Source organism: Danio aesculapii, chromosome 1 (genome assembly GCF_903798145.1).
Source record: "Danio aesculapii chromosome 1, fDanAes4.1, whole genome shotgun sequence".
In the NCBI taxonomy this organism is placed as follows: Eukaryota; Metazoa; Chordata; class Actinopteri; order Cypriniformes; family Danionidae; genus Danio; species Danio aesculapii.
The window spans coordinates 3,968,674-4,033,028 of NC_079435.1; the positions used below are offsets into that span (position 1 = coordinate 3,968,674).

Consider the following 64,355-nt stretch of genomic DNA (forward strand, 5'->3'; position numbering starts at 1 on the left):
TGAGCTGTTCTGCACATGCTTTGAGGACGCGCCCAGGAATACCATCTGGCCCAGCAGCCTTACGCACATTGATCCGACTCAGTGCGGTGTAGACTTCTGAGGAGGTGAGTGTGATAGTTGAGTGGTCGGCTGAGGTAGTGTTCCTGGTGTAGGGTTCTGTATTGTCTCTTTCAAAGCGGGCATAAAAGTCATTTAGCTCGTTCAGAAAGGAGACATTTGTAGCTGTGGGGGTGGACTGGCTGGGTTTGTAGTTGCTGATGGCCTGGATGCCCTGCCACATGCGCCGAGGATCAGAGTTGGAAAAGTGCTCCTCTAGCTTTAGCTTGTAGCAGTGCTTGGCCTTTTTGATGCCCCTCTTCAGATTAGCCCTGGAAGTGCTGTAGGCCTGTGCATCCCCTGATCTGAATGCAGTGTTGCGTGCCTTCAGCAGGAGGCGCACCTCCTTGTTCATCCATGGCTTTTGATTTGGGTATGTGGTGATCTGTTTCTGGGTTGTAACACTGTCTATGGTGGTGTTGATATATTCCAGAACAGAGGAAGTGTAACTGTCAATGTCTGTGTGAGAGCCACATGTGGCCTGGGAAGCAAACATACTCCAGTCTGTGTGTTCAAACCTGTCCTGGAGTGTGGAGTCCACCCCCGCTGGCCACACTTTGATGGTCCTTACTGATGGCTTCACACGGTTGACGATGGGTGAGTACTTGGGGGTGAGAAACAGACAAAGGTGGTCTGATTGACCCAAGTGGGGGAGGGGGGTCACAGCATATGCTTCAGCCATGTTTGTGTAAACTTGGTCTAAAGTTTTGTTTCCCCTTGTGTGGCAGAAAATGTTTTGATGGAATTTGGGGAGCACTGTCTTTAAGTTTGAGTGATTAAAATCCCCCGCAACAATAAAAGCAGCCTCCGGGTGAGCAGTCTGTTGTTTGCTGATGGCTGCATGAAGTTCATTCATAGCGAGCTTGGCATCAGCGTCGGGAGGTATATAAGCAGCAGTTATTATGGTGGAGGTGAACTCCCGTGGCAGATAAAACGGTCTACATTTAACCATTAGAAATTCCAGGTTAACAGAGCAATGTCTCCCAACGATGACAGAGTTTGTGCACCAAGCTTTGTTAATATAAATGCATAATCCTCCGCCTCTGGTCTTACCGGAGTCATCCGCCGTTCTGTCTGCTCGGAATGTTTGATGCTCCGTTAGCGAGATAGCGTTGTCTGGTATCCCGCTGTTTAGCCATGTTTCTGTGAAAATCATGACATTACAGTTCCATAATGTTTTGCTGTGGTTGATGCGCAGTCGAATCTCATCCATTTTGTTCACCAGTGACCGTACATTGGCGAGAAAGATGCTGGGTAAAGAGAGCCGGTGTGGTGTTAGCTTTAGCTTAGCTCTTAGCCCGCCGCGCTTCCCCCGTCTTTGTTTACGTTCTCTGCGCCGCCTCCGAGCACTTCTGCCCGGCCGTGTAGGGCTGTTCGGCCCGGGTGTTCTGGCGATCTCAGGGATGAGTCGAAGATTGTTAATAAAACTGTCCGGAATGCACAATCCAATATCCAAGATTTCCTGTCGGGTGTACGATGTAAAGGCACTGCTGTTCTGCACGAACAGACCCGAAATGAGCAGGAATAATACCGCAAAATTGCAGAAACTGGAGAGACGCTGGGCTTCGCGAACTGAACGCGCCGCCATCTTGTCTCGTTTGTTGTGTTTTTAAATGAAAATGTATTAGTGTGTACATGGGCGAAATCAGGGGTTCCCAAAACTTTTCAGTCAACGACCCCCAAAATAACAATGCCAGTGACTTGTGAGCCCCACATTCCTCAGAGGTGGTAATAAATATACAAATGTTGCAGACACAAGGCCTATATAAACACAAGCATATTGACAACACAAAAATAGTCCAACAACCCTAGGAAACAGGCTAACAACCAAAAAAAAGCAGTCTAACAACCATAAGCTTTAATTTATGTAGTCATTTATTAATTTGTTTAACATTATCCTCATCTAATGAAACTGGTGGGCACAATGTTTTCAGCACAAGTCTATTCTTGGTTTGATTTTGGAGGCCGCCACTCCACAGCAGACCGCCACTTGGATCATCCTTAATGTTCAGTTGAGGCCTGTATTTATTTTTAACGTATTTAACGTAAGGTGTCAGAAAGTTTATCATGGTGCTATAAAATCAATCAGCTGACGCTATTGATGTATTGTTAATCAAACGTAAATACACCAATCCTATGAAAATAAATGAAAAGGCTGATGGCTTTTTATTTGCATGTTGTTGCTTTTTTTGGTAACTATTAATTTTCTGTGGGCTATGGATAAAATATGGGAATTCTAATAATTTATTTAAATTTATTTGACTTTTGGAAATCATCAAGTGACCCCCGATCATTGTCCCGCGACCCTCACTTGGGGATCCACTGGCCTTCATTCACAAAAGTAGAGAGAAACAAACATTTCTGATCCAGACCTGTTTAATGCCTACAGTAAAAATAAACAGAGAAGAGTTACTGCAATCAGATTCAGATTTCCTGTAAATGACCTGCAAAAGCAGTCGTGCAAACACAACCTTTGGTAAACTGGCACCTGTTCTGTTGATTTTCGGGAGGTCGAGAGTTTTATTGAACAGTATATAGTCATGGAATTATGCCAGATGTGTACATTTCAGCACAACACATGCAGCTTGTGTAGGACGAGCGTGTGGTTTAGAGAACGATTGATGGATGAACGTTCCAGATTCATTAGTTTTGATTTGAATGATAAAGTAGAGATGTTCTTTAGAGCAACTGAGCACTTTAAAGGTTTATGTTTGGCATATGAGCTTGAGTTTAGACTGTAATGGGTTATATGCACAGCTACTGCTTTTCAGCCAATGATAAACTTCCGGTGAAAGCTTAATTCCTTTTACAGCATCGATGTTGTAATGTAATTACAGTACATTCAGTTAAATACACTTAAGCATTCATTTAGTTGTTCAAGCGTAAAACGAGATGAAAGTTGTTAGCGCGATCAGTTCCAGCAGGCTAGCACAGAAACTCCATTGAAAATACTGGGAAGGGCTGCACAATTCTAAAATGAAGATCAGGATTTTCTCACGATTCTGTAGGTGTAAAATAAAGGTTAATATGAGTGGGCTATAATTATTGTTGTTTCTCCAACATATGGTAAATCAACAATATTAGGCCTGTGTGTAGGTCTACTGTTGGTTTAAATGCTCAATTGTGTATAGACTGTGAATGGTGGACTTGAACAGACTTTCAATTTGTCCTGGTCATTGATGCACAGTAAAGTGAAGACATCAGAATACAACTGTTCATAATTCTGAAGTTGAATTATTATGTTTGAGACATGAATGTCTTTTGTCATTGAAAACATTAATAGACCATTTTATTCACTGGTAAAATCAGACATTTGTCATTATCAGATCCCCTCCTGCATTATATTCACTGTTATATAGGCTAGAGTAGTTATACTGACCCAGTAAACAGTTATTTTCATGCACTGTGTGTTGTAATCATAACTCTAAATGTAATATAATCGTTTAAATAATGTGCGCGCCGGTTTTATTTTCACTGCTGAATGCAGTTCATGTCATGGCTGTCGTCACTTTAAGAAAAAAACATAATGTAGATCATACTCCCCTAACGATCCCTCTAAAATCATTCACAACTTTATTAGCTGTTATTCACTGCCTATGCAGGTTCTGTCCACTAAAGTACACATCATTGCAGGGCACCCGCACGTCCTCTTAGTAGTAATCGAACAGGGCGTCAGCCTCTCTGTGATTTCCTGGCCATGAATACATCATTACATTAAGACAGAAGTGACATTTCTGGGTGAATTATACCTTATAATATAGTATATGACACTTTTAACCAGGGCCATGCACAGGGGGGTGGCCCGGTGGCTAAAGCCACTTGCCCCTCTGCCCTCATTGGCAGAAGTGCCCCTCTCAGCCTGTACCCCCTCCCCCATATATATATTTAGTTAGTTAGTTAGTGGACTAAGAGTGTCACTTAAATTAGGGAATCAACACTTAATTAAAGAGCCCATATTATACATGAAATAGGGTCATATTTAGGTTGTAAGGGTCTCCAACAACAGTCTAATATGCATGCAAGGTCAAACAACACTTTGATGGTCTTATAATCTGCATTTATTTTTACCTAATTATCCCAGTGACTCCCATATGATTCGTTCAGCGATTCATTTGTTCCCAAACCCGTCCTCAGCGCGAAGCTAATCTGCGCTGATTGGACTGATGACACTGACAGGCTTCAGCGCGAGACAGTGTGAAATGCCCAGCTGCTAATCAACAATATAAAAGTAGTCACAGTGCATACACGCTTTATAGTGGATTTTGGCTGCCAGTGGGTGTAAATATGTAAATACAGACGATGGACTAGAAAATACCGACGACTAACTATTTTATTGAGCAAAAAGTCCAAGAACTGGCGAGGAGATCTGCTAGCCCATCACAGTCTACCTGCTCTTTTCACACACACACACACTATTTTGAAACTTGACCGTTGCATGCGTGTAGAAACAGCTGATGATCCGTAAACAAAGCGGCACGCGTCGCGATTTCAACGTGGCTTTACACGAGATATGAGAATAAAGAGTTAACCTGATACAGCACACGCGGTTACAAGTAACAAAACACAACTAAATACAGAATTTGCAAGCTAGAGTAAACGAGGCAACAATTTTAATCGCACGTACTTACACTTGTGAAATGGGGGTAGAAACTGATTCATGATGCACTGATCCATGTTCTGTCTTTACTGATCCTTCCTTTAACAAACCGATGAAGTCTTCTTTGTAAGTATGTAGTTTCCAGAAGCACTCGATCTGCTCAAGGCTGGGCTATAATGCTGAGGTTTCATCTTTGGGTGAACTGTCAATAAAATCCATCTGCACAGCGTGACTTCATTCGACCGGTGTTTGTGTGTTTGTTTGTGTGTGTGTGTTGCTTTTTTTCTGTTAGTGGGCGGGGCCGCAGGTTTCAAATCTCCCGGGTTTGCGCGTGCAACTACTTGTGTTTCTTAGCCGCGTCATCACGAAACACCTAATGACTCGTTATCAAGACGACTCGTTTGAAGCACTATGAGTCGACTCCTTTATAGATGAATCAACAGTTTTAAACACTGTACACTTACAGATTTAAGCCTTAGCTGGATATTTCACTTCACGTAGAGCTGTGTTACACACTACATGGAAGGGCATTTTCAAAAACCCATAATAGGGGCTCTTTAAATAAAGGTTCATGAAAGAAAATAAAAAGAAATCACTCCACAAGCTGACCAATAAATTGTCAAATAACTCAGTAACTTAATAAATCATATTAATTAATGTTCCACTTTAAAAGTTCATCGGTAACTGCTCCGATTTGTTAGAAAAGCAGAATTGTTTGATTTGAGAGATTTATACCAGTTTATATTCAACTCACCACATTAGAATTTATTGAGTAGAATAAACAAGTACAATAAAAGTGGGAAAATACACTCAAACTAGGTTGTTCTGTTTGCTTTGGAAGAGAAACACATGGCATTGTTATTTTATTATTCATTATTTGAACACAAATGACACACGTAATACACTGCATTACTTGCATTTATTCTTATGGTCGTATAATTTGTCTTGCCTGAGCTTGAAATGGCTTGCTTTATCTGTTCGCTGTTGGAAAATGATGCTTGTGTGTATCAGATGGTTGTTAATTTTCTGACTGCTGTGTACAGGTAATAGTAGACTGTCTCCTTATTTGGGTAAAAACATGTTTGTGTATTAGACAAATTACCAGTTTGTAAATGTTCAGGATGCGTGCGCATCGAGGTTGTTGAAAAAAAACAGGAGCACTAGCATTAAACAAAGACAAGGAAAGAAGACGGAACTGTACAAGGCCTGGGTAATCATCAACAAGCAGAATGACTGCATTCTGACAGTGAACTGCAGCTGTACGGCAGGGTTAGGGTATGTGAACTTACATGTTTACATTTCATTCTAAGCATTCAGTGTCCGCAGTTTAATTCACCATATGTAACTGTTTTTGCTGAAATCATTGCTGCAATCAAAAACCAGTAATGTGTATGATTCAGTATAGTGTGAACTTTCCTGATATAACATGAGAACTGCAGAGTCCAGCATTTTTAATTAGGTCCTCACTCCATTCAGCTCTTATGATGTTTGTTAGCCAAAGACGTCTGCAGTTGGCATTAAAGCAGTGCGGTGTACGGTAAAATTTAAGTTTTCTATTTTTGGACTTTAGATTTTGGCATCCTACTGCACAACACCACATGTTTGCTATTGCAACCGGTCTTTTTTTGCAACTAAAGACCCGTGTGACGTCATGTGTGACGTAGGTTGGTAACTCCCCTACATATACATTTTTATTTACTATGGATGTTGACATCATTTGTGGATGTGTTGTGGGAAACTGACTCATTTCGTTGATCACTCTTTGTTGTAAAGGAAAAACTGTTCTTATTAACCTTGATTGGCATGTTAATCGAACAATCAGATTCTTTCATTCATTCTATATCAATTATATATTTATCTGTAATAATATAGAGCTGTCAAATTACACACGATCAGTTCAGAAATTCACCTTCATATTCCCTTATGATGATTCAACTGACTGTATAGATACATACTGTGTAGTCAAAGAAATATGACACCAATAATCATGTTGAATAATGTAATCAGAATAGTTTTGCAGGGAACAACATGTACAGCAACACCATGATTTACTAGGCAGGAATCTAAAACAACCATTTTCATTTGATAAAGTCTTGATTTTAATAATTAATTACAAGAAATTAGGCTCAACAATATTACATGTGATTTATTTGGAAATACGAGACGGTGTTTAATTTCCATCTGTAATCAGCAAACAGATGTATTGCAGTTATGTCAAACATCCACCTGTGGTAAACATATTCTCGACTGCAGTCATGCCGATGTAGCGCTCTCTGTGTTCAGCAGATTTACTTTCGTCACTCGTAGGCCAGTATTCAATCCAGGTCTGCTCACCTATGATGTACTGCAGACTAAAAACAACACAACAGGAAAGACAAAACATTAATGAGTGGCTGACTTAGGGGCCGTTCACACAGAATGCCCTTTTTCTCTCCAATGCGCTTCTTTTCTAATATTTTTCAATGTAAATGGACTGGTCAGAGTTCTGATAGTTTCGTTCATGTCCCCTGTTTTTTGAAGCAGCGTGCACATGAGCGCCACATTTTTAGGCACCAGTTCAAGCTTAAAGATCTTCAACTTTCACAGCACAGCTCATCATTGTCAGCTCCAAAAGCAGTGGACCAATCAGAAGAGTTCGGAGGTGGGACAACCAGATATCCTGAGTTATCTGATGTCTCTTCAAGTGCTTATCATAACATGTTGTTTTCCTATGTCTAATGGGTCCATTGCTGCCGTTATTACATCACATTCATAATATCACATCATGTTGACCTTGCACTGCGTTACACTGTTTAAAACCCATTCCTGAGTGCCGCATCTTGCGATTTTAGAAGACGTGTTCAGTGGGAATGAGCCCTTAGACATGCATCTAAGATTATAAAAAGGATAATCCTTTAAAAATAGCTTGTTTTCAGGGAGGATTTTTTTGAAAACCCTTTTAAAACACATTATCAATAGATCAAACCCTGTATAGAAAAAACCTAAGCTTGACTGTAGGGATGCAACGATTGCACTATTAACTGCGCTTTAATTCGTCACAGTTAATTAATCTCAAAGGCTTCTCAACACCACGTTTCTCCCCGGAACAAAACTGCTGCTACTTAAAGTTATGCCAACTGTTTGCTAGTTTAAAGTTAAAGCCAATACGCACGCACACTGAATTAACTATGGCTGAGGGTATTAACTAAGGGCCGTTGACATGTCACTTCTTTTGTATGACCAATTTCGTTATTTATTGTGCGCATATTGGGACGTTCACGCGGTATGATGCACTCACGCCTTCCAGGCATATCTAGCATCTAGAATGGCGCGAACACACCACGAGTCATGTGACAAGAACTGACTGATTGATCAGCTTCATACTTTGTATGAAATTTACACATTTCTACTCCAAAGAGATAAAAATACATAAGTTCATAATATAGTTGATCAAAAGTGCCGTTCAGACAGAGGTTCCGCAGCCTTTGACTACATTTGTTCTCTTTAAAAGGAAAATATTAGCTAATATGATGCTGAGATTTACATTAGACAAATCAAATTTTTTAAAATTTGTTCTTATTTTTATTTATTTATTCATTCGTTGTTATGTCATTTATTTTCAGTTTAAATTATTACTTCTGTTTAAATGCCTTTTAAAAAATGCCTTTAAAAAAACTTTTTTCACATATGTTTTGAGTCCAAAGATCATTGGACCATTGTTCGTTCTTTTTTTATTACTATTTTGTGCTGTATTATTTAGTTACTGAGCAACAATAAATAACACTTTAAAATATAAGGCGTTTTCATTCTAAACTAGTAGTGTGTTAAAATTAATGCATGCATAATAATCGTGAGAATTGTGAAACCGTGATTATTCCTCAGACTATAATCGTACAACCTAAATCTATAATTGTTGCATCCCCACTTGACCGTTTTGACAGTTTCAGTTGTGCCGAAATTTATTTTACAATAACAGTCTTAAAACAAGACTTTTCCTCTTTCCCTTACAGAAAACCCACTTTAGCTTCACACCATAAAATCACACGAAACACCACTGAAACGTTCTGAAACATTTTCATGTGAAAAATAACATGGATCCACTTTTTATCACATTGTTTTTCATGCAAAAATGTTCCAAAACCACATGTTACATGTATGTTTCACATGAGATTTTAATGTACAGTAATGTAGGACTGCACGATATCTTGAAATGACTGTTATTGGGATAACTGTAGGTAATATCCATATCACGAAGAGGTACGATACATTTCTTTTACATGCAAAGAATGTGTGTGCATACATGTGTTGTTTATTTAAATTCAACCAATCAGATGGGGTCTTATATTCTTTAAATCCACTTCCCCAGTAAGTGCTGTTCTGCTATTGTATATTAAATATCAAAAAATTATTCTATTGCCATAATATTGCAATATCAATATCACCGAGAAGTACATCACTTTATGAGCGAATAATTTGGGTTCTACATAGGTTGTTTATCCAAATCTGACCAATTAGATCAGGCCTTTACTATCTTTATCCCCGCCTTCCAGTAGGTGCTGTGAGCTTAAGCTAGAGTTGAAAATAAACACAAGTGCCGGGAGACGAGAGAGGAAAATTACAGCCAATCAGAATCAGAATTTCCTCCGAGATTTTCGTTTTTTTTCAGGGTATTTTAAAGTCTAAATGTTTGCAATTTGCACTTTTTTTTATTTAATTAGCCCAAGAAGAAAAAAGTCTATTTTTATTTAGTATGATTAATACATAATTAAATGATTTCTTTTTTTAAAAAATGTTATAAAATAGTTAGTTATATCGTAAGAAATATCGTTTTCGGAATGCACAATTGTATTTTCCCAGTATCGTGCAGCCCTGGTCTCATATTTAAATAGATTTTTACCACTTCAGAATTCATCGTTACATTTCTAACCTGAAGTATATCGTGTGTAAATCTGGACACCTACCTTCCCCCAAGGGTTGGCAGATCAACAGAGTTTCCCATGATGAGATACGACTTTCCTTCAACCAGTCCTAAACTCGCTCTGCAACTGGGACGAGCCAAAAAAGATTTCACTTTCCCTTCAACATCCGGATCAGTTCCTACAGGACAGTACAAGTTCAATTCGAGTTTATTCGTATACTGTAGCTCGATTCACAATAATACTACTAATATTTATCTATATATACAGTTAAATCTGAAAAGTTAAGGAGTTGTGTGTAGCAGTATACACATGCGGTTATACAGTATATAGTGTACATCCAAAGGTGATGTCCATGTGTATAATACATGCTCTGTGAAGTGTTTTTGGGTATGAAACTGAATGCATTGTACCCTGATGAACCTGCATTAAACAGGATTCAGACACATTTCTAATGCATTTCGTGATCGGCCTTTAAACACATTGAGGTCGTACCTTCTTTCACCGTCTTCTCCACCTTCATGTGATAGATATCGGAGTCTTGTTTCAGGTCCATCTTCACTAATTTCGCTTTATAAACTGTCAAACACACATGTGTGTTAATGGCATAAAGAGACTGGGTTTACAAGTCAACTATTTTTGACTGTTTTACACAAGCGTTAACACATTTAAAGCCTCCTTTTGTTCTATACCTGAATGACTTTCTGTCTTAAGTAGAACAATATATGATATAAAAATGACAATTAAAGGGTGCATGTTATTATGGCTGCACAACATGAGTTATATCATTGTATATCATTATACAATAACTTGCCTAATTACCCTAACCTGCCTAGTTAACCTAATTACCCTAGTTAAGCCTTTAAATGTCACCTTAAGCTGTATAGAAGTGTCTTGAAGAATATCTAGTCTAATATTATTTACTGTCATTATGGCAAAGATAAAAGAAATCCGTTATTAGAAATGAGTTATTAACACTATTATGATAAGAAATCTTCCCTCTGTTAAACAGAAATTGGGGAAAAAATAAACAAGGTGGCTAATAATTCTGACTTCAACTGTATATAAGCCTTTTAGAAGTAAATCTGTTTACTTTGTGCTGCCAATTTTACGCATACACCAGTTTTTTGACTGTACGGCACCTCAGAGTCTATAATCCTGATGCTATTGGCCAGATCAAGCCAGTCCTCCTCCAATCATCCTCGCTGTTGCTCCCGCGACAATAACAATGACTGGGCATGACAGTAACACGGTAACAATATTTAATACGTCCCAAGCAGACACTAAAAAGTATTAATTTAACGCATTTGTGTCCATTAATGGGATTTATTTCTGTATTAGTGATCACGATCAGGAATTGTTCCATTAAACCGGATCTTCTAAGTGAACCAGTTGAACAAGTTCACCAAATTGAACTGAATCATTTGAAATGATTCGCATCTCCAGTAAGCACTCGTCCACACACAGCTTAGTTTTTAACATACCTGATACCCCCTCTGACTCGAAATAAATCAATTTCCTGAGTTATTCAGTTACTATAACAGTAGGCTACACAGAGATCAGATTTGATTCAGTGAACCGAACACAGCCTGCTGAGACTGAAGCAAACGTGAACAACTGCAGTGCAGGTAAACCGAGGGCTTAAATTAGATGTTCTGGCTAAATGTAAGTTTATTTTCTAACAGAAAATCGTAATGGAATTTAAATAAGTAATTCATGCTTCAGTTACATTGCAAAACTTAATTGTAAGAAACTTGACTGAAAGTATGATTGCTGACTACATATTTTTGATATGTTTAGATTAGATTAGATTAGATTCAACTTTATTGTCATCACACATGTACAAGTACAAGGCAACGAAATGCAGCTTAGGTCTAACCAGCAGTGCAATAGCAGCAAGTGCAGGATACAGGTATAAGTTATAAAGTGCAGTTATAGAAAAACTATGGTGATATTTACAGATGGATGTACTATCAACATTATATACAGGTTGTATTAGCTATGAACAGATTTACAATAAATGAATATATGTACAGGATGCTATTAATAGCAGAAGAAATTCTGCTCTTCTGCTCTGAAATTCTGCTCTGAAATTCCTCTCATGTTTGTTGAGTCCAAACATGGGAGGATTGTCACAAAAATCTCAGAAAAGATTCTAACTTCCCATCCAACCTCAAAAGCAATATTTGCTCTGATGATTTTGAATCTTGCACCTAACAAATATTCTAATTTATAAAAAACAAACAAACAACTAATACTGAAACTAATAAAAGCTAGTAAATCTGCCTCTATAAACTACTTAAAACTGACTGAATTTGAAAACAAAAAGTCAAAACGAAATAAATCTAAAACTAATGAAGAATCTAAAACTGTTATAACATAAACTGTGACTGAATATAATACAAGCTTTACATTAATGTACTTTTACAGTATCATAACCCTTAAAAAACTGGGTTGTTTAAAACCAAATTTGGGTCAAATATGAGGAAACATTCGTTTAATGAATTTATGGGAACAATGCCAAATTAACCCAATGGTTGGGTCTGTTCATATCTGACTGAGATTTGGTTTGAAAGCAAACCAACATGTTGTTGTTTTTCGAGTGTAAACGAGTATAATGTATAGTTTAAAGTCATTTAACTAGGAGCCATCAACAGTAGAAACTGAATGTGTTTACTGTAGTCCAGGTTGGGTTCACAGGCTTTAATCATGCGCTTCGATTCCTCGACTTGGTTTTTCTTCTGGTAACTGCAGCTTTCTGTGTTCAGAGAAGTCAGTGTTAGTTATTATTCTCAATAACATGAATAAAAATCATAACTGAATGTTTGAAATGGTAATACCTTCAGCACACACACACAGTTCTCCTTTACACAGTCTGTATAGAGCAGAATCTTCCCTTTCAGGGTGGTAGTACTTTTTACAGCGGGCATCTGGATGAGATTTAAACACACACACACACACACACACACACACACACACACACGGGTTTGATGTAGGAATGTTAGATGACACTGTAAATGACTCATGATATGCAAAGGAAATTTATCAATCTCAATAAATGCCAAATGAGAATCAGGGTTCAACGCTAAGGATTTTTTCTTCAGATTTCTTGGTTCAGATTTTTACTTGCCTCACCAAAAAAAGAAGTTAATAGCTATTTCTTAGCCACATATTTGAAATAATGTGTCAAAAGCCAAACATAACTTCAGCATACCTTTTCTTTAAATACAACTGACAATTTAAAAAAATACAATTGTGATGTAAAAACATTTGGGGGAAAAATGTTGGCTAGAATTATGCATTATAGGCTTAAATTATAGAGAGAAATAACAGATGAACCGAGATGTTGATCTTTTTTCAAGGTGTCAGTGCAGAAATGAACAAAACAACAGGCATAAAACAACATATTATAAGATTCATATAGAATCTTCATAAAGGCGTATATGTGGCTATTACACAACCATAATACACTGTGATGTAGCCTGGGTCGTTAGTTTGTTGGATCGTTTTGCTTTCTCACTTCAATCGATCCGCTCCAGAGTTTGTTTCAATCAAGCTGAGACCACCTCATTCAGGCAGTTTCAGACAGATTGTTTTGGTGCAGATCCAAGCGCGATTGCGGGATTCACATATGCCAGATGAACAGCGCTAACTGGGCAAACAAAACAGGTTCCGAAACAAACGTCTAGGTGGGAAGCACCCTATTAGCATGCAATTGACAATCAGTCACAGCTAAATTAAACTTTAGTGACAAGGCAGCAATGGCCCGATCTGGCCAGTTACGATTCTGCCTACTGTCCCAAGCATCTCGCACGCTGGCTCCGGGCCATCGGGCAGTCCTTATTGTCGAGCCCTGACAATATAGAGCTGGGCTATATGACAAAAATTTCCCATCACAATATAAGTCATACTGTATCATATCCTGTGTAAATTCAGTAGATCATATTAGTGCCATCAAACAATTCATCACATCTGAAATAAAAGTTTGTATTTACTTAATGTGTGTACTCACTGTGTATAGATATTGTGTATGTAATAAAAAAATACAAAACCAAAATATTAACATATATATTTATATTTATATATAATTAGTATTAGATATAGGGAATACATTTATAAATATAAACATTTTCTCAAATATATACATGTATGTGTGTATTTAAACAAAGAAATATGCACAGTACACACACACACACAAACACACACATATATATATATATATATATATATATATATATATATAGGCTTTTTGGGATGTGATTAATCAGGATTAATCGTAATGTGTGCGTGTGTGAACAGCAGCTTACCGGGTGAGTAATACTCATATATGGTGACGGAAGCAGGTTGAAGCAAACCCACATTAAAAGTCTTGTGCATTCTGAAGACTAGTCTTTCTGATACTTGATGAGAAACCTAATGAGACAGAAATCAAAGCAGATTCTTTATACGATGCTGTTTTGAATGGCCCCCACGGGCTCTATGCACAGCTAGAGTTTTAAAGCAAACGATAAACTTCGGGTGAAAGCTTAATGTGACTATTTTCATGTCTGATGGTTGTTTTTACAGCATCGATGTTGTAATGCAATTACAATACATTCAGTTAAATAGACTTAAGCATTCATTTAGTTGTTCAAGCTTAAAACGAGATGAAAAACCGTTGGAACTGCTAGCGCCGTCGGTAGCAACAGGCTAGCGCAGAAATTGCATTGAAAATACTGGGGTAAAATAAACTGTCTTATTAGAAAGACATGGCGGGGGGAAACTGAATTTAATGCAGTGCTTCTTGACTGATCTGACTGATCCGTATATCTAACAGGCAGTGAGGATCAATGATTTTTTTAAAAATCAGTTCTGAAGCGTGACAATTTTGTAATGGAAAAACAGTTCACTGGAAGCCCTTGGGCTGCCTGGCTGAATATATAAGTCTGTGTACATATAGACCATTTGGTGGCCTCATATTATGCTTGTGACATGCTAACATTATCACAAAATATTGCATTGGAGAATTGGGGGAAAACTTGACATTGTTCTTTTTTTTAGACAGTTTCTCTAATTAGCATGTTATGTTTATTTCAGTAATATCTGGCAGAAACACAGCATTAGAGATGTAAATTCTATGCCCTCTTCACACAGTGATTTCGGTAAATATTCAGAAAATTTCCAGAACAAATTTACCGGTAAATTAAAAAAAAGCGCTGTTCACTCAGGCGAGGACGTTATGGTATTTTCTTGGAAAAGGCCTTTCACACATCCATTCCAAAATACAGGTTAATTCTGACATCTTTAACCAGAAATGAGCTCTAAACGGCTGCGCTTGTATTTGTACACATAGAAGTTGTCTGGCTTTTGTTGATGGTTTCACATTATTTAAAGCTTTAGCATTCATGCATCTGCTTTGCGAGATGTATATGTGTGTGTGCTGGCGCTCACTGGAGCACTCCTTCACGTGCACACGCGTCAAGCAACTGATGCAGAGCTTGAAGGTAAACTCACAGCGGTTGATCATAAGCATTTTATTGATATGTTTTCCACAGTTGGCGTTAACAAGGAACATAGAAATGTTATCTGACTAACATCCAGCGGGTAAATGTGTCTGGAAAAATATTCAAAGGCTTTTATTTTCATAAAGAGCGCAGATGTGAATGCATTTGAATGTTCTGATAGGCTAAGTGGGCTAACGTGAACACGCTCTTTCCGGCAATTTTACTTTTGCATGTCCACACAGAGCAGCATTCCTGCAAATTACTGGTAATGTTACAAATTCTCTTTCCATAAAATTGCCAGAATGAATTTACCGGTACACACATACACAACGGCCGGTAATTTTCCGGAAAGGTCTGTATGTGTGAAAGGGGCTCTAGACTGATTCTTTTTAGCTGATTACTTTGACACCACTAATGCATCAAGAAAAAAGTACAAATATTAATAATAAAAATAAAAAAAAAATCTTTTTTTTTTTTTTTTTTTTTTTTTTTTTAAACAAGAGTTAAAAAGATTACATATTTTGTGTACTGTAAGTTTGCCTACTTTAACATTTCTAACAACTAATTATATTGAGTTTTTAGTTGTCAGTTTTTAGATGTAAATGAAGTTTGACTGAATTGTAACTCTTGTTTGTGTCTTACAAACAGCACTTGATTTAGTCTAGCTGATAGAAAACTAAATAAAAGCATTGCAGCTGTACTGAAATACCTTGTCTAAGTAGATGATGAGGGATCCTCGCTCTGAGAGCACTTTATTCTTTTCATATTTCTGGATGTATCTCTCCTTCCCTGTGGACAACTGCAGGCGAGATAAAACAAATCAATCAACAGGTGAAATCATCATATTTTTATGTCCTGTGTGTGGATGTGTGTTACACAGCACATTAGTTCTTCATCACAATACCTGTTTAAGATCAGCTTCATCAATATCAAATCCTGTTGGCAAGCCAATGTCCAGAATCGTCATGGTGGCGTCATTTGTTTTGTTTTTGTAGCTGTGAATATTGAGAGCAGGTTTTATCTACAGGCTTTGCAGGTCTTTTGCTTCATCTAATCGATCTGTTTCACACTAGAAGTGCCCTCCTGAGTTCAAAGTATCATTATATTGTAGTTAGGGGTGTAACAGTGTATGTGTTCATCCCAAACTATCACAGTGCAGAACTGATGGTTCGGTTCATGCTAATACATCCGAATACAGTTGGTCCAGATGTGCACTGTTAAGCCTGGTTTATGCTCGACGTGTTCGCTTGAGTGCGCGCGGCACGTGTGACATCATCGCAGTGTTTGTAGAGGTTCACTTTAAGTGCGCATGACATAATTTTGGCTGGCGGAGCGTGCGATTTTTTTTTTTATTTTTTTTTTTTTGAGACTCGAGCGAACAGTTCGCACAGCGCTGCATTTAATTAGAGTTGAATATGAAACACTTTGAAGAGATTTTGTCTGAAATAGTTACAACTGTACAGACATCTTTATGATCCGTGATCATAGATAACCAGATGATCAATAATTCTTGGCCAGAAATTGCAAGAGCTGTGAGAAAGGAGGAACGTTTTTGTTAAAAGGTTTACACAAACCTGAGGGATAAGTTTATTAAAGCCAAAAGAGATCATGGCAAAAGTGGAGACGCAGGTACACAATTACAGAATATGTTGTTCCACCAGTCATAGGTTTAACACTGATGTAGAGATTACAATTTTGAATTTAAAACAATTTAGTAGTTACAAAACTAAAATTAAGGAACAAATTATTTCTTTAATAACTGGAAAGGAATATTTGAACCTATCGGTTTACAGTATACTGATGGCCTGATTTTCTTTATTAGTGATAATAGTCAGGAGTGTTGGACCATTATTTCCTTTTTAGCATAAGAAGAGGACAGAAACTAGCCAGACAGTAATGTGAGAATTGTGGAGCGGGCTCAATCTAAAAAAACATCAGTATTTTATAGTAAGTTTAGCCAATATAAAAATATGTTTGTAGAGCAACTCATCTTCTGGTGTCATTAATATTTTAATAAACTTTAAAAGGTAGATATGAACAAAAGCATAAGATGCATCAAAGTTTGATTAAAAAAAATCTTAAATGGTTATAAAAATCTTTATAATCACTAAAATAATTTATAAAAATAATAAAAAAGTTCCGGAAACTTCCTATGTCTCTGCTTATCCGTCGGACTTTTTTTTTTGACCGCCCCCTGTTGTTTTAAAGAATATCACAACGGCGAATGCGGCAAGTTTAAAAGCCTCATCCATTTCGTGAGATGCGTGTGCAGTCAGCCGAGGTGCGCAATGCGGCGTCAGGCGAAAGTGTAAATCCAGCTTTAGGGTGAAAAAAAAACGCAGCAATGCAGCCACTGAGCAGCTGTTCACAAAGAACGCTTATTTGAGTCTGAAAACATGAGATGCAGTGCTCATAAGTTATTCCGCCATGTTGTCGTTGTCATGCCAACTTGCTACACAGAAGCTCTGTTCTGATTGGTCCACTGCTCTGTAACTGACAGTAATGAGCGCTGCTGCGGGTAAAGGTTGAAAGTCTATAAATCGCGGTGATCATGTGCGAGGAGCTGCACAAGACGCAAGTCACACACATCTGTCAACCGTGTTGTGCTGTTGCACAATTACTGTATTCTTTTGTTTTAGGGGAAGGTTGGGCTGAACCTTTGAAAGTTTAATACAGTTTTTTAATGACATGACATTATTTTTCATTATCCTATTTATTTTGTGCTTTGCATTACAAGAAGCTCTTGAGTTCTGTAGCTGATTGTGACGAAACACTTCTGTCTGTTCAGAATAAACAGATAAGCAAGCACTGGGGAATTGTTATTATTCCTGTTTTACCCTACCCGAATCAAACCGTGACCCCAAAACAAACTGAGCCGGACAAACTGAACCGTGAATTCAGTGTACTGTTACACTCCTAACTGTAGTATATCTCAGAATAAAAGCAATCATGGTAACCATCTACACTAGTGCTCACAAGCACACCACACATGTGGCAACAATGAGATTTAATTGAACTCAGATTCAAAGCACTTGAACAAAAGTGTAAATTATTATAACAAATAAATTGACTAGCTAGATATAAAAATAAGCTTATAAGAAGTCACATACAAGAAATCCAGGATGAAGTTGTAAGTTCCATTGGTTCCTGGTTTTGCTAAAAGGAAACAGAAACATTTGGTGTATTTAGTGAAAAATAAAATGATGATAATTTCAAATGTGTTTTAGGCTTTTCACACTTGAAATAATCGACCAGGTTTATTCTGAACAGAATCGTGGTTTTTCTTGTTTCACATTGTTCATATTTTACCCTGGGTTAACAATGAATCCTGGGTATTCATATGCTGATTTTCACTGCACTCACCTAAATCTGTGCATATAATCCATAGTGACACTTTATCTGAACTTTACATCTGAATGAAATATGAATAAAATTGTCTATTCTTCATTGGAGTTGCACGTTGTTGGTCAGCATTTCACATTTGTTAAGCTTTGCTACTACTTTTTATGCAATGTATAAGCTAGCCAGCGGCTAGCTCTCTGAAAATCTCACATGGTCGCCCACTGAAGCTTGCAGGTTGCAGCCGGAAATGGGGTTAATGAAACCAGCAGGGGGGGCTCAACCTGTAGTCTATGTGGGTATATTGATGGGGACTCTATACTGTTCAGTGAGCACCGTCTTTCAGATGAGACGTTAAACTGAGGTCCTGACTTTCTGTGGTTGTTAAAAATCCCTCGTCCTTCGAAAAAGAGTAGGGGTTTATCCTGGCCGAATTTGCCCACTCTCTCCATCCCCATATTATAATTGACTTCATCACTGTGTCTCCTCTTCTCCAATCAGCTGGTGTGCGGTTTGGTGCAATATGACTGTCATTGCATCATCCAGGTGGATGCTGCACACTGGTGGTGAATGAGGAGATTCGCCCCCCAAAAATTTGTAAAGCACTTTAAGTGTCCTGAAACGCGCCATATAAATGTAAGGAATTATTATTAATATTAAAGTGTGGCGTTTCTGTGACTGTACAAAGCATGTGAAAGTAAGAATCATGATTGGTTGTTGGTTGTTAATCATCTGCATAAGCTCAGCTCAGAAAAATGGAGCAAACTCTGTAAAAGTGATGAGGTTTTACAACCCAGTGTAAAAGTGGTGGTAATAGGCTTCTAGATTACTATTGTCAAACGTTCCTCTACCTGGGGTTTAGACCGATGATAACCCAGGGTAAATGCAGTGTAAAACATCTTAATGTATGGAAGGTACTACAGAAAGTAAATTACTGTCAATCTTACTTTCAGGGATTTTATCCAATTTGACACTCAGATCAAAGAAAGTACAGTCAGACTTCTTCTCAGACGGTCTGGCGTAGTACAGCGTCAGAACCTGAAAACAGCAGAAGGTCTCAGATTTGTAGTTCATTTCATTCAGTCTTGCAACTGTCCATATAAACACTCGTGGACACTCACTGAGAGAATGGCAGATCCGGTTCCTTTAGCAATCACAGTGAAGTCCTTATTCATATCCACCTGTTGAGTGAACACAAACATACTCAAGTCAAATAATAGATGATCTGACGATTTGAACTGACTGCTCAGATTGTGCTAAATCCATTTCAGAAGGTAAATAGCACATCCCAGTGACAAAATATATGCTACCAATCAGATTGTGCTACCAGCGTAATCTTGATTTGGATCAGTGTGAAGCGAGGCCATAATCTTGCCCACACCTTAACCCTAACCTTACAACCATGCAAATATTTTTTAGATCAGAAATCACCACCTATACCATCAATCAATATTAGTCCACTTATATAGTCAACATAAAGGAGTGAATTGGATCAGAGTGCACTGAAGGGGTGCTGTTTTGTTTGTGTTTTGCTGGTTGATAAATCCCTCAAACAGATCAGATTTTCAACTTCTTGGTCAGACCCTGTGATAGTTATTTATCACTTAGTGAGCTCCTCAAATTTTGTTGACCAAACAAAACACTGTTGTTGCAGACGATGAGCATCAGAACAATCATAATACAGCAATTTTGAGCTGGATCAATTCTGATGAGATCCACTACTGTACTTACATTGCCTGACCGTGTAAGATGCACATTACTTCTTTGAATGGTCCATCTGTCAGTTTTTCTTCTTCCTGGCACAACCAGTTCCACATTCAGATCAAAGTTGTTTAGGTCTTGCACCTGCGCATGGTACTCTGCCACAGCCTGGAAAACCATGATGGTCACCTAGACAGCACAAACAAGGAATCAAAGACAATGAACTTCACACTGACATTTAATTGTATTGTTTGGAGAAACCCTTTTCAACCTTTCGATAAGTAGAACCAATCGCTACACAACATTTATTTGAAGACTCTGACTTAAAATACTTTCCTGCAGAGAATCGTGTGTCTGAAATTGCTTGCTGTATTATATGTACTTTATTTTATTTGAAATCTACTTCACAACACAAAAGTTTGTTTTATGTTATGAAATAAATGTAGATGCCGTGCATCTTCCATGTTGTTGCTGTCACGTGACCTATGGCTATATTGTTATTTCTGCGCAGAATTTTGGTAAAAATCTGCAGATTTATGCGGAATGATTTTGGGAGTGTCATAACTAAAACCTTAATATGTCAACTAAAAAGTAATACCTTTTTAACTTTAATGTTTACAATACAAATCCAATTAGATTCACTTTATTTGGTAAACAAAGCAAGTCTTCTATATAATATATCTACTAAAAGACAGAAAATATTACTGTACACACTTCATTGTACATAAATTAGATGAATAATTTCATATTAATCAATAATATTACTGAAATTAATTTAAAAACTGAATAAATATAGATTTACACACATTTACACAAGTAAATAAACAGAATCAATAATGGGTTAAAAATCGGTAGAAATCTGCGGATAATCTGCGGAATTCTGCAAACACAGATACCTTGTGGGCCTACCTTTGGCATTTGTCTTGCCAGAAATAGTACAGGACTCATTAGGAATAGGCTTAACTTACAAGAATGCGAACACAGCTGGACATTTCTACGTTACGTAGTGAGGTACCGCGCACATTTTACCTGTGGTTATTGTGATCTACACAGGTTTGATACCATAAAAATGGGTTTGATACAGTTTTTCAAGGTGTTTTTCACAATACTGTGATCTCGAGCTATTGTGAAAAGAGAAGGTGTTACTTTACCTGTGTAGTGTCATAACCACCATGACTAGACTTTTGTTTGGCCAGCCACTGCACTGCCTCTCCAGCTTTCTCATAGTCTTTGGCCTTCACGAGTGCCAGCACAGCATAGGCCGTGGCCTCTATTGAGTGATAATGCCGTCCAGGGACATTCCAGAACCTACCGTCTGTTTCAAACACAAACAGAAAGAGAAACATGATTAGAGACTACATGGGAAGACTAGGTTACTGGTTGAAGAGTGAGGCCAGCAGGGGATGCTCACCCTGCAGTCGGAGTGGGTCCTAGTGCCCCAGTATAGTGAACAGTACTAGGGATGTACAATATATCATTTCAGCATTGATAACACAATAGCCCCTTTTACACATCGAAAACTGGTAAATATCCGGAAAAGTTCCGGAACGAATTTACCCGTGAATTAAAATAAGTGCTGATCACAAAGGCATTCCGGAATTATAAAAAAAAAAAGACCATTTACACATCCATTACAAAATACTGGAAATAATACGCAGCTAAATGTTTACACATTTGACTAAAGTACAAATTCTGCAGATTAATAAGTATTGTGAAGTTTGTTGAAAACATGGAGGAACACCTTCACATGTCGAGATGTACATAATATGTGTGTGTGCTGGCGCTCACCAGAGCACTTCTTCATGTGCACAGGCATCAAGCAACTGAAGCAGAGCTTAAGGTAAACTCGGTTTATCATAAGCATTTTATCAATAATTTTTTACACAGCTGGCATTCAGAAGGAACATAGAAACGTTATCTGACTAACAACTCACAGCTAAATGTGTCTGGAAAAATATTCAAAGGCTTGTTTTTTCATAAACAGTATGAATGAGAGTGCGTCTGAATGTTCTGATTGGCTGGAGTACACGTCTCATGTCAGCACGTTCTAAACGTGAACGCACTCTCTCCGGCAATCTTCCTTCTGCGTTCACACAGAGCAGCCTTCCGGCAAATTACCGGTAATGTTACAACTTCTTTTTACGGATATTTGCCAGAACAAATTTACCGGTATGTTCAAAAAGGGCCTGTTCACACATGATCCTTTTCCAGAAAATTGCCGGTAAAAGGCCTGTGACTGTGCAAGTATTTCCCAAGAGATTAAAGCGGTAAGGCACAATAAATTTTTCCCTTTGTAACTTGATAATGATCATTTTCTAGAATGAAAATTGTGTTATTTTCATTTCATTACAATTTCTGTACATGGATACTGTTAAACCGCCCAGAAACCTTTAAAATACTGCTTATTTCACTTTTATCTCTTTGATCTGTTGATCTCTCACATCTGCTCCACCACCGTCACACTCAACACTGGTGTACCACAGGGCTGCGTGCTGAGCCCCTTCCTCTACTCCCTTTTTACCATCGACTGTACGCCTGTAAACAGATCCAACACCATCATCAAATTTGCAGGTGACACCACAGTGATTGGTCTAATCAGCAATAATGATTAGACTGCCTACAGGGAGGAGATACAGCATCTGGCCACTTGGTGCACAGACAATAATCTGCTCCTTAACACCAACAAGACCAAGGAGCTCATTGTGGACTTCAGGAAGGGAAGGACAGGCTCACATGATCCCATCCACATTAATGGGATGGCCATTGAGCCTGTCTCATCTTTCAAGTTCCTGGGGACCCACATCTCAAAAGACCTTTCCTGGACCACCAACACCTCCAACCTGGTCAAGAAGGCTCACCAGTGCCTATTCTTCTTGAGGCAACTTAAGAAGAACCAGCTTTCATCAGCCGTCTTGGTGAACTTCTACCGCTGCACAATAGAAAGCATCCTGACCAACTGCGTTACGTTCTGGTATGGAAGCTGCTCTGTTGCTGAGCGTAAGGCACTGCAGCGGGAAACTGCCCAACGCATCACAGGGACCACACTGCCAGCCATTGAGGACATACAGAAGAAACACGGTCTGCGCCGAGCACGCAGTATTCTTAAGGACACCTCTCACCCTGCTCACCTCTCACTGTTTCTGGCAGGCGCTTCAGGCTCCCCTGGACAAAAACCAGCAGACTGAGGAACAGCTTTTTCCCTAGAGCTGTGTCCCTTTTGAACTCTGCCCCTCACTGACTCTTTTGCCCCCCCAATACACCCCCACACTCCTCTAACTTATACTCCTCACAATCACTGCACTGTTTAACATTTGCACATTTAAAATTTGCACTTATTCATTGCACAGACTCACTTATTTGAACTGTACATACCCACTGCACATACAATTTTGTACACACCTACTGTACATATACATTTGTAATTATGTTTATTTGCACACTTCTGATTTTAATAGCATCCTGTACATATATTCATTTATTGTAAATCTCTGTTCATAGCTAATACACCTGTATATAATGTTGATAGTACATCCATCTGTAAATATCACCATAGTTTTTCTATAACTGCACTTTATAACTTATACCTGTATCCTGCACTTGCTGCTATTGCACTGCTGCTTAGCCCTAAACTGCATTTCGTTGCCTTGTACTTGTACATGTGTGATGACAATAAAGTTGAATCTAATCTAATCGATTCCCCTACAGAATGACAGGATGAGACGTTAAATTGAGCACATGACTCTGTGTGCTCACAAAAAAAAATCCCAGGACTTTGACTTGCCCACTCCCCTTTGCTTGTCACAGCCTCCTAATCATCCCCTCCATCACTCATTTGTCTCCTCTCCACCAATAAGCTGGTATCCGTTCTGGCACAAAATGGCTGACATCACGTCATTAAAGTAGACTATAAACACTGGTGGGGGTTGAGGAGATTTTCCCATTTCTCGTCAGCATTTCACGTTTGTTAAGCTTTGCAACTACTTTTTATGCAATGTATAAGCTAGCCAGTGGCTAGCGCTCTGAAACTCTCACATGGTCGCCCAATGAAACTTAGCAGGGCTGCGCCCGGTCAGTACCTGGATGGGAGACCACATTGGAAAGCTAGTTTGCAGCCGGAAATGGGGTTAATGAGACCAGTAGGGAGTACTCAACCTGTGGTCTATATGGATCCTAACACCCCAGTATATTGAAAGGGACTCTATACTGTTCAGTGAGCACCGTCTTTCAGATGAGACGTCAAACCTGTGGTCTATGTGGGTCCTAACGCCCCAGTATATTGATGGGGACTCTATACTGTTCAGTGAGCACCGTCTTTCAGATGAGACGTTAAACTAAGGTCCTGACTTTCTGTGGTTGGTAAAAATCCCTCGTCCTTTGAAAAAGAGTGGGGGTTTATCCTGGCCAACTTTGCCCACTCTCTCCATCCCCATAGCATAATTGACTTCATCACAAAAAAACCCCAGGACTTTGACTTGCCCACTCCCCTTTGCTTGTCACGGCCTTCTAATCATCCCCTCCATCACTCATTTGTCTCCTCTCCACCAATAAGCTGGTGTCCGTTCTGCCACAAAATGGCTAACATCACGTCATTTAAGTGGACTATAAACACTGGTAAGGGTTGAGGAGATTTCCCCTAATGCGTAAATCGCTTTGGGTGTGTAGAAAAGCACTATACGAATGTAATAAAGTATTATTACTTCATAATTTTAATCTGCTTTGTTTTAATATTCCATGTTCTTCCACAATGCATTTTCTTGGCTTGTTGGTGTTACTGACCGTCTCCTTTGGTGGAATGCTTCATCAAGATTGCTTTATCAAGACTTTCAGCGTTGGCCAGGGCATAGGACGTCAGTGCTACAGCATAAGGATTGGTCAGTTTTGGAAACTGATCTTTCAAAAAAACAACAGCCTTCCTCATACTTTCATGCAGACTCTAAAAGAGTGCAAATAGTGTGTTATAAACTGGAGGAAGAGTAGAAAAAAGCAACTATTTATTTAAGGTGAAAATATGGTGGAAGAGCTATACTCACACCAACTGCTCCCCCACAGATCTCTTTGCCCTCTTGCATGGCAATCAAGACAAAGGCCGTCAGAGTGACGTAAGTGTTTTGGCCTTCTATGCCACCCTGGAATAAAGCACAAAAATTACAAATGCTTGTTTTTATAATAAATCATCAAATGTAGCAAACTAAACACTAAAGAGTATCTAAATCTATTCAGGACTTAGACATTAATTTAAAAACATTCAATTTACCATAATACTTTTGTCATATACAGGTTTTTCCTCTTTAAAAGAGCCATCTGGTAGTTGTTTGTGCATAACCAGCCACTTGAGCGCGCTGCAGATCACATTTTCCTCTATAGCAATAAGCTGACTGGCCCTGGCGAAGACTTTAGCCACATATGCTGTCAGCCTTTAAGAAGCAGAAACTGAACCAATTAAATAATTAACAAGTGAAGAGTTCAGATGCAAAAGCTGATAAACGCCACTTCCTCCAAAAATGAGCTAATGGCATTGAGTGAATGCTTTAGGCATGTAGTACACCATCAACAAATACATTTGCTTCCAATCTTCCAAATCCCAGCATCAGCGCATTCAGAAATAGCAGTTTGTTGGCAAAAGCCGCTAAACGCCACCTGCAGTTAACAGCAAAAGCCGCTATATCCCGAGAGCCAATCAGAAGCGCGAATTGAATCATATGTTTTCAATCTAGCAGCGCGCTGATACGCTGGCTTTTATAAAGACACATTCCGCTTTCATCTTCGATTTTAAAAGATGGAGTTTGACAAACTAGATGAGCCTGTCCGACTGTCAGTGAATGGCAAATGAAAACGTCCCTTACGTCAAAACTCCGTGCATTATAAGAAAAAGAAAACACACTGTACAGTCAGGAGTGTATCATGCATTCATAACATTTTTTAGCGCAGCGATGCTACTTTAAACGAGTCTGATTTACTATGCAATAAGCGGCAACTGCGCTTCACGAAAGTCAGAGTTAAGATGCAGTTCTTTTATCCCACGTGGATGATATGAGGATAAACAAGAGACCAAGACCTTGAGTATGGTGAGAATGAATGAATCACAGCTTCTAAAATTGTCTGAGAGGCATCCCCTTTTTGCCCAGTAGGCCTACATTGTGTTTTATTTGCTAATGTAAGCTATTTTTTAAAGATAAATATAATATATAAAACTCTACATTATTTATATTACTTCATAATTCCTATAGATCTGATAAGCTTTTTATATTAATGGACAATGCACAGATTTTGCTGTTTCACAATGTTTGTACACTACATTATTTGAATCTACCAGGTTTAGTTTACAATGTTTGCAATGTTTACATTGCTCTACTTACATTACATCTAAATCCCAAATATCAGAAATGACAACAGATTGTTCAGATTTAATTAATGTCAGTATTAATGTTATTGATTAATGCCTTTACTTGACGGATTTCATTCATGCTTTTTCCCTGGTTTACCACAGCGGAATGAACCGCCACTTACTTGACAGATTTATATATTTTACATTTCAGGTGGCTTGTGTAATGTGTTTTATGTTTGGTAAAATAATTTCTAATAGCATCTTCATTTTCAACTATTTACACTGTCTTGTTCCAGTAGGTGGATTTAGAGGTTTTTGCACAAAAAGCAGAAGTGGATTTAGCTGGTTTTGACGCAAAAGAAAATTCACCTTGTTAAAAAACAAATTTTTTAGTGACATTTTTGATACGAAGGGAATTATTTTTAAAATGAAACTTCTGAATCTAACCAGAACAGCCTAATAGAAAATACTCATTTACAAGAAAAGAGGTCTGATGGATTTAGAGCGTTTTGCATCTGAACTCTTCAAGTAATAATGTGTTACAAGTGTAAAATACATGATAAAAGAGATGACAAACTGGAAGAAAAAGAAGAAAGGCTTGAAAACAAAATACCATGTGCTACTCGGCGTGTAAATCCAGATAGCGTAAGATCCATCAGGTTTACGGAACTTTAGCTGCCCGTCATAACCTTAATGTAGAACAAATCTTTATTTTAAAGTCCATTTCAAGATTCGGGAGAACATCGTTGACAGTGCTTTTTCATTTAGATTCAGACTCTGCTAATCTGTAGCATCCTGACCTGTTTTGATATGGTCAATGGCAACTTTACGGCGGTCAATGCCAACATATTCCCACTGGTTGGTGTTGTCCAGGTAATGAGTGGCAACAACAGGCAAAGTCATTTTGGCCATGTTCTGCTCTCCACATCCGTGAGGCTGGATGATAAGTTCTCCCATGAAGCTTCCATTGATGGCCTGCTCAATCGACTGACTGATTTCTTCACCTAGAGGGATAAAAGACAGAGAGCAAAACCATTGTCCTTAAGAATCGCTACATGATTACATCATTAAGATAAAACTTTGTTTTAGATGTAAAGGGAAGAGCTTCTGCATACTTTAGACACACAGATACATCAATATGAACCAACTCTGAACATCACAAAATGGAACTTATGAAGTAATCTAAGGCCAACTCTCACCACCCTCAATATCATGACTGAGGTAAGATACACCCCAAATGCCAGACATTGCAAAATCATGCAAAAATCCATGCAAAATCACTGGAATATCTCCTTTTTGAGGACGGGCACTTCATACAAAGGCAAAGATGTTGATGTGAGAATTTGACCATAGAAATTTGGTATTAAAACAGCACAAATGGATGCAATTAACAGTAGTGACCCAATCATCAGCTGTTTTTAAGCAATAAGCTCCTTGTTAAACATAAGAAGCCATGGGTTAAGAGTTCATTCATTCATTTTCCTTCAGCTAAGTCCCTTTCTCGGGGGTCGCCATATATTTATATATATATATACATATATATATATATATATATATATATATATACTGTATGGGCAATTCCATGCAAATGTCAACCTTGCCATGAAAAAAAATTTCAACTAAATACCGAAACCCTTTCTATGTTTTTTGTGTAAGCAAGTATTTTACCGTACTTTAGGCATACTCAAAAATATCTCTCAATGTTTTTAAACAATTTAATTAGATTTTTAAGTCGCGCAAATGGAAATTTCACATCCGTCACATCCATAATGCAGAGTAGTCATATCCATAACGAAGCTTTTTCCTCATAAATACAAAAATATCAAATCAAATCAAATCAATCATGTTTGCTCTATAGTGAGCCGACTCTTAATCCTGTTGATTAGCATAATTTTTTGGAGGTTGTGCAGTCTAATTCACAGAATTTCTACAAAGTATGCTGTATAGTGTAAACTCGCAGACTTTTTTTCTATCTATCTATCTATCTATCTATCTATCTATCCATCTATCCATCTATCCATCTATCCATCCATCTATCTATCTATCTATCTATCTATCTATCTATATATATATATATATATATATATATATATATATATATATATATATATATGTATATATATTCTACACATGTTTGAAAATTTTTTGAAAACATTTTCTTCTTACCAGTAACTGTGATGTACGAGTTAATGGGTGTGCCTGGAACCTGATCTGCTGGTATACCAGATCGAAGAACTAAAGGTTTTTCCCCTGTTCCATTTGACATAATGTAGAGGGAATAAAAAATGCAGAGGAAGAGGCATGAGTTGTGTGCTGAACAGATTTTGTACACTTTTGCATTATAACTAAGCTAGAATGACTGAAAATGTCATGTAAGTAATGTTAATGGAGGCATAATGTTGTTGTGTGATTCACAGTAAATCAAACCTTTTTTGGCCGGATTGAGCTCCAGTTTTTCGCTTCGATATTTAGACAGCACACCTTCAGACTAAAAGAAAGAGAGCATGTTAACTATCCATGGTACACTACTTGATCTATTCAAACATATGAGAACAAAGATCCATTATATCAAGTCCTGAAACTGCATCAGACGTACCACCACCTTCAGGGTCTTTCGAACTCCATCTTCATAATCTGATATTGAAGCTTTCACCTCAACATGCTGACTTTCCAGTGTCATGGGAACAATCACAAATGAAACGGCGACGCTGGAGTCTTTGTCAACATTTACTGTTGTTCTGTATATTCCTTTCTTACTGGCGGCACTGCAAACACCCGCTGTCTCTAAAAACTCCACACGAACCTAGTGAAAACAGCAGGAAACAAAAATCCCTTCAACATCTAGAGGAAGCGTCCTCCAAATGTATATGAAATGTGTGATGAATGATAATAGAATTTGCTGTTTTTGCACATGATATTATACAACACTTGTCTTTAGAGTGATTCTCAAGCAGCTCCTGAATGCAAAATTGTTCAATAATTTCCGTCCAATCACTCTCACTTCTGTGCTTTGTAAATGTATGGAGTGTATAGTGTGTAAGGATTGTCCAATCAAACTGAGAGGGGATCCATTGTGCTCTCAGTTTGATTGGACAATCCTTACACACTATACGCTCCATACTCCAAACTGCAGTTTGCCTATAGGGCCAACTGGAGCACTGTGGATGCCTCTCTTACTCTCTTGAAGAAATTTCAGCATCATCTAAATAGGCCAAATATGTATGTTACAATACTTCTCATGGATTTCTCAGCTGCCTTTAACACTGTTCAACCTAACCTTCTTTAAAACGTCTTCATAATTTAGGAGTAAGCAGTTGGTTGATTGTATGGACCAGAGAATTTTTTAAAAACCGACCGCAACGTGTCTGTGTTAATCATGTTATGTCTGACTGCTCTGTTTTAAATGTTGGCGTACCTCAGGGATGTGTATTGCCCCCTATTTTATTTCCTAATTATTTCAATGAACTGTAGAGCAATAATGATGATAAACTCGCTCTAATAAAGTATGCTGATGATCTGGCATTGGTTTTCTGCCAGGAAGAAATGAATAGCTCCTTGTGTTTTAAATATATTAATAGTATTACAGATTGGTTTGGTAAAATTTCATTACACCTTAATATTGGAAAAACAAAAGAGTTATGTCTGGGGAGTCAAACAAGAGCAGTAGATACTAGATTTTACAAACCAGTCATCATAAATGGAAAAATAGTAGAGCAGGCCTTAAATTTTAAGTATTTAGGCACAATTATTGACTGTAAACTGGATTTTAATAGTAATGTAGAGGCTGTTTATGAGAAGGGAAGTCAGCTCCTTGGTCTCCTCCACAAGGTGAGAAGTTTTAATGTTAGTACACAGACTTTAAACATGGCATAGAGATCAGTGATAGAGAGTGTTCTTACATATAAGATTGTTTCATGGTTTGGTAACACAACACTTAAAGGGCACCTATGGTGAAAAATCTACTTTTCAAGCTGTTTGCACAGACATGTGTGTAGATATAGTGTATAGACAGTCATACTGGGGTGAAATAAACACACCCAGTCCTTTTTTTTTTCAATTTAGCAACATAAAAACGGTGGACCAATTGGAGCGGTTTTCAGATCGACCGCAACTTGACGTAGGAGAGTTAGACACATTCTGGGGACACAAAGACATATTAAATATGACAAAAGGGGTAACCTATGTGCCCTTTAAACAGAAGAAGAAATTATCGCAAATTATTAATCAGGTAAACTACAGTTTTTATTTGACTCCTTTATGGGGAAAACAGCAATTGTGATTTTTAAGGATAGTACACAACACATCCCCTTCACTCAGTGTTACCATCAGAATGCAGGACGCTTAAAATTCCTAGAGCCTGGAGAAATGCTTATAAAGTCGTTTGTCCCAATTGCTGTTGTCCTAAATAGGATTACTGTTTGATGTGAATGGGGTGGTTGAAAATAATTATCTGCAGTAATGTGTATGGGGCTTATATAGTTTTTAATTTTTTAATTCATGTGGTTGTGTTGTGGAGTATTGTTATTATGTGATTGTTGTATGCTTGTATTTATGTTACAATGCCAAATTTCCATTCTGTGCCAAGTAGAACGGACAAAGTTTACACAAACAAACAAATGGTTTTCAGACCCAGTGCTTACTGTCATTTAACTCGAGTATAAATGGTTACTATGATGCAATGTGGTATTAATTAATACATTGTAAATGCCACCTACCTAACTGTCAAACCTACCTTCTTCAGGTGTTTGGGGGTGTAGTTGTGAATAATGGCCTTGATTTCCAGTTGTTCACCCCGTACAGCTGAGTAAGGCACTTTGAGGTCAATGAAAAAGCTCTTAAAAACGATGATTTCCTCAGGTTCTGCCACACAGAGGCCTTAGAGGAGGAACAAACCCACACAAAAAGGTTTTAAAGCACTTGCTCCTGTATAATTATGGTGGCTTTTTTTTCAGAATGTGTATTCTGGGTTTGAAGAATCACCTTACCATGTGTTGGTGACAGGCTGATAGCCAAGACCTGCCAGGTAGTAATAGAGTCTTTCAGGTATATCAATTTGTCCTTGCTTGGTTTTGAACTGGGTTATGAGAAAGATATAAAATGTTTTGTTGTGTTAACGGTTCAAATCAATCGAGATCATGTGGCTTATTTGCTTTTATATGCTAAGGGTCATGTTTGATGCTCAGTTTACAGTCTCAAAGTCTCCCTTTGCCTACCATTTGTCACAGAGATCAAACTCCTCCCAAAGCCAGCTCTCAGGAAACTGTGTGCGTGATGTAATGTCATCATAGTCTGCATAATCCCCTTCTTCTTCATCACCTTTTGTAATGATAAATGTCAGAATATACTTCTAAAGGCACACAGTAGATTGGATTGTGAAGCATTGTTAAATTATAAGCATATATATATTTTTTGCTATTTCTTCTAGGGCTGGGCGATATAGAAAATAATAAAATATATTTCGATATGGTCAACATTTTTATGATATTCGATATATATCTCAATATGTTCGCATTTGCTTTTAAATAATAGAAAACATGATTTTCTTCTGCCCCCAATAAAAAAACTATGTAGAACATACAAAAATGTTTAGTACAAATTTAAGCAGCTGAGAAAAATCCAGACCAAGTGTTCACACACTGCTTCTAATTAAATTATTATTAAATTATTAATTATTATGTATTTGTAACTGAAGTTGTGCTAAATGAATACAAGCTAAGTGTACTGTACCACTTTTTGGTTACCCTTTTGGCACAGACTCACAGCTAAATGCTATTGGTTTATAGGGAAACTTCACCAAACCTTGTCGTCTTCTTGTGACAAACAGCCACATGACAAGAAGAAGAACATAGTCTGCTGTGTGTCCTATTGGCATTTATGAGGCCGTCTAAAAGCATGTGGAGAGCCAAGGTGGTTTAGCTTTCTCTATTTGTACGTGCTTGCCACACGTCTTCAATTAAAATATTAGTCTAGAGCCTATGATCATATCTTTTGCATGACTAGGTAAATTTTTTGCACAGAATTTGGTAAAGAAAATCTGCAGATTTATGTATAGTAACTGAAAACTTAGACATTAAAGGGCACCTATGGTGAAAAATCTACTTTTCAAGCTGTTTGCACAGACATGTGTGTAGATATAGTGTATAAACTGTTATATTGGGGTGGAATAAACACACCCAGTCCTTTTTTTTTCAATTTAACAACATAAAAACTGTGGACCAATTGGAGCGGTTTTCAGATCGACCGCAACTTTACGTTGCCCCGCCCACCAATATTGATTGACAGCTGCGCGCATTAACATGTGCCGGTAGTCACGTGTATAATCATATCATCAAGACAAGACGAGCGCAAAGCAGCCGGGAATAAAAGGTGTGTTCAGTTCGCTAGAGTCATCAATCATCATCAAACGTGATCAAGAGTTTTACAAGTTTAACATGTTTTAAAACAGAGCATGTGTGTAATGAATTACAGCCATTCACTTCAGATTCACTTCATCAGCACAGCCGCGTGTCAGAACAATTATAAAGGAAGACGCTTCAATCCCGGTTTGTGGACGTTAAATCAGGTTTATTTTGTACATTAATATAAGAGATTTCCATACAGCAGTGAGGATTAACCTGTATCCTGTCACATATGCGTGCAAACAGAGTGCGAAGCTAAACGCGCGCACTGTCTCTGTCTCTCTCTCTGTGTGTGGGTGTCTGCGCTATGTGTGTGTGTGTGCGTGTCCTCGCTGTGTGTGCGCATGAACTTTGTAGCGACATTGTGTGTGACTCATCGTTGCAACTCACAAAAAATGCATCAAATACTGATTGGTAAAGTTCTTACTGTAGTATTTCTCACAAACGCGCCGTGAGATCTGCTTCCTGGGGCAGGCGAGGGCGGCGATTGAGGCATGTTGCTGACAGGCACGTGGGAACGGTGGGCGGGGAGGACTAGCCTTAAAGGCCCAGTACAAAAAAAACAGCAACCAAGTTTTACCGGCTATAATACAGACACTTCAGACAGCTATAACAAATACTCTGATGGTTGTTTTGAGCTCAAACTTTACAGACACATTCTGGGGACACAAAAGACGTATCTTAAATCTGAAACAAGTGGTAACCTATGTGCCCTTTAAGGTTTACTTTGCAAATCCAATTACAGTAGATCCCACCTCTGTAATCTCAGGAAAAAAACGCTCATCTATTTTGCAATGTGAAAGTGTAAAGTACTGTATTTTTCTGTGATGCACTATTAAGATATCTTAATCCGTGAAGATACTTACTACGAGCCAGAATCAGCTCCTCCTCTTCGGTCTCTTTCTCTTTGTGGTTTTTCACCTCTTTGCAGCAGTGCAAGAAGGCTTTGACACACTCTTCTCCATCTATGACGTATGATGCTCGCCGTTCACATGTGTAGCCAATTCTGTTATTGCTCATCCCATCATAGCAGCATGGCCTGATTTTTTCAGAGTATTGGCCAGCTGAAAAGACAACATTAGTGCATAACACTGTGAGAACTACAGATGTGAAGATAGATTTCTATAAAGAGTGGACCATGTCCTATAAAGAGAAAGGTTCAGGACAACACTAGAAAAGCCAAGAACAACCTCTCTTATTTGAATCGTGGACCCCAGTAGAAATAAACAAATGGCATGTTTGTTTATTTTATCCTGAAATTTGTATGAATGCATCTTATTTGACTTCTTTGTATACTGATTTAACTTTTCAAATAAAACAAAAGGTCATATTGGTGCTTTCAGTCCAATCAGATTAAAGACCAGCCTCTTACCGAGAGTTGTAGTGATTGTCTGAAGACTCCCAGATCTTCGTTTTCTCTTTGGAGGGGAAGGACACTCAGGCACTAGAGGACAATTCATTGGATCGAATTAGCTTATTGTGAAAACAAATTATGTTTAAATAATCCAAGAGGAGGATAATTTATTTTATAAACCCAATAAGAAAATCATTTAAACAAAGTTAGCGAAGTGTCTGTCTTTGTCTGATCTCTCAAGGACATTTCACAGGGTAAAATATCCAGACCAAATCCTTGCACCTTCTGCCACCACAGAATCATCTTTACTATAAACCGCAGGTTCTCCTCTTATCCTGTGTGACATAGGGATCAATGCTGTTTTGTTTTGGTGACTCCAGTCTTACATCACATTAGATCTTTCAAAGTTTCTTGGAGAACTTCATCTCAAGATCAAACCTGCAAAGACCTGTCAGTTACAATATAGCTCGGCAACTGGGGTTTAAAAGGAAGAGCAAAGCAATGAATCTGGGGGTTAGAGTTTGATGTCCATATTACCTCATACGTTTGCATTTCCCAACATAAGAAATATCAAACCTTTTCTGCAAGAGTATACAGAACAGCTCTTTGTCCAAGCACTTGTCATTTAAAAACTGGACAAATGCTCTACTTAATTAACCCCTACAGATGATTAAAAAAACTGCAAATAGTCTAATCTTCAACCAAGCCAAAGTTTCCTCTTCAGTCAGCCATGTTACACCCCTCAATGCAGTCAGATTCACAGTCAAGGCCCAGACAAAACAACAGCAGTGCTCTGTAGGTTATAGGCAAGGCGTCTAAGCCTCTACAGATGATTCAGATATTGGCTGCAAGTCTCATTTACAGTCAGCCAAAGAGGATCCACCTTACATGCCTGCTGAGCTCAACTACTTCTCCCAGTGGCAGCCAGAATCCTATTTACGATTTGATATTGTCTTTGAATTTTGCCACTGGGGGTAATGCAATTATCTATTATCCAGGCAAAGTGACTAAATCTCTACAGGTAATTCAGAAACAACAATCAAGAAGTTTCTTCACAAGCAGCCAAAAAAAGATCCACATTACTTCCCCCGCCTACTTAACCACTGGCTCCCAGTGGCAGCTGTAATTACATTTTAGCTTTATTCTTGGGTTTTTCAGCCCAAGTAATTAAGCCTCTGCATTTGATCATGTAACTGGCAGCAGGACTGGCCTTTAATAGAGACATGTCAGTTTACTTGTTGTCACCGCTCAGTTTTGGTTCTAACTACTTGTCAGAGTTGTACCGCAGAATACTGCTGACAGGATTAGATTTTTTTGCACTTAATAAAATTACAATTATCATTAGCTGAAAATAATGGGGGAACCTGTTCTTGTATTGGTTCCTCCTGCAGTGTTGGACTCAAACATCAAACCAGCATCACTGAAAACCCCCATACTGTCTCTTCCACCTCCTCCCGTACAGCCAGTATCGTGCTTCTCAATGGCATCCCAGATCTAGAGGGAGGAAAACACATTTGTTTTGTAAATTTTTTTGGTCAGAAATAGTCATTAGGTGTTTTCACTCTGATGTCCAAAGACCCTTCACCTTTGTCTGAGTGAGTCTGTTCTTGTTAAGGACCTGCACAGCCTTGTCAACCACCACCAGACCAACTCTGGCTCCATGATCTCCACTTATTTGCAGATTGACATCATTTCCTGTTTCATAGAATTTCTGCTTTTCCTTTACCTCGAGCTTGAGCTTTAAACGAGAGATAATGTGTCAGAAATACGGACTTGGCACATCAAACATTTCTTGTGATGGTTGACCCACCTTTCCCATGCACGTGTCCTTCACGTCGACCCAGACTGAATCAGACACCACCTCATCTGAGCCCACATGGTAATAAGCCACAAAGCGGAAGGACGGCACCATGTCTTTGGTCACAGTTAGAGACAGAGAGACTAGAGTTTGTCCTTGCCTCTTAAACCTTTCTGCTAGAACAATCTGTCCTTTACTCAAGATCTAAAAAGGAGGTAGACAAATAAAAACCATTTATGAAACTCAAACCATTTCAATAAATAGATGTGAGGGTAAGAAATGACATGAATTATTACCATGTAAGTGTAATCTTGAGTTTTGACTCCTGGACTTTGTCCAGTGTTCAGATAAACTGTCATTTGATCACCGATCTCAAACTCTGCAGACTCAATGTTGATATGCAGGTAGTTTTTTGAGTCGCGTTTGGTTTCGTAGGCCTGAGCTGTCATTGTTTTCCATGCCTGCTGATCACCGGTCAATCCAGGATCTTTGGTCTTTGCCTGTAAAAAAAGACAAATATTTATTTTTGATGTGATGCATACAGTATTTGCTAGTGGCTTGTTAAATGTCTGTTAAGTAATCAATTTTGCACTAAAACTGGCTGAACATCAGTGCAAATGGGACAGCAAGTCTTACAGTGATCTTCAATGTAGAGGCTCCTGCCTGAGTGTTGACTGTCACTTTCGCAATGCCATTGGATCTGGTTCTACCACTGACTCCTCCCTTTCCATCAACCAGCACCTCCACTTCCACATCTTCAGCAGGCGTCTCATCAGGATTTGTTACATAAACCTTTTTTAGAACCCAGAACAGAAAATGATGAAACATCAGTTCTGGAAGATTTGAGATTTGTTATTTTAAATAGCATTTATGTAAAATGCTTCAGTTCATTTATGAGCATTGTCACAACTGTTGCTTGCGTGCACGAGCACTGATTTGCCTTAAATTTCAGACATTTGTTCCTGAACCTGTTGACGATTGCAAATCAGGGCTAAATCATACAGTGATGTGAATTCAGCATTACATATTGGCACTGTATGGGTTACAGCTGGAAGGGCATCCGCTGTGTAAAACATGTGTTGGATGGGTTAGCGGTTCATTCTGCTGTGGCGACCCCTGATTGATAGAGGGACTGAGCCAAAAAGAGAATGAATGAAGGAATAAATGTATTCAAGAGTTCACGCTTAGCTGATGATTGATTATAAAGCTTGTTTGGCAAGCTGTCCCGGGAGAGAGCCCTGAGCTTAAAAGATCCTCGAGCCCGGGCTCCCTCCCGTTTGCAAGGCGAGAGAGGAGTTTGAGCTTAGGTAGATCTCGAGAACTCCCCTGCTGTAGTAGCTAATGAACAGATAGTGATTGATCTTAAGAGATAACTACTGACTAGGAGCACGTCTATGGTGCCGATTTGGATTAGTCAATTAACTTATGTTTTTGGACAGTGGGAGGAAAGCGGAGAACCCGGGGGAAACCCACATAAGCACGAGGAGAACGCCTAAACTCTGCACAGAAACGTCAACTGGCATGGTAAGGACTAGAACCAGTGACGTTCTTGCTGTGAGGCAACAGTGCTAACCACTGGGCCACCGTGCCACCCATCTAGGAAAGGAGGAGGAGTAGGGGTGGAAGGGGGGATTCTTCAAAACGAAGAATGCTGTCTTATGGAACTTAGGGTATTTATAGTGGCTTAGGAATCGTCTGATTGGTGAATCATAAATTGAATAATGCGGGACCAGATGCAAACAATCATAAGCACATGATCCTCTCGAAATTAGTTTATTAATAAACTTCATTTTGTGAATAATTTTGTTCCTGTTTTAAAATCAGAATCAGAAAGAGCTTTATTGCCAGGTATGTTCAGACATACGAGGAATTTGTTTTCGTGACAGAGCTTAATGTGGAGGTACTGTTTGTTTTTATGCATCAACTGTAATTTGAAGCCATACTTTGTTTTATTTAACAGCGAGGACCACAATGGGAACAAGCCCAGGGCTTTATTGTGTTTTTATCCTCGACAGTTTTTATTTCAAAATGTATGGGATACTTGTATTTTTGTACAGCTTGTCGAAAATCTGTCAAATAAAAATTCAATTCAATTCAGTGAAAAGCAAATTTGGCATGTTTTACCAGAAAAGCCAGACTGACAATTTAATGTATTGGGTAAAATATTATATACCGAGACACCCAGGGGCATTCCAGGTTTGAAGAACTGTGATGTTCTTTTGTAATGGATGGTATACGGAGACGTCACAATCTGAATGCCTCTCTTTTCCGCTTCCACCATTTCACTGCCTGTAACGCACACGTTTGATTAGCCTCTCACACACAGTCACACACATAAACATACAGTATCTGTCGAGTCTTACCACTTTCAGTTAAAAGATTGACTGAAACATAGATTGATTTTCCAACCAGATCTTTTATGTTTTTAAATGTCTTTGTGATCATCTCCCTGGTCAGTTCTGCAGTTCCAACTCCATTCACAACCTACACACATACACACACATATGATGAAAAAACACACACAACATGGCTAATTACTGAACCATATAAAAATAGTAAGGATTTAAAACAAAACCAGCACTGCATGCATGTGTAGCGCATCCGGAAAGTATTCACATCGCTTCTCCTTTTCCGGACAATTTATTTTTCAGCCTTATTGCAAAATGGAAATTACTTACCTCAAATATCTACAAATAATACCTCATAATGAAAACATGAAGGATGATTGATTAAACATTTATTTCTATATAAATCACATGTACACAACTATTTATCTTTGCTCAGTGCTTTACTTTAGCTTTGAAGCCACTACTTTGTTATCTTGTCTGTGTGTTTAGGGTCATTAGCTATGTTTAACTTCATCAGAGGGAAAATTTGAATGCAATGGCCTTCACAAAAGTCTGCACCTCAATACAATCCTGTCTTAAGCTGCGGTCACATTAGAGATTGAGCATGGGAAATTCTTTCATACGGCGCTGCTAAAAAGGGTGGGATTAAAAAACTATTAGACATTAAAAAAGCAAGCTCCATGTTTTAAATCTCTGTCCAGAAAGGTCATGTTTTGATCTTCGATTGATCTCATACAATCATGTGATGTGATTTCGCAGGTCAGAGTTTACCAAGCTGGACCTTTCCAATGCAGCAAACTGCGAAACTTGTCGCACGAGCTTGTGTTTCCGGTCTGACGCATTCACATGCATATGAATGGAAGTCTATAGGGAGAAAAGTGCAGTGTGACGCGGCTTTAGACCCTTAAAGATAGTTGCTTGGTCTTCATGGCTTGGTTTGGGCTGTGACATGTGCTGTTAAATTTGGGACCATTGTTGCCAACTATTTCCAATGAAAGTAGCTAAAGCCTGCCTAAAAAGTAGCTAAATGTCGACAGCTGACACTAATTTGCATATCTGCAACGTCATCAAGTAGTATCTGACGAGGGTAAGCCCGTCACTGAGGCGCCGTGTATTTTATTATATTAAAACATCACATCCAGATGCACAATAAATAGGTTCTTATTAACATATTACTTTGCGTGATGACGTCATTGTGTAATCGCAACTCAAAACTTCATTGTTATGTAGTATACAACATAAATAATGTTTTCTCAAATTGACTGGCCATCTCAGCAAAAACATATGAAATGTGTCCATTTAGATTTGTATGAAAAATCTAGTTGACTATTGGTAACATACAAACACTTTCTGATAAGATTTTTTCATTTTTAAATATAACACTGATAATGAACAGCTTGTGTACTTACTCTTTTTAACTTGTGAAATTAACAACAATTATAGCACTACTGGAATTCATTGCTACCTAAATTACCAACAATTCTACATGTTAACAAATATCAGTAAATTAACAGTTCTGAAAAACAATCTGAGCTAGCAATTTAACTTGAACGTGTGATGAGTGTGTTGAATGAAGCCTGCAGCCACTGCTCTTTTAAGTCACTTTTAAAGATTGCTAAAACTAGCCAAATGAATGTTCAAAATTGCTAAATTTGTTGCTAGGGTAGTATGAAAAGTTGCTAAATCTAGCAACAAAAATGCTAAGCTGGCAACACTGTTTGGGACCTTTAATATACTGGTGTATTCCTTTCCTGTTCATGTCCACTCAACTGAATTAGCACAGGTATACTCTAATCTAACTGTAGAATCATCTCAGTGAGGATCAGTGGAAACCGGAGCACCTGAGCAAAATTTTATGCCATGACAAAGACTTAATAATTATGTACGTGTGATTGCTCAGTTTGTATTTTTATGAATTTGCAGTGATATTAATCATATTTTCACACTTATTATCTGTATTGTTTGTAGAATTTTGAATAAAATTATATATTTAATCCATTTTGGAATAAGGCCTTCATATAAAATAAGGAAATAGTGTTGTGAAGCTGCAGATATACTGATGCACTGTACAGGATTCATACGGTCATCATGCAAAACCTGGAAAAGTCATGGAATTTACCATGGTATTTTCCAGGCCTGGAAAAGTTTTGGAAAAACACAAAAGCCCACAAAGTTTGGAAAAGTCATGGAAAACAGATATCTGTATATCTGAATATAGGTTTGTTGTCTTTACTTCTTTTCTGTCCTTGGTCAATCACATACGTTCACATTATTAGTGCGGTGTAAGCATTATCTTAATACATTTTACATAGATATAAATGTAAACTAAATAGATTGTTGCTTGTTTTACGATATGCTGTAATAAATTTGAGCATGAAACATTAGGTCATGAAAATTTACTTGAAAGTCTTTTAAAAAATCATGGAGAAGTCGTGGAATTTTAGTTGTAAAAATGTGTATGAACCCTGACTCTATTAAATTACTCTCATAACATTTTTCTATGTACAGGTTAGGCCATTTATATACTAATGTGCCACAAACAAGACGTTAATATCACCAACCATTCCCATTTTATTAAGGTGTATCCATTTAAATGGCCCACCCTGTACATTAAGTCATTAAGTCATTTATACCAAACATATAATGTACTAAGTGTGGAGAATATCTTTTTAATCCCAACATAAATTGTTTATTGTCTCTCACCTGAACTTTTTGCAGAGAGTTCACAATACTTGTTTTCGCCGCACCATCCATCACACCAAACACTACAAACGCATTTCCATCCATCTTCTTTCCAAACAGATACCTATGAAAGCATATGCAGTTATTACTGTAAGAACTGAATGATAACATTAATGCTAATATTTCCACTGTCATGATTTCCAGCTGGAATCCCAACAAGCTCCACTAGAGGGCAGAATCCTGCTCCACTGATTCACACCCAGACTCCATTACACATATGCCTTTGCACTGATCACCTCCACAGCTGACACACATCATCTGGACTATTTAAGACTCTTTCTGTATCTGAACTCACCTCTATATCATCACTCACTATTCCCTACACTAGTCAACTAATATAGTCCACTTGAACGAATCAATGAAAGTGAGTGAATTGTATTGAATCTCATTTTAAATGTCTTTTTCGGGTTGATAAATCCCTTAGACGGATTTGATTTTAAACTTCTTAATCAGCAAGCTGTCTATTAGTAATGCAACTAAGTATTATGATTTCTGTCGTGTATACAAACATACATTTAATTAAGTATTCATTGATTTTAAAACTTAACACTAATAGGATTCAGCTACAAATGCCATCTTGTGGTCAGACATGGAAATTCATACGGTGTGCTAACTCTCAAGGTGCATTATGGGTATTCTGTAGACCATGAGTGTTCAAAAAGTTCAAAATCGTTCAGCGTAGTGATACAGAAAAACCTGCCGGAACAACTTTAGCTGTGTGTTTGTCTTGAAATAATAATTCAACAGCCTCATAGTACAAATATATAAAAACATACTTGGAATCATTGTGTAAAAGATGAATTTTTATCAAATATATTTGGTCTTACTTGGCTTCAATGTCAACTGTAAGACTGTCTTCTTCATCGTTCTCTTTTTTTTTGTCTCCCACGTAGTAGAAAGAACTACTGGGGGTTAATTTCACTTCAAAAGTTGGAAGGACTAAAACAAAAGGATACGCACAAATAGGTCAACACAGTGCAGGATTGTATTTGATCACATTCTTACAGGACATACAGTTTGTTGACACTCATTCATTCATTTTCTTTTCATCTTAGTCCCTTTATTAATCTGGGGTTGACAACAGCGGAATGAACCGCCAACTTATCCAGCACATGTTTTACGCAACGGATGCCCTTCCAGCTGCAACCCATCTCTGGGAAACATCCATACACACTCATTCACTCACATACACTATGGACAATTTAGCCTACCCAATTCACCTGTACCACATGTCTTTGGACTGTGTGGGAAACCAGAGCACCCGGAGGAAACCCACGCGAACGCAGGGAGAACATGCAAACTCCACACAGAAATGCCAACTGACCCAGCCGAGACTCGAACCAGCGACCTTCTTACTGTGAGGCGACAGCACTACCTACTGCGCCACTGCGTCGCCCCTTGTTGACACTCATCTTACCGTATTCTTTGACCTCAAACTCTGCAGTAAACGTCTTCTGAGGGGTGTTTGCATAGCGCGTGACCACCTTCCACATCCCCAAACTGAAGAAGAAAAACAGTTGTTCACAATTCATTGATTATTTAGTTTTATATTTTTTACATGTATAATTTTTCGAGATATTCCTGCTGCTCATACATTCATGTTTTGTGTTTGTTTTTTTCAGCAAAGAGTGGTTAAATTGCATTGATAATGTCATCTACACTTGTAGGGTTTTTTAGATGAAATATTTGATGTCGCAGTTTGTTTTGCTGCTGCTGTTTTCTAAATGTACTTGAAGGTGCAGTAGGTGATCTGCCAAAATATAGTATCTTTGACAAACAGTCCCTCCCCTGCCGTCCAAAGCCACGCCTCCTGATACACGAACGCGCACCCTTAAGATGACAGCAGACAACCCACTAGTTTATGTCATTTGCCAGTTAGAAATGTAGTTAGGGGTTGGCCGGCGTGCAGGAAGCCATGCTTACGTGCTATTTCAGACTGAATATTCAGAGTAGCGGTAAACAATATAGGGAGCGCGTCACAGGTCGTCATCGGTTAAAAAATGAACCAATGTGAATATAAAAGCAACTTCAGCTCAGTAAAGCAGGCTAGGGGAAATCGCACTATTTACTTCTGTTTTGTTGTTCAGCTAAAAGGACTTTATGAAACATGGTCACATCAGACTCAGACTCAACTTTATTTTCCCGTTTAGGGAAACTAAAATTGCAGCAAGGTGCCGTAACACAGGCGAAGTTCCATGTACACATTAATAAAAGATTACCCCACAACATCCAATACATCATAATGAAGGTGCATCTCCCTCCAACCTGGACTCATTTAATGACCTAATGGACACCATTATAAAAGAATTTCTGACTCAAATAGGAACTCTAAAACGACGTCCTGATGGCAACAGCTGAAACACAGAGTACAACAGGTGATCCGGGGTGCATAGGATACCCTGAGCTCTCTTTAAAACACTAGTGTGGTAAATTACTGTTGGACTAGCTTGGTTAAAACCAGTGATCTTGCCTGCCTCCTTCACCAGACTACTCAACCTGTTCTTGTTTGACACACTCAGATTACCGTACCAAGCTACAATGCAGGAAGATAAAACAGATTCAATGAATTGTTTATAAAACAGTGTCATCATAGAGGTGCAAACCTGAAACCCTCTCAGTTTCCTCAGAAAAAACAGATTTGTTGGACTTTTTTATAGACAGCCTGAGTGTTAGGTTGAAACGTCAACACATTGTCAATAACAACCCCTAGATATTTATGTGTCCACAATTTCAATGTCCAAGCCTTTAATATTTGTTATGCTGGGGGTAGGAGAAGCCTTCCTGTAATCTATCACCATGTCTTTTGTTTTATTTACATTCAACTAGAGAGAAAATCTATCACACCAGGAAGTAAATTCTTCCACAACAGGACCATGCCCCAAATCCTGATCGTGAAGGAGACTCATGCATCAATCTCTCCCCAGGAGGTTTCAGTGGCTGAACAACACTTCTGTGCATATAACCCATTCACAACAACCCAATCTACATCAGCTTTGCATAACTAAAATAGTTTTAAAACATTAGCTGTCTAACGATAATACTTCAGCCATGGTGTCGTCCTTCCTCCAGCGTGAAAACCAACTCCAATATTGATTCAGGATTTTAAAAGTTTTAATTCAGCGTTTGATTTTACCGCGACTGTGACTGTCTCGTGTGGATTTAAACGTGCACAACTGCATGCCTAAATTCCAGATCTGGGTGAAGAGATGTGCAGTGTACAAATCTGCATTTGCTGACAGACAGTTTGAGCTACTTATCAGAATTATAGGGGAGAGAAGATTAGATCCTCCCTTCAAAGACATAACAGAACATTGGTCAAAATGTGTAATGCCCTTTTTTCTTATGTTAAAACTCTCCAGCTGGATCTAGACTGATCACTCTTGCTAGCCCTTGACAATAATAATACATCAGTTTGTAATCTTTCATTAAATTGTAACGTTGATATTACTGCATTAATATAGACATCTGCCCCGCATTATTTGTGTAATTTTGTTTTTATTTTATTATTATTTTCATTTATTTATTATTATTTCTATTATTATTATTAGTATTCATAATTTTTCTATTATTATTTCTAAAAGGGTTGTTTGATATGTTTGTAAAATGGAAAAATGGTTAATAAATCATAAACAAAAATAATTATGGGGGATGTCGGCCAAACAATATTTAATTGAATGAACATTTTTTAGTCTTATGCCTTACCCAGAATATAAAAATACATATAAATACATTTGGATACATTTACATTTAGTCATTTAGCAGACGCTTTTATCCAAAGCGACTTACAAATGAGGACAAGGAAGCAATTTACACAACTATAAGAGCAGCAGTGAACAAGTGCTATAGACAAGTTTCAGGTGTGTAAAGTCTAAGAAGCTAAGCATTAGAATTTATTTATTTATTTTTTTTTGAGAGAGAGTACAGTTAGTGGTATAGCCAGAGAGGCAGTTAAGATTAGGAAGGAAAGTGGAGACTAAACAGTTGAGTTTTTAGTCGTTTCTTGAAGACAGCAAGTGACTCTGCTGTTCTGATGTAGTTAGGGAGTTCATTCCACCAACTGGGCAGATTGAATGCGAGAGTTCGGGAAAAGTGATTTCTTCCCTCTTAGGGATGGAACCACGAGGCGACGTTCATTCACAGAACGCAGGTTTCTGGAGGGCACATAAATCTGCAGAAGTGAGAGCAGATAAGAAGGAGCAAAGCCAGAGGTCGCTTTGTAAGCAAACATCAGAGCTTTGAATTTGATGCGAGCAGCAACTGGCAGCCAGTGCAAACGGGTGAGTAGCGGAGTGACATGTGCTCTTTTGGGTTCATCAAAGACCACTCGTGCTGCTGCGTTCTGAAGCAGCTGAAGAGGTTTGATAGAATTAGCTGGAAGCCCGGCTAGTAGAGAGTTGCAATAGTCCAGTTTGGAGAGAACAAGAGCTTGAACAATGAGTTGAGCTGTATGTTCAGATAGGAAGGGTCGGACCTTTCTGATGTTGTAGAGTGCGAATCTGCAAGATCGAGCAGTTCTAGAAATGTGCTCAGAGAAGTTCAGTTGGTCATCAATCTTTACTCCAAGGCTTTTTACCATTTTGGATGCAGTAATGGTTGCCCATCCATCTGGATTGAAAAGTTATGGTGTAGAGTCGGGTTGGCAGAAACTTCAAGTATTTCCGTTTTCCGTTTTCGCAAGGTTAAGCTGAAGATGATGATCTTTCATCCAGTGTGAAAAGATGATTTACTTTAATCATTACTATTGGAATGTGAAGAGACTTTCAACTAAAGACAATCACCTACTGCACCTTTATTTATAGGAAAATATTAAAAAATCATAAGATGTGATTTTTAGTTACATTTAATCATAATGATTTTAAAATCAGGGTTACTATCAGTAAACACAAAGAGATATATAAGATATATAGATATATAACTTTTAGTAGTATTGTGAACTATTGAGGCTCTTGTTGCTGATCAAAAGAATGTATTAATGTATTAATAAAATGAATATTAGTTCATTGATATCAATTAAATAATATGAAAAATTTACAAGATTATCCTGCTTCAAATTAAGTGTCATCAAATAAAGGTTAGCACAAAAGTAATCTAAATGTAATCCAAAAGTCAGATCACATTTTATCTCCCAAATTTTGTCATGGAATTAGTAATCAGTAACTGATTCCTAAGTAATCTACCGAACTCTTTAGATACTTTCCTGAATTAAATATAAAAGGCAACTCGCAATTAAGTTTGGCCAGTTAATTCTAGTTTAATAATTTTAGTCCCGACAGTGATTTACACACCTAGTAACCTCAGGGATGTTGTAGATTGAAGACTTCACACCTTTGACTGCAAATACCGTGTCTGATGCTACTGTGATGCCTTGTGGATTCTTAGGAAACACAGAAATCATCATTACAGGCCTGTTCATACAGATAATAAATTGCTAAATTAATTAGCTACCAGTTTTGTCATTTATTACTTTAAATGCATATGCTCTTAAGCAGGATTTTGGTTGACTGTCAACGTTTGTTTTTTAGTATTGTAAACAAAGTCATCTACAGGGAGAGTAAAGTACATGCATCAGCCTCAAAAGGCAAATATGGACTTTAACCAGTTTTTTATGTTAACCTGTGCATGATTTTTTGCTGTCAGAGTTCTGTTATGAGTGCTGTTACTGTTATACTTCTTACACATTTTGAATGTACTGGTGTCATTATAGTTTTCGTCCTAGGTGTGAAAATAAAACACTGTACCATGATATCCACTGTGATTCCAGGCTTACTGAGTGGTTTCAAGTTGGGTGTCATAGAAAAAATCCTGTACTGAACTGCAAAAGAAGTCAAAACAAAACTGCAGCATGATACTGAAAAATGCAAACCCTGAGACACTGAGAAATGCAAACCCTTAATATAAAAAATTTAACTCCTGATTCTGAAAATTGCACATCCTTGATATTGAACAATGCAAACACTTGATGGTGAAAAATTAAACTTGTACTGAAAAATAGAAATATAAATATAACATAATACAAATACAAAAATATGACAAAATACAAATACAAATTTAACAAACTCCTGATAAAATAAACAGAGACAGAAAAATGTAAACTCTGATACTAAAAAATGAACAGATAATGAAAAATAAACTCCTGATACTGAAAAATAAACAGATACTGAAAAATGTAAAAGCCTGATACTGAAAAATAAACAGATACTGAAAATGTAAATGCTTGATACTGAAAAATAAACAGATACTGAAAAATAAACAGATACTGAAAAATAAACAGATACTGAAAAATAAACTCCTGATACTAAAAAATAAACAGATACTGAAAAATAAACTCCTGATACTGAAAAATAAACAGATACTGAAAAATAAACTCCTGATACTGAAAAATAAACAGATACTGAAAAATAAACTCCTGATACTGAAAAATAAACAGATGCTGAAAATGTAAATGCTTGATGTTGAAAAATAAACAGATACTGAAAAATAAACTCCTGATACTGAAAAATAAACAGATACTGAAAATGTAAAAGCTTGATACTGAAAAATGAACAGATACTGAAAAATAAACAGATACTGAAAAATAAACTCCTGATACTGAAAAATAAACAGATACTGAAAAATAAACTCATGATACTGAAAAATAAACAGATACTGAAAAATGTAAAAGCCTGATACTGAAAAATAAACAGATACTGAAAAATAAACAGATACTGAAAAATGTAAATGCTTGATACTGAAAAATAAACAGATACTGAAAAATGTAAAAGCTTGATACTGAAAAATAAACAGATACTGAAAAATAAACAGATACTGAAAAATGTAAAAGCCTGATACTGAAAAATAAACAGATACTGAAAAATGTAAAAGCCTGATACTGAAAAATAAACAGATACTGAAAATGTAAATGCTTGATACTGAAAAATAAACAGATACTGAAAAATAAACAGATACTGAAAAATGTAAAAGCTTGATACTGAAAAATAAACAGATACTGAAAAATAAACAGATACTGAAAAATAAACTCCTGATACTGAAAAATAAACAGATACTGAAAAATAAACTCCTGATACTGAAAAATAAACAGATACTGAAAAATAAACTCCTGATACTGAAAAATAAACAGATACTGAAAAATAAACTCCTGATACTGAAAAATAAACAGATACTGAAAATGTAAATGCTTGATGTTGAAAAATAAACAGATACTGAAAAATAAACTCCTGATACTGAAAAATAAACAGATACTGAAAATGTAAAAGCTTGATACTGAAAAATAAACAGATACTGAAAATGTAAAAGCTTGATACTGAAAAATGAACAGATACTGAAAATGTAAAAGCTTGATACTGAAAAATGAACAGATACTGAAAATGTAAATGCTTGATACTGAAAAATAAACAGATACTGAAAATGTAAAAGCTTGATACTGAAAAATAAACAGATACTGAAAAATAAACTCATGATACTGAAAAATAAACAGATACTGAAAAATAAACTCATGATACTGAAAAATAAACAGATACTGAAAAATGTAAAAGCTTGATACTGAAAAATGAACGGATACTGAAAAATAAACAGATACTGAAAAATAAACAGATACTGAAAAATAAACAGATACTGAAAAATAAACTCCTGATACTGAAAAATAAACAGATACTGAAAAATAAACTCCTGATACTGAAAAATAAACAGATACTGAAAAATGTAAAAGCCTGATACTGAAAAATAAACAGATACTGAAAATGTAAATGCTTGATACTGAAAAATAAACAGATACTGAAAAATGTAAAAGCTTGATACTGAAAAATAAACAGATACTGAAAAATAAACAGATACTGAAAAATAAACTCCTGATACTGAAAAATAAACAGATACTGAAAAATAAACTCCTGATACTGAAAAATAAACAGATACTGAAAAATAAACTCCTGATACTGAAAAATAATCAGATACTGAAAAATAAACTCCTGATACTGAAAAATAAACAGATACTGAAAATGTAAATGCTTGATGTTGAAAAATAAACAGATACTGAAAAATAAACTCCTGATACTGAAAAATAAACAGATACTGAAAATGTAAAAGCTTGATACTGAAAAATGAACGGATACAGAAAATGTAAAAGCTTGATGCTGAAAAATAAACAGATACTGAAAAATAAACAGATACTGAAAAATAAACTCCTGATACTGAAAAATAAACAGATACTGAAAAATAAACAGATACTGAAAATGTAAATGCTTGATACTGAAAAATAAACAGATACTGAAAAATGTAAAAGCTTGATACTGAAAAATAAACAGATACTGAAAAATAAACAGATACTGAAAAATAAACTCCTGATACTGAAAAATAAACAGATACTGAAAAATAAACTCCTGATACTGAAAAATAATCAGATACTGAAAAATAAACTCCTGATACTGAAAAATAAACAGATACTGAAAATGTAAATGCTTGATGTTGAAAAATAAACAGATACTGAAAAATAAACTCCTGATACTGAAAAATAAACAGATACTGAAAATGTAAAAGCTTGATACTGAAAAATGAACGGATACAGAAAATGTAAAAGCTTGATGCTGAAAAATAAACAGATACTGAAAAATAAACAGATACTGAAAAATGTTAAAAGCTTGATGCTGAAAAATAAACAGATACTGAAAAATGTAAAAGCCTGATGCTGAAAAATAGAGATACTGAAAAATGTAAACACTTGATACTGAAAAATGAAGCGTTTGATACTGAAAAATACACAGAAATGTCAATCTCATAAAATAAAATATATTCACAAATATAAATATAGCATGGTTAAATTCATAAATACTTTTGTTTTTAGCACTTAAACTTACCATTGCTGCCAGGCGTGTAGATGGGCTTGTCCGTCTGTACAAACAAATATCCAGACTGAAAAGACACCATGACCACTTTCTCCAGAGTGACGGAGGGAAAGTGAGCTTGCAGATACACATACTGCTTCTTCTCATTATCAGAGAAGAAGTTTCTATCACCAGGGATCTATTGTAACAGAAAAGTACACAAATCTGCTATTTACAACCCAAAATATCCTACTGTACATGACCAATATGCACCGCACATATTGTACTCTTATATAAGGTAAAGTTCACCTCTATATCTGTAAGAATCTGGAATTTTGTTCCAGTCAGAGTCACTGTTTTTTGCACCATCTCCACATTCTTGGCTGGGAAGTTCTTCACAGTGATTCTCACATTAAGGGGTGCTCCAGAATAGTCCTGCGCCTCCACAAACACGTTCTCAGAGGAACCCACTCTCAGCAGATTAGGAGCCGACAGCACATATCTGAGGAGATCAAATCAGAGCGCTTCCATTTGAATGACTTTAGGGATTTTAAAATGTACTAAGTAAAAAAGTGGGAGGGATACAAGTTTCAATTAGTCTCAAGCTTCTGCAAAAACAAAATGGATTATGAGAATGTCCATAACTATGGATTGACTTAATCAATTTGGTAACACTTTACTTGAAAGATAACTTTACCTGATTTGACCAAGTAGGACATGTTCCTGGGTGAACATCTTTGTTGATCCTGGAACAACGTTCCAATCAGCCAATCAAAATTAAGGGATATGTTTACAGTTTATGTTAATGTTATGTTTGATGTTTTCTTTGTCTATTTTTTGACCCTCCTCTCTGCTTGTTTAGTCTTTAGGTTTCTACCATTCTGTCCATCATCATTATGATGAAGTCGGTTCCACCAATCCCAGGACGAGCCGCCAGGATTTAAAGCCCCGACAGACCAGTGTGTGGTGTGCGCTCTGCCTCGGCGTACCATTTGTGCGCCACGCAATTTGATTGTGCTATGCTTCGGCTGTTTAGTGATTTATTATCTCAGTTTACTGTGGTAATTCCAGTTTGCTTGTTGAACTTCGTTGGCTTTAAGTAACATAATGGTTGTTGTGTGGTTCTAAACTAAGCTTTGACCGTTTTATCCGGTTTGTTTTAGTTTAGATTAGTTTGAGTGTTTTGCCAGTTGTGTATTTTGAGTTTTGTAGCTTTAAATAGTTTAGTTCGGGTGTCGGATACACTTGTAACGCCACGCCAGCAGAGGGAGCCCTCGCCCGACTACTGACTCAGCTCCGCTCCCTCTGCGGCTACTTCCTGTTTGTACAGTATTTTAATGAGTGCTCAGGCCATGCTTCTTTGCGAAGTATTGCCAGTTTATCCTGCCTTACCAAGCGTTGTTCCTTAGTGACTTTCATGACTGCTATCCTGTGTATGACCCTGCCTGCCTTGATCACGTACGTTCTCTGTCTTTGCCCTTTTGATCTGTTTTGGACTGATTGTTGTGTTACTGAACTTCTGCCTGCCCTTATACTACGTTGCCTGGATTTGCCCCTGTGTTTGTTGTTTGGTTTGGATTGCTTATATGTTGCCGACTCTCTGCTTGTTCACTCGTTGATGTCTCTGCCTAACCCCTTAAATAAACTTCTGCACATGGATTCTAACACCGCCTCAGCTCCCTCGTTACAACACTGAAGATTTCGGTGTTTATTTGTATTTATTTTTGACGCCTAATTTAGATTTTAGTTTTAAGGATTGTTTTGTTTTGTTAGTTTCTTTGATTTGGCTTACACTCGTTGTTTTTGTTTAAAGATAATTATAAATGTTTATCTCTTTCTTTTTCCTCTCCCATTACTGTTACATAATTTTCAACTATTGAGTAAAAAGCTTAAATAGAGAATTAATTCCTGCCTCATCCTTGATCTGTCGCACACATTACACCCGTCTCACTTAAATGTTACAGCATCCCACTAAAACATCTTTAAAACGTAACAGTTAAGTTTAGGCTTCTACATGATTGATATCCAACTATTATTGCCTTCTAATTTTGGTAATAATTTACAGTTATAGTTGGGTTTAGGGGTAGGGAATGGATATGGATTACATATTCCAACAAAAATGATGTTCCAGGACCAACATACTGTGTAGATGTTAATCAAGCATCGCATCGTACTTGGCAAAATCATGACGTGCGGTGTTCGTAAGACGGTCATGAAACCTTAATAATTATGCTGACACATAGATCATATGTGAATGAGATTTTATGCATGCTTATAACAACTGTTATCAAGTGTCATTCACTCATTTATGTCGTTTGAAATGCAACGATGACATTGTTATTGTTATTGGGGGAAGTTACTTTTGAGAATAATGCATTACATTATTGAGTCACTCTCCTAAAAAGTAACCAGTTGCGATACTTAGTTACTATTCATGGTAAGTAATGCGTTACGTTACTTTGGGATTACTTTTGTGTAGGGATGAACCGATACCACTTTTTTACAAACCAATTGGAGTATGAGTATTTTCATTTGTGTACTCGCTGAAACAGATAAATCATATATTTAGTTTCAATGACCATGCAATTCATTTGTTCATTTTTTTTTTGTTGCCTGTAGCAAGGATGAACACAAAAATCTTTAACAGAAGGCTGTTCCAAGCCAAAAATATACACACATTGTTGATAACCCTGCGAATGCATCAACTTTATCCATACGCTTATTTCACACGGCCGCCATTTTAAAACACGAAAGCGAGGCACGGACATTGGAGCGTTTTAAAGCCGTGAAGATCAGTCAATTCATCGGCGGATCGCTGGCCTGTGTTTGTGCTCAGTAAACATCAGTGAAGTGTGGTGAACTGATGACCTTCTTGGCCAATCACAGTCATTTCTGCTGAGCACGTGAACACAATGGCAAATCAGCGCTGTTTAAGAGCGCATCAACAGTGCTTGAATGTTTGTGGGAAATGGGCTTTTTTTTAATTTCAGTGCCAAAATTCAGTATCATGACATGTCTGACATGTCTAATATAATGAAAGTATAATTTTATTAACTTGAGTTTGATGAATAGCATCTAAAATGTGTGTTTGGGAAAGAAAACGTAAGCTAACTAGTGCCATTTCCCTTAACTTAGCTGAAAATAGGTCCAATATCCCTTTTTATTTCACTATTCATTCAGAATGGACCTTTGAGTTACTCTGAAGGTGGTGAAAGTATAAATTTGTGTCGATTTCTCTTCGCTGATAAGATATACAGCCAGCTACACAACATTCCTGTGTGACTCAGTCGATACTTCCGGGTTTCTTCCCACCGCAGCCTCGATTTCGCTGTTTAAAATGGCGGCTGCGTGAAATCAGTCCATTAACGATTAAGCATGGACATTTAAAGGATGAGTTATCCTTGCACACATTATACAAAGTGTGTGCAGTGACCATTACCTTATGGAGTCACTCTCTTGACATTGCATATTGGGGATGCAAAAACCTTGTTACGCACGATTTTTTCATATTCACGAGTCCTGCCGTTAATCCATTGGTCAGATAATCAAAAGGTTTAACTATTGGTGGGTCGCGGGTAGATAAAATCAATACACTGTAAAAAATGGCTGTGATTTCAATGGGAATAAACTGTAAAAATGCAACAGTAAAAATCCGTCACCTGGTTAACAGTATGTTTCCTTAATATATACAGCGAATAACCGTAAATTGACTTTCCCAGAATTCCCTGCATGGCACATCACTTTTTATGCTTTTTGTTGACATTACTATGGATAATTTTAGTCGTTTCCCCATCAGTGATGTACATTAGAGATTTATTTTACATCTAATGTTGATAAACAATGTTTATTTCATGACTTTAATTTCATCCGTGTTACCATACTGGTGTTTAGTAGCTGTGTGAATGACACTGAGACCTTCCATATACTGATACGCTTTTCTACTGGTGGGAAATGTTTGTGATGAGCGTTGGTTCATTATGTAACTTCCTCATCACCACCTGCATATGGCTGTGTTAACGTGTTTAACTGTGTAACAAAAGATGTGTAGATGTTGGTCATTTAAAATACAGATATAATTCAATGAAATACGGTAGTTTACTGTAAAAATGAGAAATTACTTTTATGATTTGTACCGTATTTTTAACGGTAAAATACTGGCAACCACAGCTACAGGTTTTTGACCGTGAATTTTACGGATTTATTTTTTTAGAGTGTAGCTGTAAATACTCAACGCATAATCTCATTTTAAAAATCACGCGACCATCATCTCACAATGTTTCATAATAAATAATCGTATTTTTTATTAAAATAAAAGTGATTTAGCAATGCCGCGCTACTGACAAGCCAACTGCAGATGAGAAACAAAGCAACCATCACGGCAACCACAGTGATCACTTTTTCGAAATGCGGAAGTTTTTTTCTTTCCATCTGCATGTGTTATTAAATTCCATAACACTCTCACCAGTCCTTACTCCTTATTTGCGTCTAATACCTCAGTTTGTCACGGGGGCATGAATAAAATGTTCATGAGTGAATGTGAAACTGCCGAACTGCAGTTAAAGTCAGGCATCCAGCTGATTTGATCCAGAAGGGCACTTGTTTGTCAGATGGCTAACCGGTCAGGTATACATCCGCGCTAAAATATCAAGGCGAAAGTCATCATAGCTTGCATAGAATAGACCCAGCTCCCAACCCAACTTTGCGAATAGATTAACGGTGATTTATTTTTTATTTTTTTTATCGCGCGATAAGAGTCTCACGTTAACGCCGATAATGGCCCACCACTAATTTTTATCTTAATTTTCTATTTATTATTATTACTATTATTATTCTTTCACAAGTTGTGTGTTGTGGACCTCTTGGCCAGGTCACCGTAGTAAATGATATCTTGATCTCAATGTTTTTTTTCTGGTTAAATAAAGAAACATGTATTTAGTGGCTTTTTTAAAGTATTGGTTCAGGCACCTTTTTGCACTGTTTTAAAAGTTAAAAGTACTGATTTGGCATCGTTATTGAAAAGAAACCAAACAAGCGATACCCCAGCCTATTGAAAAGTGCTGGTTTAGTGGATGTGTGAAGAAAGAGTGTGTAATACTCACAACGGGTCACCCAGTGTGAGGAGCGCCGAGGAGAGAAGAACAGCAGAGAGAAACAGCAGCTTCACCTCCATCCTGACTGACTGACTGTGTTTCTGTAAACCTGCAGACGCTCACATTTATACCAGCAGCGCTCACAGTCCAAACTACACTCTCTCTCTCTCTCTCTCTCTCTCTCTCTCTCTCTCTCAGGATTGTGGGTAGTAAGAGGAGTTTCAGGGGTTTGGAACACGCTTTTGAGAGTTTGTTTCACTAACTTATTAATTACCATATATTTTTTTGTTTTTTGTTTTTTCCAAGAGTTAATAGCATAGTCTTAAATTATATTATAGTTGCTGTTTTTTTGCCGACCAAGGTCGGTAAACTCCGACAATGGGGTCAAGCGAGGATTTCTCGCTTTTGACGCTCAAACATGGATTTAAATGCATTTCTGATGATTCCATATCTGTGGAGGATGTGTTGGTTGCAGTCAGCGAAAAGGTTGGTGGACAGAACATTAAATCAGCTTCTAGAATGAATAAAGCAGTTGTTGTTTTTCTCACTGAAGTCAGAATAGTTGATGATCTCATTGAAAGTGGAATCACAATCAATGATACTTTTGTGCCGGTAATGCTGCTGTCGAGCCCAGCAAAAAAAAATTGTACTATCAAACGTACCTCCGTTCATTAAGAATGAAGCCATTCAAAGAGTGCTCGAAAGATACGGAAAGCTAACAGCCCCGATCAAAATGATCCCGTTAGGCTTGAAAAACCCAAATATCAAGCACTTTTCGAAGGTATACGTACATGATATTGAACGCGCAACAGGATCCGCTTAATCTGGCCGTAAAAATCACAAACGAGGGTAAAGATTACACAATTTTCATTACGTCAGATCACATGCAGTGTTTTCTGTGCGGAGAACAGGGTCATGTCAGGCAAACAAGCCCTGATAAACAGAATGACAGACCATCTCAATCACAAATAACTGACCAAATCGTAAACCGAGTAAACAAGCACTCTGATGAAGTTCAAACACCACCTGTAGATCAAACTAATACAAACAGTAATGTCGAAAGCACTGATATGTCTGATCGACAAACTGGCGGTGAAGAAGGAACTATACAAATAAATAGAGATGACACATTATTAGAAAGAAAACAAGTGAGGAAAGAGAATGATGAGGATGATGATGATGATGAGGCAGTGGAAGAAAACCTCATTCACATGTCTGCTAGGAGCTCAGAATGTGCTTATTCTGACAATGACTCCGAAAATGATCTGGAGAGTCTAGGGAGTTTGTCAGATGAAGAGAACACTGACAAAACAGGAATATCCTCTTCAAAACTGTATACAGTGAAGCAAATAAGTGATTTTCTTGACAGTACCAAGGGAGCTCGTAAACCACAGATCGAAGCTTTTTTTCCAGATTTGAAGCGTTTTTTTGCGTCTTGCAAAATGGCAATGGAAAAAGCAACTTTTGAAGAATTGAGTAGACAGAAACGATATCGCCTTAAGACAATTATGACTAAAGTGAAAAGTATGACAAAAATAAGTAAATATGATTAAACAGCACAAAAGAAACTAAAAATATATAGCTAAGGTTTCTTAGTAGAATACACTATGACATCCTTAAATTTTGGAACTTTAAATATTAAAAAAGTATTTCTTTAATTGATTTTATAAGCTTAAAAAAACTGAATGTCATTTTCCTGCAAGAAACACACACAGATATGGAAAATCAGACACAATGGCTACGAGAGTGGAGTGGTAAAGTTTTCCTTAGTCATGGAACAAATGTCAGTGCCGGAGTAGCCATTCTTATTTCTGCAGATTTGCAATTTCAAGATCATAAAATAACAGAAATTATACCTGGTAGATTGCAAATGTTAGATATCAAGATATATGATTTAAGCTTTTCACTAATTAATGTTTATGCTCCAAATGATGGCTTAGGAAGAGTGACTTTTTTAAAAAAATTGCAAGATGTTATTTCAGATATTCCAAATAATAGAATAAAGCATAGACTCTCAAAACCGTAGTCCAGTATCATAAATTAGTCGATCTTTGGAGAGAAACTTTTCCAAATGATAAGCAATATACATGGTTAAAAATAAATAATAATGTTATTTCTGGTGCACGACTTGATAGAATATATGTCCAAATGGGAAATAGAAATAGATTTTTTAATAGTCGCATTTTACCAACATGTTTTTCTGATCACTATCTTGTAGCAGTAACTATGTCTATAACACAAAGCACAGCCCAGAATAACTATTGGCGATTTAATAATAGCCTGTTGCAAGACACTTCTTTTAGGCAATTTTTAAATATTTTCTGGAAAGAGTGGAGAGAGAGAGACAACCACAGTATAAAACTTTGAGTCAGTGGTGGGACATTGGCAAAGCACAGATTCAGATTTTCTGCCAACAATATACAAGAAATGGAAAAGCTGATATAAAAGAAAAAGTTGATTTCTTAGAACAACAAATTCTCAAGTTGAGCAGCTCTTTTGGTCCAGATGAAGATGGAGAGACTGTGAAGATACTTAAAAAATACAATTTAGTCTTAAAAAACTTGCATGAAGAAAGGAGTCATAATGCATATCTACGAGGAAGAATTTTACATCTAAATAGTATGGACTCATCAACAACTTTCTTTTTTTCCCTGGAAAAGAAAATGTCAGAAAGAAAAGATATAAAGCATCTTAAATTAACAAATGGAAAGGAAATGCATGACAAAAAGGAAATAAATCTCCAAGTTCTACGGTGTTATGAAGATTTGTACACTGCACAACCTTGTAACCCTGAAGCAGTTGATCAGCTAGTAGAAGGACTTCCACAACTTGGAGAAGATGAGAAAGCTAAACTGGAAAAAACTCTGTCCCTCCAAGAGTTAGACAAAGCTGTTCAACGACAATCTCCAGGAAAAGCACCAGGATTAGATGGACTAACATCCGAGTTTTATAAAGCCTTCTGGCCAATTATCAGACAAGATTTATATGCTGTGTTACTTGAGTGTTTTAAATTGGGAACTCTGCCTCTCAGCTGTAGAAGAGCTGTGGTGACTCTTTTACCCAAGAAAGGAGATCTTGGTCTATTAAAAAACTGGCGACCAATCTCACTATTAGGAACGGATTACAAAATATTATCTAAAGCAGTGTTTCCCAACCCTGTTCCTGGAGGCACACCAACAGTTCATGTTTTGGATGTCTCCCTCATCTGACCCATTAACTTCAGGTTTTGGAGTCTCTTCCAATGCAGAGTTTCCCAACCCTGTTCCAGAAGGCATGCCAACAGTACACATTTTCATCCTCTCCCTAATCAAATACACCTGAAACAACTCATCAGAACATTAGAAAAGACTCCAAAACCTGAAGTTAATGGGTCAGATGAGGGAGAAATCCAAAACATGAACTGTTGGTGTGCCTCCAGGAACAGGGTTGAGAAACACTGATCTAAAGTGTTGACCAATCGTCTTAAGGACACTCTAACATCAATTATTCACAAAGATCAATCGTATTGCCTTCCAAAACGATCAATTTTTGACAATCTTTTTCTTGTGCGAGATATGTTATATTTAACTGACTTGCACAAACTGGATCTTGGCCTAGTGTGTCTGGACCAAGTAAAGGCCTTTGACAAAGTGGACCACAAATACTTATTTACAGCACTCGAGAGGTTTGGCTTTGGAAAACAGATTATCTTATGGATAAGTCTTTTGTATAAAGATGTCTACAGCATGTTGAAAATCAACGGAATTTTGACAAGACCCTTTCCAGCACAGAGAGGAGTAAGACAGGGCTGTAGTTTATCTGGTCTCTTGTATGCAATCTCTATTGAACCATTATTGAAGATGTTGAGAGAGAAGTTACAAGGTCTAATTTTTCCAGCTTCGAACTCTCTGTCTATACCAACAGTAAAACTGACAGCCTATGCTGACGACATTACAGTGATTATCAGATCAGAAGAGGATGTCGCAAATCTACTGTCTTGTCTTAACTTATTTCAAAACGCATCTTCTGCACAGGTTAATTGGGGAAAGACTAATACCCTGTTACTTGGCTCTTGGTTAGACCGGATTCCACCAAAGCTTCCACATCAGTGTCTCTGGAACAAAGAAGGTGTCAAAATACTTGGACTGTTCTTTGGTACTGAACAATTTATGGAAAAGAATTGGGAAGGACTTATTGAGAATCACTGGAAAGTTACATAGATGGAAATGGATTCAAGCACAACTCTCTTATAGAGGCAGAGTTTTAGTAGTGAACAATCTTGCTGCTTCAATGTAATGGCATCGATTAACAGTGCTGGACCCTCCTAAAGATCTTTTGTTAAAACTTCAAAAAGCTTTTGTGGACTTCTTTTGGTATGGACATCATTGGCTGCCATCCGGAGTACTTTCTCTTCCTGTTAATGAAGGTGGTCAAGGTTTAATTCATTTAGTCTCCAAAGTTAATGCAATGAGACTACAGACTGCCCAAAAATTGCTTTATTCTTCGAGCTCAGTACCGTGGGTCAGTCTTGCTCTTGAAATTTTACGGAAAAAAAACATGATGGGGTTTGATAAACAAATGTTTTTAATTTCAGAGAATAGTTTGAAAGAAAAGACCGATATAAAGTTTTATGGATCTGTGTTCAAAGCTTGGAACTTTTTTAAATTAGAGCAGAGGACACATTATGGGCTTAATGAACCACTTTTCATAATCCATGGTTGTATAAAAAGATCAATATGTCAAAGAAAGACATTTGCTTCTGCAGGAATAACTAGAGTTGGAAATTTGTTGAATTTATCAGAAAGAAAGTGGTGTTCAGCACAGGAAATCACCAGGAAAGTTAAAAGTAGATCAGAAAGAATAGTGGGAAATATTGTGAAAAATTTACAAATTTCTTTTCCTCAATCCTTATCAGATTATATATCAGAATCCATGTCAAATAACTTCACGGAAGTCCTTTTTCCAGAAATGCATGTAACGCCAAAAATAGAACAGTTTGAAAATAATAATTATGATGATGTTAACTTGCTTCTATCTTTTAAAAGTGAAAAAAGTCTTAAATTTTCTACAACAAATAAGCGAGTTTTATATAATATTTCAAGAGTTCACACTTAGCTGATGATTAATTATAAGCTTGTTTGGCATGCTGTCCCGGGAGAGAGCCCTGAGCTCATAAGATCTTCGAGCCCGGGGCTCCCTCCCGTTGCAAGGCGAGAAGGGAGTTTGAGCTCTGGTAGATCTCGAGAACTCCCCCGCTGTAATAACCAATGAACAGCCAGTGATTGCTCTTAAGAGATAACTACTTACTAGGAGCATGTCTATAGTGCCGGTTTGGATTAGTCAATTAACTTATGTTGCATGTTTTTTGGACGGTGGGAGGAAACCGGGGAACCCGGGGGAAACCCACGTGAGCACGGGGAGAAAATGCAAACTCCGCACAGAAATGTCTGTTGGTTTGGTAAAGCCTGGAACCAGAGACATTCTTGCTGTGAGGCAACAGTGCTAAGCACTGGGCCACCGTGTCACCCATCTAGGAAGAAGGAGGAGTAGGGGTGGATGGGGGGGATTCTTCAAAACGAAGATAGCGGTGGTACGTAACCCAAGGTATTTGTAGTAGCTTAGGAGTCGTCTGATTGGTGCATTGAGAATTGGATAATGCGGATCCAGCCGCTAGCAATCATAAGCACGTGATCCTCTCGAAACTTGTTTATAACTAAACTTCACTTGTGTAAAGTTTTTCTTTACCAGACAGTTAAAAGGAAGAAAAGATACAAAATGGAGATCTTTGTTGTCTGAATCTGAAATTATTTCGCCCTCTTGGCATTTATTATACAAAAACCCTCTACCAAAAAGGTCTGGTGATTTGCAATGGCGAATCTTGCTCTGTTCTTTGCCAACAAGAATGTTTTTGTTTAAATGCAATTTTTCAGATTCTTTTGTCTGTCCTGTGTGTAATAAACCTGATGACGTTTTTCACGTTTTTTATGAATGCTGTAAACTATTGCCACTTTTTAATATGCTTAAAAGGATTTTTAGCAGGTTAGGTCTTAATTTTACAAATACAATGTTCAATTATCCTCATAAGTGAAGTTTAAATGTTAAACTAATTTCGAGAGGAGCATGTGCTCATGATTGACCCAGCTGGTCCACATTAGCTAATCATGATCCTCCAATCAAAGGATCCCAAGTCACTATATATATCCTCATTTCCTCTCTACAACTATCTTCGTCTGGAAGAAACCCCCCTCCTCCCCTTCTTCCACCTTTATCAAGAATGGGCGGCACGGTGGCCCAGTGACTAGCACTGTTGCCTCACAGCAAGAATACCAATGGCGTTGGGTCTTCACTAGGCCATCTGGTGTTTCTGTTCTGCTCTATATTATTGATAAAATAAGCCTAAATCTTTTTCTAATGTCTTACTCTCAGGAAGTTCACCTTGGCCTCAGCAGCGGGGGAGTTTCAGATCGACCTGAGCTCAGTCTCCCCTCGCCCTGTGAAAGGAGGGAGCCCTGGGCTCGAGGATACCTTGAGCTCAGGGCTCTCTCCCGGGACAGCATGCCAAACAAGCTATGTATAAATCGTGAGCTAAGTGTGAACTCTTGAAGTACTCTTTTAATAAAAAAGAGATTTGTACTTTTTCCAACTTTATGATTGGCCAGGCAAAATTAGCTATCTGGAAGGCATACAGAGGTGACTTGGAAGATCAGAAAGTTAATGTAATTAATTTGTTCAAAGCTTTTGTAGAATCAAGAATTCGTTTAGAATATGAATATTATCAAATGAACAGGGATGAATTAGTTTTTGAAAAAAAATGGTGTATTAACAAAGGTTTTGTATTTATGGAAGACAATAACATTTTTTTTTTGACTGGGAAAAAGATAAAAAATTTTGAGTTTATAAATGAAATGTTTTAATTGTACATATTGCAAAATAAATAGCTTTTTAAAAGTCAAAAGTCTCTCTCTCTCTCTCTCTCTCTCTCTCTCTCTTGCTTTATTGGCATATTTGTCTTGCAGTATTGCTAAACTTGTGTACAATGTGGAATACAGTTACATTTTCATACGAATAAAAGATGCTATGAATGAGAAATAATTGATTGAGAATCGGATTTCTCTTGTAGTAATTACAATTATAAACAGTGTAGATTATATAGAATCATTCAAAAAAAACTAAAATAAATAGGTTAACATTTTTTTTAAGGGGGGGATGCTGTAAATCTATTTTTAGTTGCTAATCTAGCTGCTCTAACAGACAAACAAAGCCTTGTCGTAGCATATTTGTGGCAGAAAAGAAGAAAGTGTTTCTCATCCTTCAGTTGATTCTCTCTCTCTAAGGCTACGTCTACACTAATCCAAAAAAAGTCTCTAAAATTTATCTAAAAGCACTCCATGTCCACACTATTGTTTTCAATTCTTTCAGAAAACATGGTCATCCACTCTAAAAGGACTGAAACGCTTTCGTTCAGCTACTGCACATGCTCAAAGACTTAAGAAGATTCTACCTGCATCATAATCCACCTGGCTTTTATTTCTTGAGTGAAGTTCGAGTTTCATTTTCATTCGTTCGTGGGCATCTACGTCGGTTAATGATTCCTCAACATCTGTGACGATGCTTTTAGCTCTAAGAACCTCCACTCTGAGTGCTGCGACTTCTGATCTGATGCGCTCGAGAAGCTCGCGGTTGTCGTCTCACTGTGTCGAAGCCGCCATGCCTGCTGCTTGCACGTTATCCTCCTCAGTTATTTCAGTGTTCTTTTTTGTATTACCTCTCGGCATATTAGGTTATAAGTGCTCTCACGATGTCTTATTAGTCTTGTGTAAAATATCAGAATAGAGAACTCTGACTAATCAAAATGATTAAAAGTAATATTCAGAGCAGAAACTTGCGACTTCTTACTCCGCCATCTTACCAGAAGTCCCACCTGGCTTTTATTTAGTTTCCAATCCCATGAAAATAAATGAAAAGGCTGATGGCGTTTTATTTGCATATTGTTGCTTTTTTATGTAACTATTAACTATGTTTTTAATTTTCTGTGGGTTATGGATAAAATATGGTAATTCTAATAGTTTAATTAAATTTATTTGACTTTTGGAAATCACCAAGCGACCCCCGATCAATAAATTCCAGTTCTGTTGTAAAGCAGCCCTAACTCTGGATTCGATACTCAGAACATTATAATCATATTTAACTACAGTTTTAAAGTTGTACATATTGTGTAAAATAATTGAATTCATTCACAAAAGTAGAGAGAAACAAACATTTCCAATCCAGACCTGTTTAATGCCTACAGTAAAAATAAATAGAGAAGAGTTACTGCAATCAGATTCAGATTTCCTGTAAATGACCTGCAAAAGCAGTCGTGCAAACACAACCTTTGGTAAACTGGCACCTGTTCTGTTGATTTTCGGGAGGTCGAGAGTTTTATTGAACAGTATATAGTCATGGAATTATGCCAGATGTGTACATTTCAGCACAACACATGCAGCTTGTGTAGGACGAGCGTGTGGTTTGGAGAACGATTGATGGAGGAACGTTCCAGATTCATTAGTTTTGACTTGAATGATAAAGTAGAGATGTTCTTTAGAGCAACTGAGCACATTAAAGGTTTAGATTTGGCATATGAGCTTGAGTTTAGACTGTAATGGGTTATATGCACAGCTACTGCTTTTCAGCCAGTGATAAACTTCCGGTGAAAGCTTAATTCCTTTTACAGCATCGATGTTGTAATGTAATTACAGTACATTCAGTTAAATACACTTAAAGAGCCCCTATTATGGGTTTTTGAAAATGCCCTTCCATGTAGTGTGTAACACAGCTCTAAGTGAAATGAAATATCCAGCTAAGGCTTAAATCTGTAAGTGTACAGTGTTTAAAACTATTGATTCATTTATAAAAGAGTCGACTCATAGTGCTTCAAACGAGTCGTCTTGATAACGAGTCATTAGGTGTTTCGTGATGATGCGGCTACGAAACACAAGTAGTTGCGCGCGCAAACCCGGGACATTTGAAACCTGCGGCCTCGCCCTCTAACACAGAAAAAAAGCCCCCCCCCCCCCCCCCCCCCCCCACACACACACACACACACACACACAGAGACACACACAGACACCGGTCGAATGAAGTCACGCTGTGCAGATGGATATTATTGACAGTTCACCCAAAGATGAAACCTCAGCAATATAGCCCAGCCTTGAGCAGATCGAGTGCTTCTGGAAACTACATACTTACACAGAAGACTTCATCGGTTTGTTAAAGGAAGGATCAGTAAAGACTGTCAGAACATCGATCAGTGCACTATGAATAAGTTTCTTCCCCCATTTCACCAGTGTAAGTACGTGCGATTAAAATTGTTGCCTCGTTTACTCTAGCTTGCAAATTATGCATTTAGTTGTGTTTT

General features: G+C 37.5%; 1 protein-coding gene across 1 annotated transcript; it reads right to left on the reverse strand.

The window, feature by feature from the left end:
- Nucleotides 1-6,678: 6,678 nt before the first annotated feature.
- On the reverse strand, nucleotides 6,679-55,075 carry LOC130223086 (complement C3-like). The gene is made up of 41 exons (XM_056455791.1): nucleotides 54,989-55,075; nucleotides 50,199-50,391; nucleotides 49,923-50,088; nucleotides 46,815-46,888; nucleotides 46,362-46,450; nucleotides 42,494-42,576; nucleotides 41,904-42,015; nucleotides 41,038-41,140; nucleotides 38,350-38,470; nucleotides 38,160-38,275; nucleotides 36,623-36,778; nucleotides 36,283-36,486; nucleotides 35,999-36,190; nucleotides 35,774-35,926; nucleotides 35,553-35,682; nucleotides 34,207-34,278; nucleotides 33,701-33,898; nucleotides 31,650-31,752; nucleotides 31,422-31,510; nucleotides 31,169-31,311; nucleotides 29,033-29,239; nucleotides 28,864-28,924; nucleotides 28,603-28,686; nucleotides 27,237-27,440; nucleotides 27,050-27,125; nucleotides 25,366-25,525; nucleotides 25,142-25,237; nucleotides 24,888-25,044; nucleotides 21,263-21,426; nucleotides 20,142-20,300; nucleotides 19,532-19,591; nucleotides 19,358-19,448; nucleotides 18,182-18,227; nucleotides 15,976-16,066; nucleotides 15,781-15,870; nucleotides 13,896-14,001; nucleotides 12,429-12,518; nucleotides 12,266-12,346; nucleotides 10,084-10,167; nucleotides 9,634-9,769; nucleotides 6,679-7,044 (listed from the first exon to the last, which is right to left on the reverse strand). The coding sequence occupies exons 1-41, from the start codon at nucleotides 55,057-55,059 to the stop codon at nucleotides 6,903-6,905; spliced, it is 4,953 nt and encodes a 1,650-aa protein (XP_056311766.1). The 5' UTR covers nucleotides 55,060-55,075; the 3' UTR covers nucleotides 6,679-6,902.
- Between the last annotated feature and the right edge of the window lie 9,280 nt (nucleotides 55,076-64,355).

What these genes read in the sequence shown, in the direction of transcription:
- LOC130223086 (XM_056455791.1), bottom strand. Translation starts at nt 55,059, where the DNA reads ATGGAGGTGAAGCTGCTGTTTCTCTCTGCTGTTCTTCTCTCCTCGGCG. An exon ending in CAGCCTGTCACCAACACATG is followed by an intron (nt 31,312 to 31,421) that starts GTAAGGTGATTC and finishes TCCTCCTCTAAG; the next exon opens with GCCTCTGTGTGGCAGAACCT. An exon ending in TATATGACAAAAGTATTATG is followed by an intron (nt 25,238 to 25,365) that starts GTAAATTGAATG and finishes GCTTTATTCCAG; the next exon opens with GGTGGCATAGAAGGCCAAAA.